The sequence below is a fragment of the Meriones unguiculatus genome, chromosome 1 (genome assembly GCF_030254825.1).
Source record: "Meriones unguiculatus strain TT.TT164.6M chromosome 1, Bangor_MerUng_6.1, whole genome shotgun sequence".
In the NCBI taxonomy this organism is placed as follows: domain Eukaryota; kingdom Metazoa; phylum Chordata; class Mammalia; order Rodentia; family Muridae; genus Meriones; species Meriones unguiculatus.
Genome location: NC_083349.1, coordinates 102,814,261 through 102,886,349, shown reverse-complemented (window position 1 = coordinate 102,886,349; position 72,089 = coordinate 102,814,261). Strand labels below are relative to the sequence as shown.

The following is a 72,089-nucleotide window of genomic DNA, read 5'->3' as shown; positions in this document are numbered from 1 at the left end:
CTTCAGCAAAGTGACTGGATACAAAATTAAAAAAAAAAAAAAATCAGAAGCCCTCCTGTATGGGAAACAACACCACTAATAACATAACGTACCTTGTTGTGACTCTAACCAAGCATGTGAAAGGCCTGTTTGAAAACAAAAAACCGTCAAATCTCTGAATAAAGAAATTGAAGAAGAAATCTCCAATGCTCACGGATCGGTAGGAATAACATAGTGAAAGTGGCCATTCTGCCAAAAGCAATCTACAGATTCAATGCAATTCCCATCAAAATACTAACACAATTCTTTACAGACCTTGAAAGAAAAATTCTCAACTTCATATACAAAAGCAAAAAAGCAAGAATTGCCAAAATGATCCTGTACAACGAAAGATCATCTGGAGGTATCTCTATCCCTGATCTCAAGCTGTATTAAGGGCAATAGTAATAAAAACTACATGGTATTGGCATAGAAACAGAATGGTGGATCAATGGAACCGCATAGAAGACCCAGAAATAAATGCACACACCAACAAATACTTGATTTTTGACAAAGAAGCCAAAACCATTCAATGGAAAAAAACAAATGGTGCTGGTCCAACTGGATGTCTATTCAAATAGATCCATATTTATCACCCTGCACAAAACTAAAGTCCAAGTGGATCAAAGAACTCAACAAAATCCAGACACACTAAATCTGTTAGAAGAAAAAAATGGGGAAGAGCCTAGAACTCATTGGCACAGGAGACAACTTCCTCAACCTCTGGGTTCAAATACAGACTGAAAAACAGCAGGGGAGGAGGACTTCCCTTATCAGTGATTTAAGGGAGGGACTTGATCAAGAAACTGGGAGGGAGGGTGGAACAGGGAGGAGATGAGGGGGCTACAACGATGATAGAAACTAAGTAAATTGCAAATAATAATAATAATAATAATTAAAAAAGAATGTCTTAATATTAGTCAGACGTTGTGGCATATGGCTCTCATCCCAGAGGCAGAGGCAGGCAAATTACTGTGAGTTGGAGGACAGCCTATTCTACAAAACCAGTCCAGGACATCCAGGACTACACAGAGAAACCCTGTTTTGAAAAATAAATAATAATAATAAAATGTCCAGTAATTATCCTGATTAAGAGCAATTGAGTCCTGCTTATTAAATACTTTCATGTTTTTAATTTGAAATAGTATTTACCTATTTTAGCTTCTGAATATTTTTACTTTTCAACTTTAGATACATATGAAATGTTAAATTCAGTTTTATATGTGGTACAAATTTTATTTTTAAAATATTCAATAATGCGGGGGTGTATGAATGGTCATTAATTTCAAGTTTTAAGAGGCAGCTGGGGTCCCAGAATTGATTGTTTGCGTGTGTATCATTCATGTGGTGGTAGAATACAACACTGGATGTGGAACCTCACCTTCTACCTTGTTTTTTGGTTGCTTGGTGCATATACCAGGTCAGCTCACCCAGGAGCTTCCAGGCATTCTCCTATCTCTGACTCTTTCCCAATTGGAGTAGTGTGATTCCGTCACTCTCTCTATAAGTCTGTCATTTCCACGGTTCTGGGGACTTGATCAATACCAGATCTGACAACCTACTTCTTCAGTGTCCATCATACAATGCTTGAAGCCCTTTTCTGTGAAAACATATATGCTCTTTATTAAAAACATGAAAATTCTAAGTATGGATAGAATGAAGAACAAGCATGTTCCTCTTTCCAGATTTACCTACTAGTAGTACTTACCATGCACTTTATAAAGGTCTTTCCTCTCTACAAAGAAGCTCTGTAATTTTTAAATGTTAATTTCATAGGAAAAGGAATGATTCTTGTTAGAAGTCATATGTAATATCAGCCAAGAGGAATAAGGCCTGTAGATTTATATTTTACAGTGAAATAACCATAGTTAATATCTGTGTTCTTGAAAACTGCAGGAACATAGATGTTAAGTACCCGCTATAAAAAAAAAATGCTAACTATGTAAGGTAATATATGCCATACAACACACCATGTATATACAATAAATACAAGTAATTTCATCAGTCAACCTAAGAAGTAAAATAGTAAAACAGAAAAAAAATAATTAATAGAGGCTTAGAATTATATGTGCAAGTTTAACATAGATAATTAATGATATAACTTATGTATCCAATTATATATGGAATCTCAGTTTTACAACTACAATTACTCATATATATGTTTGATTATTTCCTTACTTTCTGATACATTAAGATGTTCTGCTTTAGCCTGCTCCAGGTACACAAACAAGCTCTCTAAGCAGTTCTAGTTCCAGTTACTAGAGAATGGATCAGACGATGAAATGAGCAGATGTGATCACTACCTGTGGAGTGCTGTTGCTTCAGGTCCATTTCAGCCAACACAATGAGGAAACACAAAATTTTTCATTCATGTATTAATAAACACATATACCTATATACGCTAACCATATTAAATATAAAAATACTACCAAAACATTTAATATTAGTTATTTTCATAATCTTTGGTTGCATGAACCTCAGCATTGAGTAGATTATCATATCAGTCTTTCATATCTGCATAACTCTTTGTTTTATTTTTATTTTCTACTTTGCTATTGTGACTTCTTCTCTAAGGGTTATGCCCTTATTTGTACATTTCATTTTGTCCTAGAACCAATGTGTCTTTGTAATTTCCCCCTTCAATGCCACAGATTTTCAAATTCACTTCCTGGGGCTGTTAGGCCCAGCATGAGCCTAATTTTTAGAAAGGATGAAGAGAACTCAGGAGACCAGATCTCATTGATGCAAAATCACGAGTTTTATTTTAACTATTGCGCAATGGGGTCACCCCTGCAGTCAGCAAAGAGTGGCCCTGGGAGAAAGGCCTTGGGTGTTTAAAAGGCAAAGCATGGGAATTTTGAGGTTGCAGTCTTGGCAATTCAGGATTGGATGAGGAAGCTATAAAGTGAGGTAGTTGGTTAGTCTTAAGTGCTCAAGCTTGGCCAGTCATACCAAGTGTGGATGCAGCTGCAATTAAAGGGGGTGGTTATGGTTAGCTCATCCTTGAAGATTGGGACTGCAGGCTTTTGGCCGGAGGTCTGGGTCTGCTCACAAGAAGGATTGAGGCCATCTGCGTTGATTGCTAAGAAACACTATCTCGAAGACAAGGGTCTGGTCATTCTTCTTGCTGAGTGAAGGTCATTACTTGCTCACTTTTTAATATCTGTCCTCACAGATAGGGTCACATTCCTCCATTCTCTGGAAAGGTAGTAAGAGGCTTTAGCTTAACCTGGACCTAAAACTCAAAACTATAGGCTTTAGAAGACATATAGGTAAAAAAGTTAGTCTGATCCTTTCAGGGCCAATCCAGTGTGCCTCAAGATTGTGAACCACATTTATAGCTTTATCATGTATTGTTTTCGCACATTTTCTATGTTGTTTGTGCGTCACCTGAGTACATTGTTCTCCTCTACTACTCATGGGAAATTACCATCTTCCCTCTCGCCTCAGATGTACGCATTTGCAGCACAGATCAGCCATAAGTGAGAGAGATACTGGAATTTATTTTCTATTTCCTGCACTTACAGGTGGTTTTAAGCTTTCCTATAACACAGCAATATTTGAAGTATTTCTTTCGTGTAGTTTACATACTGGTTGATTTTATGGGAGGTTTGTATTTTGGGAGGAGAGAGTAGGAGGATATTACATCCTATTTTAAAACAGGAAACTTCCTTTATTCTTCAAAACTGAGCTTCCCCTAAATCCATAATATTTAATTTTGAAATACCAAATGCCTAAAGAAAGAGAGTGGGTGTGACCATAACAACCATGGAACTCTGTCAGATTGGAAGGGAGTGGACAGGGGTGGATATTAGAAAAATGCGGGGGATGGGATGCAAATATTTCACCTTCTGAGATTTGAGATACCTGGAATTCAGGTTCAGCTTTAAATCAAAAAATGAGGTAATGAAAGTAACACTCTCTTCAGCTGCTCCAGTGTCTCTTCTATTTGTAATTACTCACCTGAAGAAAAACAGAATGTAACTACATTGTACTTTTTATATTGCTTGAAAAATTCTGTTGGGATATATAAGCTGTGGGAAAAATAAAGTCTTTGGGGCTTTGCTTTAAAAAGAGAAAGAGAGATGCCTTTCAGTCATGAGTTTTAGAGGCAAACTGAAATTCTTTCAACAAATGTATTATATGTGGTAGTTTTGTTGTTGTTTGATTTTCTTTCTTTTTCTTTAATTTTTTTCTTATCAGTTACATTTTATTAACTCTGTATCCCAGCCGTATCCTGATTCCTCATTTCCTCCCAGTCCCTCCCTCCCTCCCTCATCTCCACCGTGCCCCTTTTCAAGTCCACTGATAGGGGGGACCTCCTCCCCATTCATCTGATCCTGTTTTATCAGGTATCTTCAGGACTGGCTGCAAAGCCCTCCTCTGTGGCCTAACAGGACTGCTCCTCCCTTCAGGGGTGGGGAGGCCAAAGAGCCAGTCATTGAGTTCCTGTTAGAAATAGTCCTTGTTCCCCTCACTTTGGGAAACCAATTGGTTATTGAGCTACCATGGGCTACATCTGAACAGAGGTTCTAGCTTATATCCATACATGGTCCTTGGTTGAATGTCAGTCTCAGAAAAGACTCTGTGCCCATATATATTTGGTCCTTGTGGAGCTCCTATCCTTTCCCCATCATACTAACTCCCCTTCTTTCATATGATTCCCTATACTCTGCCAAAGGTTTGGTCATGAGTCTTTGCTTTGAAAACACTGCTAGTTAGAGTCTTTCAGATGCGCTCAGTAGACTCCTGTCATACGTTCAATGCACATCCCATCTGTCTTTCTAAACAAGGATTGATCATCTTACCCCATGTCCGCTCAATTGATTATCTTTTTTAGGTGTATAGATTTCCTTATGTTTATCATATCTTATAGGTCTATATAAGTGAGTATATACCATGTTTGTCTTTCTCCTCCTGGGATACTTCACTCAGAATGATCTTTTCTAGATCCCACCATTTGTCTGAAAATTTCATGATTTTCTTTTTTTGATTGCTGAGTAGTAGTCCATTGTGTAAAAATACAACAATTTCTGTACCCATTCCTCCGTTGATGGACATCTGGATTGTTTCCAGGTTCTGGCTATTACAAATAAAGCTGCTATAAACATGGTTGAGCAAGTATCCCTTCTGTGTACTTTAGTGAACTTTGGGTATATACCTAGCAGTGGTATAGCTGGGTCTTGAGGAAGCACTATTCCTAATTGTCTTAGAAAGTGCCAGATAGCTTTGCAGAGTGGTTGTACCAGTTTGCATTCCCACCAGCAGTGGAGGAGGGTTCCCCTTTCTCAACAACCTCTCCAGCATGTGTTGTCACTTGAGGTTTTCATCTTGGCCATTCTCATGGGTGTAAGGTGATATCTCAGGGTCGTTTTGATTTGTATTTCCCTGATGGCTAATGAGGATGAGCATTTCTTTAAGTGTTTTTCTGCCATTCGATATTCCTCTGTCGAGAATTCTCTGTTTAGCACTGTTCCCCAATTTTTAATTGGATTACTTGGGTTGCTACTTTTCGCTTCTTTAGTTCTTTGTATATACTGGATATTAGTCCTCTGTCAGATAAAGGGTTAGTGAAGATTCTTTCCCAATCTGTAGGCAGTTGTTTTGTTTTGATGACGGTGTCCTTTGCTTTACAGAAACTTTTCAGTTTCATGAGGTCCCATTTATTGATTGTTGCTCTTAGAGCCTGTGCTGTTGGTGTTCTGTTCAGGAACTTGTCTCCTGTGCCAATGAGTTCTGTTCCCCACTTTTTTTTCCAATTGATTTAGAGTATCTGGTTTTAAGTTGAGGTCCTTGATCCACATAGACGTTAGTTTTGTGCAGGGTGATAAATATTGATCTATTTTCATTTTTCTGCATGTAGACATCCAGTTGCTCCAGCACCATTTGTTGAAGATGCTGTCTTTTTTCCATTGAATGGATTTGGCTTCTTTGTCAAATATCGAGTATTCATAGATGTGTGGGTTTATTTCTGGGTCTTCTATGCGGTTCCATTGATCCTCCTTTCTGTTTCTATGCCAATACCATGCAGTTTTTATTACTGTTGCCCTGTAGTCCAGCTTGAGATCAGGGATGGAGATACCTCCAGATGATCTGTTGTTGTACAGGATCGTTTTGGAGATTCTGGGTTTTTGTTTCTCAATATGAAGCTGAGAATCTTTTTTCAAGGTCTGTAAGGAACTGAGTTGGTATTTTGATGGGAATTGCATTGAATCTGTAGATTGCTTTTGGCAGGATGGCCATTTTCACAATGTTAATCCTACCAATCCATGAGCACTGGAGATCTTTCCATTTTCTGATATCTTCTTTGATTTCTTACTTCAGAGACTTGAAATTTTTCTCAAACAGGTCTTTCATTTGCTTGGTTAGAGTCACACCAAGGTACTTTATGTTATTAGTGGCTATTGTGAAGGGTGTTGTTTCCCTAATTTCTTTCTCAGCCTTTTTGTCTTTGGTATATAGGAGGGCTTCTGATTTTTTTTGAGTTGAGTTTGTATCCTGCCAGTTTGCTGAAGGTGTTTATTAGATGAAGGAGTTCTCTGGTTGAACTTTTGGGGTCACTCATGTATACTATCATATCATCTGCAAATAGTGACACTTTGACCTCTTCCTTTCCGATTTGTATCCCCTTGATCTCCTTTACTTGTCTTATTGCTCTGGCTAGGACTTCAAGTACTTTGTTGAAGAGATATGGGGACAATGGGCAGCCTTGTCTTGTCCCTGATTTCAGTGGGATTGATTTAAGTTTCTCTCCATTGAGTTTGATGTTAGCTATAGGCTTGCTGTATATTGCCTTTACTATCTTTAGGTATGTGCCTTGTATCCCTGATCTCTCCAAGACCTTAAACATGAATGGGTATTGGTCTTTGTCAAATGCTTTTTCGGCATCTAAGGAGATGATTATGTGGTTTTTCTCCTTCAGTTTGTTTATGTAGTGGATTACATTGATGGATTTCTGTATGTGGAACCACCCTTGCATTCATGGGATGAAGCCTACTTGGTCATGGTGGATGATATCTTTGATATGTTCTTGGATTCGGTTTGCAAGTATTTTATTGAGTATTTTTGCGTCAATGTTCATAAGAGAGATAGGCCTAAAGTTCTCTTTTTTTTTGTTGGGTCTTTGTGTGGTTTAGGTATCAAGGTGATTGTGGCTTCATAGAATGAGTTTGGTAGTGTTCCTTCTGTTTCTATTTTGTGGAATAGCTTGAGGAGAATTGGAGTTAGCACTTCTTTGAAGGTCTTGTAGAATTCTGCGCTGAAGCCATCTGGTCCAGGGCTTTTTTTGGAGGGGAGACTGTTAATGAATGCTTCGATTTCCCTGGGAGATATAGGGCTATTCAGTCTTTCTACCTGATCTTGACTTAGTTTTGGTAGATGGAATCTTTCAAGAAAATTATCCATTTCATTTAGATTTTCAAATTTTGTGGCATATAGGCTTTTGTAGTATGACCTAATAATTGTTTGGATTTCCTCAGTGTCTGTGGTTATGTCCCCATTTTCATTTCTGATTTTCCTGATCTGGATAGTTTCTCTCTGTTTTTTAGTTAGTTTGGCTAAGGGTTTGTCTATCTTGTTGATTTTGTCAAAGAACCAGCTTTTTGTTTCTTTGATTCTTTGGATAGTTTTATTTGTTTCTAATTGATTGATTTCAGCCCTTAGTTTGATTATTTCCAGCCGTCTGCTCCTCTTGTGTGTATCTGCTTCTTTTTTTTCTAGGGTTTTCAATTGAGCCATTAAGTTGCTTGTATGTGATATTACGAATTTCTTCTTGCAGGCACTTAATGCTATAAATTTTCCTCTGAGCACTGCTTTCAATGTGTCCCATAAATTTGGGTATGTTGTGCCTTCCTTTTCATTGAATTCTAGGAAGTCTTTAATTTCTTTCTTTATTTCTTCCTTAACCCAGCTGTCATTGCGTAGTAAGTTGTTCAGTTTCCATGTGCGTGTCGGCTTTTTGTTGTTTCTGTTGTTGTTGATGTCTAGCTTTAGTCCATGGTGGTCAGATAGTATACAAGGGATTATTTCTATCCTTTTGTATCTGTTGAGGCTTGCTTTGTGGCCCACTATATGGTCTATTTTGGAAAAGGTTCCATGCGGTGCTGAAAAGAAGTTGTACTCTTTTGAGTTTGGATGAAACGATCTGTAGACGTCTATTAGGTCCATTTGATTTAGGGATTCTGTGAGTGCTTTTATTTCCCTATTTGGTGTCTGTCTAGTAGATCTGTCCCTTGGTGAGAGTGGAGTGCTGAAGTCTCCCACTATTAAGATATTAGGATCAATGTATGATTTAAGCTTTAATAATGTTTCATTTACGAATGCCGGTGCTCTTGTATTTGGGGCATAGATATTCAAGATTGTGATGTCCTCTTGGTGGATTTTTCCTTTGATGAGAATATAGTGGCTCTCCTTATCTTTTTTGATTAACTTGGGTTGAAAGTCTATTTTATTAGATATTAGGATGGCTACTGCAGCTTGTTTTCTGGAACCATTTGCTTGAAAAACAGTTTTCCAGCCCTTTACTCTGAGCTTTTGTTTATCTTTGTTGCATAGGTGTGTTTCTTGGATGCAACAGAATGTTGGATCCTGTTTCCTTAACCATTCTGTTAGCCTGTGTCTTTTTATTGGTGAGTTGAGTCCATTGATATTGATAGATAATAGTGACCAATGCATGTTAGTTCCTTTTGTAATGGAGTCAGTGATCTAACCCTGTTTCATTGCTTGTTTTCTTTTCATATTTGTTGGGATATTATCTGTATGCCCTGTTTTCTTGGGTGAATTTGTTTTCGTTGGATTGGAGTTTCCCTTCTAGTATCTTCTGTAGGGCTGGTTTGCTGTGTAGATATTGCGTAAATTTAGTTTGTCATGGAATATTTTGTTTTCTCCATCTATGTTGATTGAAAGATTTGCAGGGTATAGTAGTCTGGTTGACATTTGTGATCTCTTAGAGTCTTTATGATACTTGCCCAGGCCCTTCTGACTTTCATAGTTTCTGATGAGAATTCCGGTGTGATTCTGATAGGTCGACCTTCATATGTTACTTGGCCTTTTTCCCTTGCTGCTTTTAATATCTTTTCTTTGTTTTGTGGATTTAATGTTTTGACTATGATGTGACGTGATGTGTTTCTTTTCTGGTCTAGTCTATTTGGAGTTCTGTAGGCCTCTTGTATATTTATGGACATCTCTTTTTTTAAGTTGGGAAAATTTTCTTCTATGATTTTCTTGAAAATATTTTCTGGACTTTGGAGCCTGGAGTCTTCTTTTTCATGAATTCCTATTATTCTTAGATTTTGTCTTTTCATAGCATCCTTGATTTCTTGGATATTTTGTGATTGGAACTTTTCTGATTTTACTTTTTCTTTGAGAGAAGTATCTATTTCTGCAAGTGTGTCTTCAGCTCCAGAGATTCCCTCTTCCATCTCTTGTATTCTGTTGGTGATACTTACTTTTGTGGTTCCTGATCTTTTCTCCAAGTTCTCCAGCTCAACGGTTTTTTTCATTTTGTGTTTTCTTTATTGATTCTAATTCTGTTTTCATGCCTTGCACCATTTCTTTCATGTGTTTGAATTTGGATTCCTGTCTCTCTAAGATGGCCTCTATTTCTTTTTTCATTTCCTTTTTATATGCCACTAATTTTTCCTCTACTTGTGTATCTATTTTTTGTTTATGTTTGCCTGTGTTTCTTTAAGGATATTGTCTATTTCTTCTTTCTTTGCCTCCAATTGACTGGCCATCTCTTTGAAAGAATTGTTCATTTCCTCCTTATGAGCCTCAAACTATTGGGCAAGCATGGCTTTAAAATCATTTTTCTGTGCTTCTGCTGAATTGGAGTATCCATCCATTTTGGGGTTTGCTGGTGAAGTCATTATGTCCTGATTTATGTTGGAAGTGTTCTTTCGCCTACCCCTGGCCATTGGCTTATCTGAAACCTTCCTGTTTGTTTTTGGATTCTACAGATCAGACTGGTACTGTCTCTCTCTGACATCTGGAGAACTCTCAGCGTGTGCTTAGGAGTAGCTGTACCTGTGGGAGGAAAGTACACAGGCGCAAACGGGGCAAATGCAAGTATGTGTGTGTGTGTGTGTGTGTGTGTGTGTGTGTGTGTAAGTGTAAGTGGACGTGTGTCTCGAGGGAGAGAGTGATGGCTAATGTTGAACCCTTGAGTGTGTGGGAGGGGCTCTGCACTGTATATGTCGCAGGCGCTAATGATGATCGCAGCGCAATTTCTGGCATTAACTGTCTTAACTCCGCAATTGGACCCACAGAGCAGAAACTTCAATGTCCCTAGTGCCCCTCTGTTTCCCAAAGTGGATATGTGGGTGGGAGGGGGTTCGATGCCTGGCTTCTGTTTTAGAAGGACCCAGGATCTGGGTATCTGCAGATTCTCAAGGATGCACTCACTTACAGGCAGGTCACTTGGCAAAGATCGTGGTATCCGGGGCTCTCTGCTATTTGGTTTGGCCCTGCTTCTTTGATGTGCTCCGCCAGTTCTGTGCTGCTGTCACTGCCAGGTTCTGAGGTCTTGCTGCAGCTGGAGATTTCAGAGTGGTCACATTAGCAGGGATTGGGGTAACCAGGCTCTCTGTTCTCTGGTTTGGCCCTGGTTAGTCTTAAACTGGAGAGTTGTTGTGCCCTGCCAGCTCAGTGCTGCTCCGCCGCCAAGTCCCACTGTAACTGGAGACTGGGTCGCTAGTCCCAATGCTTTCTGGGAAGTCCTGGGATCTCTTCACTGTGCTCTCCAAGCTTGGGAGGCCCAGCGCCTGGTGTGTCCAGGTTGTATGACGTTTCTGCCTGGTTTTGGTGAGTATATAGCATATTCTCTGTCACTGTGGGATTGGGCGGGCTGTACCATCAGTGATGGCGATCCTGCAGAGCTAGTATGGTGTCTAGCAGATTTGCGCCCTGGGAGGATGGTGCAGCCGCCGTGCAAATCTGGGACTCTGGGACACGTACTGCTGGCTTTTGCCTGCCGCTAAAGGGTTTGGGGCTCCGCCTCAGCGGCTGTATAGCCCAGGCAGTTAGGTCTGTGCTGAGAAAGATGAGTCTGCTGTGCCACTGTGCTGCTGTGCCTAGGAGGAAGGAGGTCTGGGGGAGGGGAGTGCCGCAAGATCAAAGGATCGTTTCTCTCCTTCCCCAAACAAGTCCCAGGGTGCCCCGAGTCCAAAATTTTCACCTCCTGCGATGTGCCCTGTTATTTAGAAAGCCTCACCATTGTTTTCCTGGGTTAGAGGTCCTTCCATTCACCCACTCAGAAGTTCAGGTATTCCACCGCTCAGAAACTGTGTGTGCTAGTTGCCATCTTGGCTCTGCCCCCTCCTCCGATTTTCTTTCTATATTCACCAGGAAGTCCTATTTTTTTCACTCTTCCTCTATAAGTAATACTCACTTATCATTATATTCTTGCATTTAAGCCCATCTGTAAAAAGTGACCATGCAGTATACTATTCTTTAGAATTTCAGTAAAATACTTGATGGAAAGGAAAGTAAATATAAATAAAATTTGCATTTGGAAGAATCTATAATCACAGTTAATTTCATGGTTTTGGAAGTTTTTGTGCATATTACAGGCAAATTACAAAGTGTTTTCATTAGATGGTGATCTTTCTACCTGCTCCCCATCTACCTCACCCACCTGGGCCACAAATTTTAAATATTACATTATTGAAATGTGGGAGAGATCCTAAGTTATTCGTCTAATTCTGAGGGGTGAACAGGAGGTCAGAAATAAAAATGGAGCAGGTGGTAAATTTGAGTAGTATAGCCAAATGGCTGAGGATCAAAGTCACAGAGATGGTACAAGAGAGCAGAAAGTAATGGGCTAAAAGCACTGGGGAGCTGGAGTATTTTGGATTATCTCCCAAACCAAAGGTTTCAGAAAATCAGCAACAATTTTCATAATAACGCTGCTGGGTAAATGGCCAGGTTTAAGAAATATTCAGTAAATAACTCGTAAATTTCCTAAAGCAGGTGAGACAAGTAAGTTGGTGAATAGTCAGGCCAGAGAGGAATAAAGTATAATGTGAAGAATGGCAAGGACAGCCATAGAGACTGAGGAGAACATCCTTTATGTACACTAGTATCCTAGCAGAGGCAGGGGAACACAAACTCACCCACAAAAACATCGACTCAAAATTTACCCTGGGTACAAGATGTGCAGAGATGAAGATACAGCAGGTAGAACAGAGACTGAGGGAATGTCCAGCCAATGCCTGGCCCAACCAAAGATCCACCCTATTGGAGAGTGCCAACCATGACACTATGAAGGATACTCTGCTTGCAGACAGAAGCCTGCAGAGTTATCTTTTGAGAGGCTCTACCCAGCAGCAGCCCAAAACAAATGCTGAGACTCACAGGCAAACATTTGGTGATGAATAGCAAGTCTTGTGGAAAAGTGAGAGGAAAGAGAAAAAGACCTGAGAGTGCCATGAGCTCCACAAGAAGACCAACAAAGCCAACTAACCAGGGCCCAGAGACAGAAGCATCAACCAAGGACCATGCCAGAACAGGACCTATGCCCTCTACAAAGATGTACCAGATGGACAGCCTAGGCTTCATCTGAGTGCATTAATGGAGGTGGTGACTGCATAGAACCCAGAATCACTTGCCAGTTTTTTGATCCTTCCCTCCTAGCAAGACTGCCTTGCCAGGCCAGAGGGTTAGAGGAAAGGCTCAGTCATGATGCAACTTGATGAGCTGGGGTAGATGGGAAAAGAGCTCCCCTTTTCTAAGGAAAAGGAAAGGAGAAAGAGGGAAGGAAGGAGGGTGGAACTGGGAGGGGAGGAGAGATGGGACTACAAGAAGGATGTAAAGTGAATAGCAACAACAATAACAAAAAACAAACAAACACAAACAAACCAAACCTGAACTTTCCAAAAAAATTTGACCCAGCCGTCTCACAACTGGCAATCTTTTCCAATGATAGGAAAGCCTCAATATAAAACATGAGATGTCCCAGATGTCTCAAAAATACAAAACAAAACAAAACCCTGTCTCAAAAATACAAAACAAAACAAAACAAAAAACAGAAAAAAACATAAATAAAAGAAAAGTACTACCCCAAAATAAAAATGATTATCAATGCATAAACTGAAGTATAACATATTGGCTTATGGTTAAATAAATTAAGGCAATTGGCTAATTCTGAAAGCAGTTTTTGGATTCTTGCCCAGTGTATATATATACTATAAGAATGTCTTCATTTTATTCAATGACTTTAAAGAGTTTTTTCTTTACTCCACTATTCGTGATTGTTGTTTGTTTATAATGAAAGTTGGCACCCTCAAAGTTATGAGCTTGAAGTAGGAATCTACTTGTCAGCTCTTTATTGTTTCCTTTCTTTCCTCATGCCTCTGTGTGACAAGAAATTACTCCAGATCAAATATATTTTTGACATATTGCAACGTGGTTATTGAGAGAAACTGCAGACTCAGTAGTCACGGGAAGGAGCCGAAAAGCTGTCTTTTAAAGGTATTTGCATTTGCCTACTGTAGAAAATAGTAGATGCTATCTCTGTTTCAAATCCCGTTTTCTTCTTGGATCTTCCATAGGCAGAAAGATGGGAATCTTACAAGATTATCAAGTGATTGTTTCCTGAGAGACATCATCTTCACACAAGACAACACTTGCTTTCTGTGTCCATCCAGCACTGTAGAAAAAGAAGTATAAAATTCCACTAATAAGGTTAAACAAGTGGGAAATCACAGCACCTGCAATTTTCCCTATGTAGTGAAATCCCACTTTTTCACATTAATACATTAATAATGTTACCTTTCTTCTTTCAGTATTTGCTAGTTTAGTAGAGGTTATCTGTGCCTTTATGCCTCCTTCCCAAGCATCCCACCCATGACAATATTCTGGTATTTAGGTGTCTGATATTCAAAGAACTTCATCGCTCAAGAGGTTATCTTTATAATCATATCTCCTAAGAAGAAACCATTTCTCTCCCAGAATAAATGAAGACAACTTTCAAGGAAATTTACAGGATTGCATCGCTTTCTAGAGTGTTAGCACCTTGAGTTCTAACAAGTGTGTCTATCCACAGGTCAACGTTTTACTATAATAAATAATCCAGAGACCTGCTCACTGAGGTAGAAAACCAGGCTTGCTTAATGTGAGATTTTTTTTTAAAGCAGAAAGATGTTTAATATTTTCCAGAATACCGCCATGCTCCAGACCCTTCTGTTAGTGTCTTTTTATGTCCCCCACACTCTTTCAAAACTTGTAGTGTTATTAACATTATTGAGAAGGGAATCCACTGAGCAGGCTAATTTTTTCTTCGGATTCTCTATAGCTGAGGCATGTAGGTTGGAATGCTCACTCTCATCGTTAATGTTGACCATTGTGAACCCAACACACATCCATGAACTCGAAGAGAACAAACGTTTATTTATTCATAAGCCAGGTGTGAGTGGCTATGGCCTGGAAACACACATTCAGATTGGAATGGATAACATGTGTCAAAGTGGCAAAAGTTTCATGAAGTTTTTGTAGCTACTAAGCAAAACAAATACACAAACCTAGGCATTTTTCTACCACTACCAGGACTACTGTTACTACAACACTACTGCTACTACTATTATTTACAATTTATTCACTTTCTATCCCACTTGTAGCCCCTCCCTCATCTCTTTCCAGTCCCGCCTTCCCTCCCTCTTGTTCCCCTATCCCTCTCCCATAGTTCACTGATATGGAAGACCTCCTCCCCTACTGTCTGACCCTAGCCTATCAGGTCCCATCAGGACTGCCTGGATATTCTTCCTTTGGGAGCTGGTTAGGTAGACCTAGCAGGAAGAGGTGGTAAAGGAGCAGGCAACTGAGTTTGGAAACCCACATGAAGACTGAACTGTCTATGGGCTACATCTGAGCAGGGGGTCTACGTCCTCTTTATGAGTCTCTGCACTCCCCACTGGGTTTTTTTTTTGGGGGGGGGAGCTTTGTTGGTTTCCTTGTGTGGCTCCTGCCCCCTCCAGGTCTTTTTATATACCCATTCTTTCATAAGATTCCCTGTGCTCTGTCTAAAGTTGGGCTGTGAATCTCTGGATCTGGATCTGCTCCCTGCTGTTGGAGTCTTTTAGATGACATCTGTAGGCTCTAGTCCTGTTCCCTCTCTTCTACTGCTTCAGGTTTCTATCCTGTTTTCCCTTCCGAATGAGAATTAAACATCTTCCCTACAGTCCTCCTTGTTGTAAAGCTTCATTAGGTCTGTACATTTTAATGTTTGTACTATATTGTATGGCTAATATCCACTTATAAGTGAGTATATACCAGGAGTATCTTTCTGTTTCTGATTCTGGGATACCTTACTCAGGATGATCTTTTCTTGTTCCATCCCTTTGCCTGCAAATTTTATGATTTGTTTTTAATAGCTGAGTAGTATTCCATTGTGTAAATGTACCACAATCTCTGTATCCATTCTATGGTTGAGGGATACCTACATTGTTTCCATATTCTGGCTATTATGAATAAAGCTGCTATGAGCATAGTTGAGCAAATGTCCATGTTGTATGACTGAACATATTTTGGATATATGCCTGGGAGTGGTATAGATGAGTCTTGAGGTAGCACTATAACCAGTTTTCTAAAGTGCAAGATTGATATCCAAAGTGGTTGTACAAGTTTACATTCACAACAACAATGGAGGAAGGTTCCCCTTTCTCCACATCTTCTCCAGCATGTGTTGTCACTTGAGTTTTTGATCTTACCCATTCTGGTGGGTGTGAGCTGGAACTGTTCTTTTTTTAATATGTTGATAGGAACAGCAGATAGGTAGGTATTTGAAAAAACAGAAGTGTTTGCTGTTAAGTCTCAGGTGGCATCTAATGATATTCTTAGATTTTTAGCTTAATAGAAACTAGTGGCCAACTAATCTAGTGTATTCCAAGAGATCTTACCTGATAGTGAAAAAGTTGTAAGGTCAGGCATTGATTAAAGGTGGGCAATGGTGGCTAGTGATGATACTAACGTTACCACAAGCTGATTTGGACTTTGGATTTGTATCATCTCTATAAATATTATTTCTGGATTCTTTTTTAAAGTAATTTTTTTATTTTTATTTTATGTGCAGTTGTGCTTTGCCTGCATGCATGTCTGTGAGAGAGTGTCAGATATTGGAGTTACAGATAATTGTGAGTTGTCATATGGGTCCTGGGATTTGAACCAGGGTCCTCTGGAAGAGCAGCCAGTGCTCTTACCCACTGAACTCTCTCTCCAGCCCCTCTTTCTGAAATCTTTGACACATGTGACATTTTTTTTCCTAGTAAGCTTAGATTCACATCATGTTACAAATGTGTTAAAACAAACAAACACACAAACATGGAAACTGCTTTATTATGTAAGAGTTAAGACTTAACGACATTTATAAACATGAGATTCATACCAACTGTGTCACAGAAATTCCTTCAAAGACAGTGGTCATTAGTCTAAGGAGATTTTAATGCTTTCACTATACAGTGGGTAGTGGAAATATTCTTTGGTAGTCATGACATGTATGAGAGAGCTTTAGTAAGTTAATAAACCACATATATGGTCAATGGGAAAACAAATTTTATCTGTAGTTCAGGTTTTGATTTTTGTCTAAAAAATTCATTACACAACATAAAAATAGATTATTTAGCATTTGATTAAATGGAATCTTTCTGTTTTCCCTAAATTTCTACCTCCCATCTTTTACATTCACTATAATAATAAATATTGATTTGAATATTTTAATTGAATTAAATATACAAAATGACTTCTAAATTCTCTGAGTATTTTCCAAGATAATTGAAAAGGTGACTCACACTATAAATATACCCTATTTAAAATACGGAAATGGAAAACACAAGGCTAAACTTAGATACTGCAAAATATCCCAATCTTATTTTTTAAACAGTAGCTTTTTATTTACACAAAATATTTACATATGTTTAAATCCATATGATTGAGGCATTGTATTGAATGCTTTATATGTCCTACTCAAATAAGCTTGGTTCATTTATTGGGACCAAATCCTTGGGAAAAGAGGAGCCAGTCTTCTGAGAGGGTAGGAACCTGAATTCATTTTACAAGTTACCAAACAAAGATGTCCTAATCCAGTGGATTAAGAAGAATCCACCTTCTTAATGCTGTGACCCTTTAATACAGTCCCTTATGTTGTGGTGACCCCAAACATAAATCTAATTTTGTTGCTACTTCATAACTGTAATTTTGCTACTGTGTTCTTTTACTGTCTTAGGTGACCCCTGTGAAAGGGTCACTCAACCCCCGAAGGGTCTCAACCCCACAGCTTGAGAATCGTTGTCCTAATTATTTTAGCAAGCTTTGCTTCCTCTCATTAGAGTCTCCAGTCCAGCCCTGCTACCTCATCTGCGTATAAGAATTCTCCCAGTGGTACAAATTACAGGTGGATTAGAGCTTGATTTCTCTTTTTCACTGTAGTAACGTTGAATAAGTTCATCCTTTCTTCTCTCTGAGCTGATTAGTTAGTGACATGTTTCCCGTATTCTTATGCACAAAATAAAACATGAATGGCTGGTCAATGCTTTGGCTGACACCATGTGTGATCTTAATATGCTTGGTCTCTAAAAATGGGAAAAACATCAACTGATAATTACATAACTGGGGAGTGACCCTTATTGTATGCGCTATGAAAGAAAATTGCAAAGTTCAATGATAGTTTTAAGAGTTCCCAGAGTACTTTCTTAGGAAATAAGAAACATTTAGATTCTGTCTCAAGTCCAACTTAGGAGAGAGTTTGAATTATGAGATGAAGACAATGTCTAGACTGAAGAGACAAAATGTAGCCATTAAATACCTATGACTACCTGCTATGAAAATGATAAAGGTAGGCCTATTTTTTGGCATGTTTGTTATCTTATTTTATATATTATTTTGGCTAAACATTAGACAAAATCAGCTTAAAGAACACAGAACTAATTTATTTTGGCTCACCATTTAAAGGTAAAGTCCAACATTTTGGGAAATCATGATAATATGCACATGAGGAAGCTTCCCATTTGACATCAGTAATCAGGATGCAGAGAAATGTTGATACTTAGCTTGCTTTGTCATTTCTACTTAATCTAGGACTCCAACTGATGGAAGGGTCTCCTCATCTCCAAATTAACTCACCAATCTAGAAGCATTTTCAAAGATATAGCCAGAGATTTGTCTCTTACATGATTATAGATCCTTTTAACTTGACCAATAGTAGTAAACACTACTATTAGATAATCACAGATTTTTTTTCTTCTTAACAAAGATAAATTAATCAAGAGATAGTAGTATGTACAGGTTGAATATGGAGGAGGCTCTAAGAGAAAGCCAGGAGTAGAAAAAAAGGAGATGTGCCATGCCCTATACTTGTTTGTTACAGTAAACTTAAAGATATCGTTAAACAACTATAAATAAGCTATTTGAAGAGATCTGTGATAGAGTTTTAGTGATTGAAAAGAGAAATTTGCTGGCAAACTTTTGTTTTTTGAAAACCGTGGTTGACTATCTGTCCCATTCTTCAGTAGATTTTGTAAATCACCACAAATATATGCCATTGATTGTACTCACTTGTGTGGGTGATGATAACTACTGGTATGGTTTACACAGGGACAGAGTCTTAAGGTTCCAACTTTCATAAGGTTTTATCAGAACTAAAAGGAAGTTTGAATTAGTAGCTTCAGAACAATAAATGAGAAGGGTAGAATGGGATGACACTGGCAAAGAGAAGCTTGGGTAAGAACAAGGCCTAACTTCCTCCAACTTGTAAGCTACTTAAAAGCTAACCAGGAGAGGTGAAGAATAGTAAATACTAAAATTCCAAGATGCAGATGATTACAGAAAGTTAAGGAAAGAATTAAAGTCCCTTTCAGTTTTCATTCTTTATTACCCAAGAACAGTGATATCCAGCCATAGAGTCTAGTGTGAAGAACGTACCTGTGGTTATTGGAATAAATATCTTTACGTAAGTACCAGGATGATGTATTACTGTGTGAATAATGTATGTCTGTTACATATTTCTTGAATTACTCATCTAAATCAGAGGCAAACACAATTGAGGAGGACAAATGCAGTGGAGACTGTCAAAATATAAATAGGGCTGAGCTATGTGCTCATAAAGCATCATGACCTAGCTATATCAAGCATTATGAAGATGTGTGCATACACACACACACACACACACACAAACACACACACTGTACTCAAATCACTTGGTTAAAAAGATTTGAATACTAAGCTTCAGTGATTTCTTTTTATTTTATTTATTTATTTTTTCAATGCAGTTTATTCAGGAACCTTGAACAATCATCAGACCCTGGGGAAAGCCAGCCCACAGCTTAAATAGCCTCTGGGTAGCCAACCCCAGCGTGCCACGTGGGCAATGCAGATAGGTCCACATACATGGAAGCAAGCCAGATCCTCAGCCTTAGCCAAATGTGGAGTTGTTCGTGACAGAGAGCACTCACCATCGGGAAGGTGGAAGGCAGAAACCAGCTCCATCTTTAAGGCGCGGCATTACGAAGCTCTCTACAGTTCCCCCTTTTTGTTTTAGACGCATCAGGCAAGAGTAGAGGTCTGATCTCTGATATTAGAAATAAACTTGGACTTTGTACCGATGTTCATTTAGGTGTCATCCACCCAAAGAGCATCAGATCCGTCTGATACCTTTTTCTCAGAGGCGGGACCTGGGGCATCAACCCGCATGCAATCAGACATGCTCTTCTCTGGGTCCAAAGTGGCTGACCCTGAGTGCAGTGCTTAGCCTCGCATCCTGAGCATAACATTTTAGCTTTTTATGGTAGCCAACCATGCTTGGGGAGACTGTCCTGCTTCAATGGCTGTAAAGGCCTGAATGATCATGGCTGCATTACGCTGTTGTGAGGCTCTAATCTTGCATATACACCACAGGCAAACCAAGGAGACCAACACCAGAAGGCCTGCTAATGCTCTCATGCCCACCCATTCCTTCAGATGATTCATGGCTGCAGCAATCCATGGTGATAATCCTGTGGCTAGTCCTGCGTCCACTCTGGTAGAATTTATTGTGATAATGGCCACTCTCAGCTGCTCCATCGTAGTATCGAATTCTCCAGTCCAATTACCTAAAATATAGCTAGACAATTGTTTAGACAGATTTGTAGCACAGGAAAAATTCTCATGTTGTATGCTAGTGACACAAAGTCCAGCATACTTTCATTGACAGCCCGGTTGAGCCATTTGCCATAGGGTATCAATTTGCTCCTGCACGAGGTCAATCCTCTGATTGAACACCATCAAGCCTCCTTTTAGTTGAGCATTAATTCCTTTTTGTACATCTAAGGCATGAGCTACATTGGCTAAAAGATTATTCAGAGCAGTCTGCGCAGTCTGCACAGTATGCCACGGTGGTAGCTCCAACAGCCGCCAATGAGATGGCAGTAACAGTGGTGGCTGTAGTTCCAAGATCCCTTTTCTGTCTGAAGAGAGTCATAGCGTGAGGGGCATCAACGGGCACAGGCACCCAGCGAGGCATGCGAGTAACCAGGGCATACCTAAATTCACTAGCATTCCAGCATTGGGCATAAAAGCAAGTATCATCACCACAATTACTTGGCTCTATCTGGTTAATAATGAATAAAAATGGGGGATGTAAACAAACAGACATGCTCTTCTCTGGGTCGAAAGCAGCTGACCCTGAGTGCAATGCTTAGCCTCGCATCCTGAGCATAACATTTTAGCTTTTTATGGTAGCCAACCATGGTTGGGGAGCTTATAGGAAATATTATGAGAAGCCTTAACCCCCTCGTTGGAACATCTTGCATCAGTTCTAGAACTAGCAGTGGTGGTGTCCAAAGTCTGAGTAGGTTCAGGAGACCATTGCCCCCAGGGGTGAGACATGCTCAATGTAAATTGACTAACTCCATGTTTTGCTCCACTTTTGAAAGTCATTTAAGGTTCTTAAATTATTTTCCCCCTTTTTTTCAATTTTTCCTCAATTACACTTTATTCATTCTGCATCCCTCTATAAGCCCCTCCCTCCTCCCCTCCCAATCCTACCCTCCCTCCTCCCTCTGCATGCATGCCACTCCCCAAGTCCACTGATAGGGGAGGTTCTCCTCTCCTTTCTGATCTTAGTCCATCAGTTCACATCAAAAGTGGCTGCATTGTTCTCTACTATGGCCTGGTAAGGCTGCTCCCCCCCCAGGGGGAGGTGATCAAAGAGCAGGCCAATCAGATTATGTCAGAGGCAGTCCCTCCTCACATTACTATGTAACCCAATTGGACTCTGCACTGCCCTGGGCTACATCTGTGCAGGGGTTCTGGGTTATCTCCAAGAATAGACCCTGGTTGGAGTATGAGTCTCTGGGAAGTTCCCTGTGTTCAAATTTTCTTGTCCTATTGCTCTCCTTGTGGAGACCCTGTCCTCTCCAGCTCTTACTATTTCCCAGTTCTTACATAAAATTCCATTCACTCTGCCCAACACTTGCCCAAGAGAAATTTTCTTCCCAATGGACTTGATACGTAGTCATTATTTTGATGGGAGCTAGGTACACAAAGAAACCCTTTCTTGGGTTCAGGTAAACCATTAATTCAATAAGGAATATTGCACATACGTAGTTAGATTTATATAACATGATGAAAAGAATATTCCCTAGGAAGCTTGCCTCTGTTTTGTTGACAAATTCACATTTATGGAAAAGAATATTTCTAGAGAAAACTGAATCTCTATAAACCTTTTTAAAAATCTTATAGTCATTTTCTCTAATCAGATTCACTTAGATTAACATAAGTACACAGAAAGAAACACATGAAGTGTATCACCTCTGTTGGGAAGGTGAGATGAATTGAAAGGGACTTGTTATTTTTTAATTAATGTCAAGCACAATGTTGGTTATAACAAGTACAGGATAAATGGGTCATCCTAACCCTTAGGCTCAGCTGGCGAAGGTGTTCTATCTCCACTAATCAACTCAGGAAATGCCAGCACAAACTGTCTTTCATTACTTTTCCCTCACTCTATTTCTTTCCTCTTGTTTTTCTTAAAAGTTGGTTTCTATCAGACTACAATTCAGAAAAGAGAAAGGGTTATGAGGAACTCCTTGAGAGTGAGTGGATCTTTCCAGCCACATGATGAAGAAGAGCAGAGGTGTGTAGGAGAAGCCCTTGAAATGTATCACAAAGTCTTCTAGATTTGGACAACTTTAAACAGCTCAGAAAAATTGTATTAGAGTATTTAAGAGAGAATACTGGGATTACAAAAACTAAAATAACATAGGGGTAGAATATTATTTTAATAAGTTGTTGAAATCATATTTTATAGGAAAATTAACAAAGTTAATTAGTTTTAAATACTATATCATCTCCACCCATTCTGTGCTTCTATAATCAGGCAGCAACAAGCAGGTAATTTATAGTTAATTAATTTTGAGTTTTCTCAGTTTTAAAGCCAAGAAGTACAAGATTTAGGCCTAACCTCTGATGAGACCCTCTTCTACACCACTTCAAGACAGAGGTAGAAAGGAAGGGTGGGTAGGCAGTAAAAGCAAACACGAAGCCACTCTCTGGTAACAGTGTAGCCCCTGACAGTGACATTCATACATTAATAAGCAGAGAGCTCCTATCCCTTCAAGGTCCCAGCCATCAGCATCTTTGCATCTGAACTTGTTTATAACACATGAACTTTGAGATGCACATTCAAACTATAGCAAAGGTAATGTTTCAAAAACACATTCCTAGATTACCTTTCCTGCTCTTAAAGGGTGGATTCTAATTGACCTCACTTTGGTGTACACTAGGCTTGGTGAATCATTACTAAGGAGGAAAAGGTGCAATGGTAAGCAATGTCTGAAATGAATATATGTATAGAATAGTGGATCCTTCTTTTCTCATTAATTTTTTTACTCCAGCAAAAAGAGATGGCATACTTCAAGAATACTCAGGCACCATACAGATTGGCCTCCTAGAAGGAAGGAAGTTTTTCTATTAACACTCATGAATGAAACCACTAGTGAATAATACAAGCAAGCCAAGCCTGAAGATGAGTGTGGCCTTGGCCAAAATTATAACCATAATCTACTGAGACACTTTGAACAACTAATGAATTACCTTTATGTTCCTAAGGATCAAAAACTATAAATGTTTACCATTAGACATTACTAAATTTAGGGCAATTTTCTATGCATAAACTCATCACTGCTAGATAAGGGAACAAGTTGATCATATTATCAGTCTCTAAGGGTCACTCAGGTATCTCAAAGAGAATGATGATGGTAAACCTGGAAAAAGATCCTAATCCAATGTTTCTCTGGAGTGTGCTTGTTTCAAGACCATCGCTGTGTCCAGAACTTTGGTTACGTTTCTGCAACCAAAGTTGAGGACTGAGTCTATTACTGCAAGATGAGCAATTTAGTTTTTTATGAAACCCAAGGGTTTGTGATGAACACCCATATCTTTCAACTACATCACTTCTTCTAGAGAGATGAGACATTGTGTGTGTGTGTGTGTGTGTGTGTGTGTGTGCGCGCGTGTATGTGTGTGTTTCAGAGGCTTGTTGTATCAATTTGATTAGTTTGAAGCAACGGAAAAACATCAGACAGCATTGCTTACTTCCATGATGAGAGGGCTCTGCAGGAAAAAATAGAGAAACTGTCTCTCTTTTAGTCTTAATATATTCCATGAAGAAAAATTGAACAAAAATATATTGAAGAATATTGTACCATCTCAAATCCCTCATACAAGCTCCAACATAAAACCAGGTGGCACCTACTTGATTACTTATTTTGATGAGAAACTCATTACATTTCTAAAAATCTTGAGCCATTGCTAATCAGTTCTTTATTCTTGTTTGGTAATGATAGAATAATTAATTCTACGTCATTTTTTTTTTCTTGTTCCTGCCTTTAAACTAAAGCAGATCCCACCCCCCTTTTAATTATTTATAAAATATGTATTTCTTTTGAAACACACTGTGGAAGAAATTCCCACATCGATATAGACATAGGTCTCGGTGATTTTTAAGAGATTATCCTTTAAAACAATTGAAAACCATTTGTGTGTGTGTGTGTGTATGTGTGTGTGTGTTTGGAGTATGTGTGTATCATGACAAGCATGTGGAAGTCATAGGGCAGCTTACTAAAGTTAATTCTTCCCATCCCCCATGTGGTTCTTTGGCATCAAACTGAGGGTGTCAGGCTTTGAAATAAATGCCTTCACCCACTGGATCTCACTAGCCCTGAGACTGTTACTTTTAGAAGAGCATATTATTATAATTTTTCCAGATAGAGTAATAAAAACAACAGCTACTATTTATTGAGCAGTGGCAAATGCTAATGATGAGTATTTAAAGTAAAACAATTGAATTGGCTCTAATTTTACCCAAATGGATAAAGGAAAAAAAATACGATGTAATAGGTCTGTGACTAGTGAATGATGGAGCACACTTCATGCATAAGTGAATTCTTTATTTCTTTAAAATGGGGGATCCACAACAAGATAATTACCATCAGTTACTGTAATATCAGACCTAGTGTTTAGACTCAAGCAGGGTAATCTACAGCACTGTGGTGTTATATACGTTCTGGGATTTGTCCTTTAATAAATTATTTCCACTTAACGGTTTTGGCTGATTTTCCTTTTTTGTTGTTGTTGTTCATAGTGGCTGTATATTTGTTGTGATTAACGATGGTTCATAATTTTGTTACCAAAATTATGTTTACATGAGTTCAGTTTTAAAATTCTGATAGTCTCTACCTATTTGTATTTGTCAAAGTGCTACAGGGAATTTGATTTAAATGTCTTGAATATTTACTTTAGAAGATAGATTAATTAAGCATATGTTGAACATTTTTGAGAGCTGCAACATGTTTAAACTGAAATTATTCAGAGAAGTATTTTAATTTTGTGTATCAATGTACTATCATAGCATATAGCACTTGAGGGGCCTTGAACGAAGATCATAGTAAAATAATAAAAGAATTCTTTTTAAGTAAGAATCCAAAGCTCATGCAGAGTAAATTGCTAACTAGATACATGATCTGTGCTCCTAACTCCTCTGCTTCTTCATAGGAACCAGGAGACAACATGCTCCTCAAGACAGTGGTCCAGATACACGACAGAGATGACGAATGTCTGAATGTCTAGAGATTAGCAGTGTCTGTGCTGAGGAAGTGACCACACTAATCACACAGGGAGGAAAACGGATGTTAAAGTAAGTGAAATATAAGTTTTACATTCTCAATTTGTAGAGAATTTTTTTTCCGTGAATTATTTGTTCCGGAACAATTTTAAAACCATTTTTTTTCTTTCTTTAATTGAAAACAAGTTAGCATTGAGTTCTGAAACCTGAAGTAATAAAAGAAAGTCTCAATAAGATGTGTTTTACTTTTGCTTGAAAGCATATTATGTTAGACTTTAGAATAGCTAGATACTCCTGCTTGTTTCTTGGGCCTTTTTGAATAGAAGGGCCGAGAAGGGACAGGAGCTCCACTAGAAGCCCAACAGAGACAACTAACCTCGGCCCAGTGGGGGTTTACGGGGCACCAACCCAGGACCATACATTCAACCTCGGCCTCTTAATAAGATGGGCAGCTCAATCTTCATGTGGGTCCCCTAGGAAAGGAATAGGGGCCTATTTTTGACACGGAATCTGTTGGTTGCTTTTCGATCACTTCCTCTTGGCAGGGCTGCCTCCCCAGGCCACAGGGAAAGAAGATGCCCTTGGTCCTGATGTGACTTGATTGTGCTGAGTTTGTAGAAGGGAAGCTCCCAGTATCTGAAGAGCAGGGAATAGTAGGAAGAGGGAAGGAGGAAGGGAATGGCAGGAGAGGAGGGAGCGCCTATGATAGGAATGTAAGGTGAATAAATAAATTAATTAATTAATAAAAAATGTATTTTAATATTTACATAAACAATTCTATATATGTTTTGAATTCATTTGTTTACCTCTTTTTTTAGTTTTACCTGGCCCTATATTTCTTGTTCAGAGTTTCAAAATGAAATTAACACCATTTCAAGTAGTATTTTGTTAATTCTTTGAAAATTATATGTATATATAAGCACGTCTATGGTACGCATGTACATATATATATTTGAGCATAACCCCCTCTGCTGTTTCTCTCCAGCTCCCAAGGGCATAACCCAACTCATTTGTGACATGTATTTTCGTAAAATTAATAGCACACTTTAAGCTCTATAATGGGTCAAATAGTCTATGTCATACATACCTGTGTGTGTATGTACATATAGACGATATAGGTATATAGATATAGTAGATATAGATATAGATACATGAGATCCTCAGACTCAGAATGGAAGTCCTACCTGCTCTCTCCTCTGCCCAGCCATTGGTTTATATGCTTCTTTATGAACCAAGCAGAGATAGTTGGGGAACATTTTTTACATAATATTGAGGCAGGACATTCTTCATAGAAATGACAACACCCATGTTCAGACTGCAGCTAGATCTCAGGGCACAAATGTAAGCATCTGAACACACAATGAACAAGACCATCCTCCAACAACCCACTGAGACAAGTTACTGCTGCTCCTATGCACATGGGTGTTGGGGCCATTCCCTGAGGCATAGACCCGCTCAAAGTAAGAAATTCTCCATCAGCGTAAGCAACCGCTAGGTGCCAATAGCTCCCCAGCTAGAACTGGGACAGGAGACAGTTTCCTGAACAAAACACCAACAGCACAGGTTCTAAGAGCTGCAATCAATAAATGGGACCTCATGAAAATGAAAAGCTTCTGCAAAGCAAAGGATACTGTCCTCAGAACCAAACGACAGCCTACAGTTTGGGAAAAGATCTTCACCAACCCTATATCTGACAGAGGGCTAATATCCAGTATATATAAAGAACTAAAGAAGTTAAACAGTAAAAAATCAAGTAATCCAATTAAAAAATGGGGTACAGAGCTAAACAGAGAATTCTCTGCAGAGGAATATTGAATGGCAGAGAAACACTTAAAGAAATGCTCGACCTCATTAGCCATCAGGGAAATGAAAATCAAAACGACCCTAAGATTTCACCTTATACCCATCAGAATGGCTAAGGTCAAAAACTCAAGAGACAACACATGCTGGAGAGATTGTGGAGAAAGGGGAACCCTCCTCCACTGCTGATGGGAATGTAAACTTGTATAACCACTCTGGAAATCAATCTGGCGCTTTCTCAGACAACTAGGAATAGCGCTTCCTCAAGATCCAGCTATACCACTCCTAGGCATATATCCAAAAGATTCTCAAGTACACAATAAGAACATTTGCTCAACCATGTTTGTAGCAGCCTTATTTGTAATAGCCAGAAGCTGGAAACAGCCCAGATGACCCTCGGTGGAGGAATGGATGCACAAATTGTGGTATATCTACACAATGGAAGCAATAAAAAACAAGGAAATCATGAAATTTGCAGGTAAATGGTGGGATCTGGAAAAGATCATCCTGAGTGACCTATCCCAGAAGCAGAAAGATGCACACGGTATATACTCACTCATATAGACGTATAATATAAGATAAACCTACTAAAATCTGTACACCTAAAGAAACTAATCAAGAGGGAGTACTCTTGCTAAAATGCTCAATTCCTATCCAGAAAGGCAAAGAGGCTGGATATCAGAAGAAGGAGAAAAGAGGGAACAAGTCAGGAGCCTGACACACAGGACCTCTGAAAATCTCTGCCCTGCAGACTATTAATGTAGATACTGAGACTTATGGGCAACCTTTGGGCAGAGTGCAGGGAATCTTAGGAAAGAAGTGGAAAACAATAAGATCTGGAGAGGACAGGAACTCCATAAGGAGAGCAACAGAACCAAAAAATCTGAGCACAGGGGTCTTTCCTGATACTGCTATTCTAACCAAGGACTATACATGCAGATAACCTAAGACCCCTGCACAGATGTAGCCCATGGCAGTTCGGTATCCAAGTGGGTTCCATTGTAATAGGAACAGGGACTGTCTCTGACATCAACTGATTGGCCTGCTCTTTATTTACCTCCCCCTGAGGGGAAAGCAACATTACCAGGCCACAGAAGAAGACAAGGCAGCCACTCCTGATGAGACCTAATAGACTAGGATCAGAAAGAAGGAAAAGAAGTCCTCCCCTATCAGTGGACTTGGGGAGGGGCATGCATGCAGAGGGTGGAAGAAGGGAGGGATTGGGACTGGAGGAGGGAGGGAACCACGGGGGGAGGGGATACAAAGTGAGTAAAGTGTAATTAATAAAAAGATTAAAAAAAAAGAAAATTCTACTAAAGGTAAAAAAAAAAAAAGAAAATTCACTCTCCCAAGATTATTTTTTTAAATAAAATGCCTGTAATCTTCAAAGATGCACTTAAAAATTAATGCATTTTAATTAAGAAAAAATCTATACCTTTAGTTTATTTTTTTGATAAAACTGATGTTTTCAAAAAGTAGAGCATTCGGTTAATGTTATTGCTACAAGTTTTTCATAACTGTGCTGGATTTATCTTTTATACTTTATCATAACTTTTTGCTTAATAAATCAAATGATTGCACTGGGTGTGGTGTCACTCACCTGTAATACCAGCAATCTCCAGGAAGCAGGAGAATGAGGAATTCTAGCTCATCCTTTGATATGTGTGGTTCTAATGAGTTTGAGGCTAGCTTGAGCTCCTCAAAATTCTATCTAAAAATAAATACATAAACATAAAACAAATATTCTGCCAAATAAATGAATAATCACTATACATTTACAAAAATAGAATGGAGTGGAATAGACAATATTTTTTTTGAAAAAATAATAATCAACATGAAACGAAATATACACATTTAATAGAAATTTATAAGAAAAATACTAATTTCTAAGCTATATATATATTAGAAATATATATTCTAATATATACATATATCTTAGAAATATATATATATATATGTATATATTAATCTTTATGGTAGTCCTGTGGAGTTGGTTGCAAATAATAAACCCACTCTGTATTTCTTGCTCCTGGGTCTAGAGCCAATCTTCTGTCTGAGTCACATAAATGACAAATGTTGGAATTAGCCCTGGGACATGTCCGCGATTACAGGGGTGGTGCTCCAGTTTGCACATGCATGGTCTGTAACTGCATGCTAATGACATTTAATGAATTAAGTTTGTACTTGAGGCTAAACAGATTGTGTTTTGCAAAATAAAACACATGTCACAATAAAACTTGCCCTTTTTGGGCTCCCAGAAGTAAAGGGTTGGAGGGTGTCATATCTTAGCCAAGTCAAAACCCGAGGAGTGATCAAAATTACTATCAGTTGATCCTATATATATTATAAAAGCAAAGATTAAATTATAAAATAAGCTAGTCTGAGGAGTCTTTTACAAATTGAATCATCTTTGAGAAAAAAACAGGCAGTTTTCTCAGATCCCAATGATCTTTATTAAATTATGACATCGATGTACCTGAACTGCCATTATAATGACTATAAATTGAAAAATCATCTTTTATTGCTTCCTTGGAAAATTAATGTGCTTAAATGTCAAAAAAGGCTAGCTCTGTAAACTGTCTGCCTTTTTACAGAAAATGCCAATCTGTACATATAGATTTTTGAGGCATGTTAAGACAGAGGCAATGTTCTATCTTTCCCCCCCCGCTCTGTATTAAAGGAAGTCATACATCTATTATAAACTGCATTTAAATTGTAACCTGCAATTGTCCAACTCATATTTTTTTTCTATTATCCTCTACACAGAGACCTTGGAACTGAAAGAAATATGAAATCCCCTAGGTTTCTTTGACTGTTCCAGTAATACAGAATTGCCTTAGTTCTGTAAACAGCCTTATCAGGCTGTTCTAGAAAATTAACTCTCCTTCCGAGCTCTTTTATGATGTGTCCATGCTCTTCATTTATAAATTTGGAGTTTTTTATAGTATCATCCTGGAGCCATCTGTTTGTTCATTTTTGCTGTGTTTTCTATTGTGTGATGAGAAGCTTCTCACAGTGATAAAAGAAAGTGCTTTGTGCCTATTTCCGTATGTGTCTTTTGTCTGGCCTGGGATGTTGCATAAGATCAGATGGTGAAAGGACACAGGTCAGTAAGAACTAAAATTAACTCCTTTGCTTCCTCCTGGAGCCTGCGAAGATTGAAGAATTTATGAAAGGCATTCTAAGGAAGTAGAACAGATTCCTAATTGCAGCATTTCCACAGGTCAAGGGAAGTGAGCCTCCTCCCAGGACAATGCTTGCTTCAGAAACAATTAGTGCTTTGTGCATTGGAGCCACAAAATGTTCATTCTGCAGCAAACTCCTTGTTTTCATTAGCTTCCTGGCATCTCAGCACTTTTAATTATACCATCTTGATATCTGTGTATTAAGTTGAGAATCATACTGAGAAACATTTTTTTTTTCTTTTGAGTGAGTGGCATGAGATGTTGAGTTCATTTCAAAATATATTCCACTGTATTTAAATTGTTAGCAATGTTAGATGTAAGCCATTATGGAGTGAAGCAGCCAGTTTTTTTTTTTTTTAACTAATTTTTATAAAACAATGGTGATCTGTACTTTTTATTCATAGCAGTGTCCTAAATCACCCTTATTAGAAGAGGTGGACCTTGTGGACCACAGTCTTCACCCAGTGAGACTAACTAGCAGTCCCAACCTTCTTTGATGTTAGAGTGAAAACTCAGTTTACGTAGCATAAAAGTTTTCATTGGGAAACTCGTTTATATCAAAGAAGAGTTAGTTAGCAGTCTCACAAATTCAGAGCATCATTAATAACATAAAGAAATATGGGTGGAAGAACAGCTCAGTGGTGCTCAAGTGCATATTATCTGGGGTCTTCGTTTGACTACCAATACTGCAACACTGAAAAGGAAAACCTCCGCAAATTAAGAAACAAGTATCACAGGAAACATATTTCAGTGCACTCATTGTTACAGATCAGGATAGTCTACGTTTAGCTATAACTTCTGTTCTCTATAGAAATGAATAGCAGCCATTTCCTTGGGCTCTGCATGATCTTCTAATCTGAGAAGCTCAGACTAATATTAGAAAGCATCAAGAAAGCCTATGAAAATCTAAACACAACCTAAAACTGCAATAGTCTATATGGTTACTGCACAAAACTAAAAACTCAAGGATTGTTTCCTGCCCTGCCTTCACCATTTGATGTAAATTTAGTTTGGGTTGTATTATGTGTGTTTTTTAGTAAGACTACCCATTCCTGTGAATTACTTTAAGATTTCCCTCATAAGGTCTTCATAAGCTTTCGGTTGCAACACTTGCAAAACCATCTTGGTGGCATCTGTTTGCTTCCTATGTATTATCTTTTTCTGGGTTTTCTATTGTGTGATGAGAGTCCTCTCATAGTGATGGAAGAACAAGCTTTGTGACTGCTTACATATGTGGATTTTGTTCTTCGCTCTTAATGTTCCTGGCAACTACCGGGTTACACAGCAAAGTGGCTCTCTAAATTTAGTTTAGGGGATAAGAATAAAAATTTTTTTTTATCTTAATGTATTTTATTATTTTTTTCCTTTTTAAAATTTTGGCTAAGGCTGAGGATCTGGCTTGCTTCCATGTAAGTGGACCTATCTGCATTGCCCACGTGGCACGCTGGGGTTGGCTACCCAGAGGCTATTTAAGCTGTGGGCTGGCTTTCCCCAGGGTCAGATGATTGTTCAAGGTTCCTGAATAAACTGCATTGAAAAAAAAATAAAAATAAAATTTTTATTAATTATAGTTTATTCACTTTGTATCCCAGCTGTAGCCCCCTCCCCCATCCCCTCTCAATCCCACTCTCCCTCCCTCTTCTTCTCCTATGCCCCTTCCCCAGTCCAATGATGGGTAGGTCCTTCTCCCTTTCCATCTGACCATAGTCTATCAGGTCTCATCAGGACTGGATTCTTTGTCTTCCTCTGTGGACTGGTAAGGCTGCTCCCTCTCACGGGGAGGTGATCAAAGAGCCAGCCACTGAGTTCATATCAGAGATGGTCCCTGTTCCTGTTATTGGGGAACCCTCTTGGACACTGAGCTGCCATGGGCTACTTCTGTGCAGGGATCCTAAGTTATCTCCATACATGGTCCTTGTTTGGAGTATCAGTCTCAGAGAAGACCCCTGTGCACAGATTTTTTTGGTTCTGTTGCTCTCCTTGTGGAGCTCCTGTTCCCTCTAGATCTCCCTATATCCCCCTTCTTTCATAAGATTTCCTGCATTCTGCAAAAAGTTTGGCTATGAATCTCAGCACATGTTTTGATACTCTGCAGGGTAGAGTCTTTCAGAGGCCTTCTTTGATAGGCTCCTGTCCTGTTCCCTGTTTTCTCCCTCTTAGAATATCTATCTCATTTGCCTTTCTGAATGAAAGTTGAGCATCTTACCAGGGTACTCCTTCTTGATTAGCTTCCTTAGGTGTACAGATTTTAGTATGATTAACCTATATTATATGTCTAATATCCACTTATAAGTGAGTATATACCATGTGTATCTTTCTGCTTCTGGGATACCTCACTCAGGATGATCATTTCTAGATCCTATCATTTGCCTGCAAATTTCATGATTTCTTTGTTTTAATTGCTGAGTGGTATTCCATTGTGTAAATGTACCACAATTTCTGTATCCATTCCTCAATTGAGGGACATCTAGGTTGTTTCCAGCTTCTGCTATTACAGATAAAGCTGCTATGAACATCCTTGAGCAAATGTCCTTGTTGTATACTTGAGCATCTTTTGGATATATGCCTAAGATTGGTATAGCTGGATCATGAGGTAGTACTATTCGTAATTGTCTGAGAAAGTTGCCAGATTGATTTCCAAAGTGGTTGTCCAAGTTTACATTCCCATCAGCAATGGAGGAGGGTTCCCCTTTCTCCACATCCTCTCCAGCATGTGTTGTCACTTGAGTTTTTGATCTTAGGCATTCTGATGGGTGTAAGGTGAAATCTTAGGGTCTTTTTGATTTGCATTTCCCTGATGACTAAGGATGTTGAGCATTTCTTTAAGTGTTTCTCTGCCATTAGATGTTCCTCTATTGAGAATTCACTGTTTAGCTCTGTACCCCGTTTTTTAATTGGGTTACTTGATTTGTTGTCATTTACTTAAATTCTTTGTATATTCTGGATATTAGCCCTCTGTCAGATATAGGGTTGGTGAAGATCCTTTCCCAATCTGTAGGCTGTCATTTATGATCAGAAGGAAGGAGAGGGGACCTCCCCTATCAGTGGACTTGGGGAGGGGCATGTGTGAAGAAGGGGGAGGGAAGGTGGAATTAGGAGGGGAGGAGGGTGGGGTTTATGGAGGTTACAAAGTGAATAAAGTGTAATTAATAAAAGTTAAAAAAAAAAAAAGAAACAGACTGGAGGATCAATGGAATCGAAAAGAAGACCCAGGAATAAACCCACACACTTATTGACGTCTGATTTTTGACAAAGATGCCAAAACCATACAATGGAAAAAAGATAGCATCTTCAACAACTGGTGCTGGTCTAACTGGATGTCTACATATAGAAAAATGCAAATAGATCCATACTTATCACCCTGCACAAAACTAAAATCCAAGTGTATCAAAGATCTCAATATAAAAACACACTAAACCCGTTAGAAGAAAAAGTGAGGAAGAGCCTTGAACTCATTGGCATAGGAAACAACTTCCTGAACAGAACACCAGCAGCACAGGCTCTAAGAGCAACAATCAATAAATGGGACCTCATGAAACTGAAAAGCTTCTGTAAAGCAAAGGACACTGTCAACAGAAGAATAAGAATTTTTGTTTCAAAATTCAGCTAATCTTTTCTTTAGGATTTTATTTTTAGTATGACTATCTGTGTGTGAGACTCAGTCATGTACACTTTGGATGTGGTGTTATGAGAACTGGTCAAAATCACAGACATCAGTTGTTGTCTGGTGAAGTACTAATCTTTTATAGAGAATTTTAGAAAAATGAAAACAAAATTTTACAGAGCCATGAACTAAAATAATTTAGCTGTTCTACCAGTTAACATCTCAATTCCCAGGGCGTTAAGTTTGAAAAAGATGAATATGAGTTGCATTCTATTATTCAGTGCCAAATACTATGAATTAAGGATGTAAGGAGAGTGTCAGTATTTGGAAAACAAGAACTGAAACTGTGAAAAAAAAAGAGAAGCATAAGGGATAAAGTTCAGTTCATAATCACAGAGCAAAGGATAGCAGGATGGAGAATGCTGGCCATATCAGAAAGGATTTTTATAGTATGTTTGCACTTTAAGGTTTTAGCTCACATTTTCTTAGCAGAATGTTAAACTAGAAAATATTAAAATTGCAGTGGTATGTAGGTTACAGATCAGAACCTGAGTGATGGTTGGATGAAGAAAGACAGTAAAAACTTGACTGGGATATAAAATGATAATACCACTGAGACATGACAAATGGATTGGATTTATAAATGAAAATAGATGATAAATTATCCTTCAACTTTTGTGTGTCTTTGTGAGTTTGCCAGAGGTTGGGCATATGGCAGAGACAGAAGGTTATCTACATAAAAAAAAAAACAAAAACAAAAAAAAAACACAAAAAAAACCTCACTACAAGTTCAAGACTTACATTCTAAATCTTGAAGATTGTTTATTGTTTAAATATAGAATGACAACAATTATTTGAAAAGAAAAAGTATGCAGAACATCCCACCAAGCAATTTGACAAGCATCTTAAAATGAAGTTTTAAAAGTCATCATTATTTTGTAATAATAAAATACCTCTAAAGAAACATATTTTCTTTCACAGGTAAATCAATAAACACAGGTACACTGATATACTGGAAAATGACCTAGTAATAACAATAAATGAATTATCAAACCACACACACACACACACACACACACACACACACACACACACACACAATATCACAGGAGAAGACTTAAATGTGTATTGCTCAGTTTAAATAGCCAGCTGATAAGGAAGAAGCCATACTGGATGAGTGCAGCTATATTTGGTAAAGGCAAAGAGTTAAAAAAAAAATCAGCAATCACCAGGGCTTCAGGAAGAGGACAGAGTAAGCACTTGGAGTTCAGAGCATACTTAGCTCAGTAGAACTCCTCTGAATAGCATGCTGCAGGAGGTGCCCCTCAACCTATGTTTGTTTTTTTTTTCATAATTACTGCCTTAACAATAACAACAACTCCACACACATATACAGTATGCTGTGATTATATTCACTCTCCATTTTCTGTCACTTCTGTTGATCTCGGTCTTCCCAAATAGCACCCATCTTCTCTCTGTCTCTGTCTCTGCTTCTTTTTCTGTGTGTGTGTGTGTGTGTGTGTGTGTGTGTATGTGTGTGTGTTTGCATGCATGTTTGTACCAGTGCAGGTCTTGACATGTAGCTACAGCTGCTGTGTGTTCATCTTTATAACAGTCCGATCATATCCAGACTAGAGCATTTCATCATGCTTCCCTTCATCCTCCACCTCATAGAAAATCTGTGTTTTCTTCTGTGAACAGCTTGGATATAAAACACAAAGAGGGAAGCATAATGTCAATTCTGGTTCTTGATAACTAGGAATACATCAATATTGGCTCATCAATAGTAACAAATGTACAAAGATATAAGAAAGAGTAAAATAAACAGTGGGGGTAAAGTAGCAAATTTTTTTTCCTATATAATTTTTAGGCAATCAACACTGACTTGAAATAGTTTATTAAAGAAAAAAAAAAGCCCTATCTTCCAAATTCTAAAGAATTGTTTTCCAATCAGTAATATTTTTGATCATTACATCCTTTACAACAAACAAGCCCCCATGAGGCCCTGATCACTTTATTCCTCCTTAGAAAGGAATGGCAGCTCCCCTAGGCTTCTTCTTGGCAGGAGAGCAGTTCTCATCAGGTCAACACTCATTCTGCAGAGATCAGCTCGTGGGTGACTCTCTGTCTGGCATTGGCTCTTTCCTTCAGTTTTATGAATGCTTCAGGTTTTTCAGAGCTATGATTGGGCCTCTCCCAGAGGAGCCTGCAGTTCTATTGTCAAAATCCTCCAAGCTTTTGTTACTCTGTCATATGTACTATAAGCTTCCAGATGTTACCATGGCACCAGGAGCCATTCAACTCCACAAACCAGGGAAACAAACCCACGGGAAAGATGACATTTCCTTCATGAAGAGGATCCTCTAAGAGGTTTCATGTGGACTATTTTATTGATTGCCACTGACAGTGGTCCTCTGCTGAAAATTTTCAAGACTCTTAGGTGATTTCAGTCTTCAGTGTTTGCTTCCAGGACAGACAGAATTAATCTGTTTTTGTACTAATAGGCAAATGATGTATGTTTGAGACAGCTTGAAAATCATGTATAGACATTACATTAAAGAGATCTTATTTAGCTTTTATATTGTGTGTGTGTGTGTGTGTGTGTGTGTGTGTGTGTGTGTGTGTATACAGGAGACAATTTATGTGAGTTGGCTCCCTCCTACCATGAGGGTCCTGGGAATAAAACTCAGGTTGGCAGGCTTGGTGGCAACTTCCTTAAACCATTCTGCTATTTCCCTATTTCCAAAGCAGTAGCTTTAAATGATGGCGTTAGTTATCATTTAAGTTAGTGTTTCACCTTTGACATTCTTATTCACAGTCTGATTCTTGGCTGATATAATTTCTTTCTATCAAATCTTTATAGATCAGTGAAATACAGACCAGCTAGACCAAGTCTGCTACACATTATTCTAAATGACTTGGATATTCTGAAATGAAACATATTTTTGAGATGAGGAAAATCTGTGGACCAATCAAAATTTGGATGGGTTATTATGGGTTACTATAGTGATTCTATAAGACAATGCAGCCATTCCTGATGTAATCTGATAGACTAAGATCAGAAAGAAGGAGAGGAAGACCTCCCCTATCAGTGGACTTGGGGAGGGGCATTCGCGAAGAAGGGGGAGGAAGGGTGGGACCGGGAGGGGAGGAGAGAGGGGCTTATGGGGGGATACAAAGTGAATAAAGTGTAATTAATAAAAATAAATAAATATATAAAAAGAAAAAATAAACCATAGCCCTGTGGGAGCACTGTTAAATGATTGTTCTCAGGCATTCAATTATGTGAAAGCACTTACTTCATTTATGTTTTTTTGTGTTCATGTTACCATGTTAATAATTATACTTCTTTAAAGTCCTACCATAATAAAAATGTTACCAAATTAAGAATTATGTAGGTATTTTCCCCAGATAGTTTGCTCTCTCCACGTTGTAAAGGATTCAACAAAAATGCTAAACATGAAACAGGAATTGAATTAATTTTGGTTAAAGGATTATTTAAGTACAGCTTACTTTACTTAGTTATGTTTCAGTGTCTGTCACTAATTTCACTTAGCACAGAGAACCCATACACAAATGCCAGCAAGCCCCCTACTTTTGTCATGGTAAAGCTGTCAGATGTTCAGCATTTCCAAAGCTCTTCACCAGTGTTGTGGCAATGGCTGATCAGTGTTGAGGATCTGCATGCTAGAAGTCTTCTGCAAACCAGACAACAAGCAACCTCATGTACCCAGGGAATGACATTTTAATTACCAAACCACAAAGTCACAAGCCAGAAAATAACCAGCCAGAGTTTACTTTAAACACCAGTTCCACCTGTACCAGGTAGAGAACAGCAGCCATGTGGGGTAGAATCTTGTCCTCCATACTTACTGGATGATGGGCTTGGCTGATGCAGCAATTAGGTAAAAGCCTGTCTGGCTTTTTCCCGGTAGAATTATTAGACTTATTCATTAAAACACAGAATATTCAATTAAAATTGAATCTGACTACATCAGCATAATTTATGTTTTGAGTGTTACACAGGACACACATCATCACTATTATTTATTTTTCTGAACTCATAACAGTGTACCCTGGACTGAAATGGCAACCCAATCTTTACAGACCTGACAGCTTTTATCTGATTTCCATCACCCTGAGAAAGGTCATACAGACTGAGATGTCATATACGACCTGAGGAAGATTATATGCTGGTGCGTGGAGACAGGTTCATTGGCCTTGAACAGAGGCTGTGGGCTTCGAGCAACTACTGAAATGTGTGAGGTCACAGAGAGGCTCAGCTTGAGTACAGTAGGAAAGAATGAACAGCAATCATTTCTGAGACATCATTGAAGGTTATAGCAACATGAAATGTTTACTGCCTCTAATGAGCTTTTGCTTTAAGTGTGTGTGAGAGACAGGGAGAGGGAGTGAGGGAGGTGGAAGAAGAGGGAGAGAGAGAGACTGCAGGTCACTTGTTCTCCTTATATGCATATTATTTTGTCCAACACAGCCATAAAGAACAATGCTTTCCCCCAACATGCACTCTTAACCTTGGTTTGGCTTCATGATGAACTGCAGCATGTAGAAAGTCATTCTTAGTAACAGATTCTTCACAGGTGTCTATCAGCCTTGGTGGATTACAAACACATCAACACAGTGGGTTTTTAGAAGTGTGTTTCAAGACTGTAGTTCACTTTGGACATGTCATATGTTCTGTTGAATAGCTTTAGTGAGCCTTAAGGTGGCTCCTCAGGATGTCTGGCCCTTGGCTCATTCCATAGCTCAGGAGTTACAAAATCATGCTAGCCAGCAAGAAGTCTTCTTCCTTTATGATTATCCTTGTATGTTGTAAGTGAATTAGAAGTTTTGAAGTAAATGCCATATAAAGTGATGGAGTAACCTGCCTCCGGGAAACCAGAAGTCCATCTGCGTGTCCTCCATCTCTTTTTTGCTATAACATTGATTGGCAGATTATTTTTATTTTATTAAATGGTGGTACTACAAGATTTTTTATTGTAAAGCCTGTTTGTTTCTGAGTATGGATACCCCTGATTCTGACTCCATATATCAGATATTTGACTACAGAAAGTTTTTCATGTGTGATGGGCTTGCTCAGTCTCATTTGCCTAGTTTTAGGGTTAAAAGTTTGATATTTGCTGCCTACAGAGATTTATCTAAAGCAGATTCTAGGTCTACCTTAAAATCTATTCTTGTTTTTCTTGTTTTTGTTTGTTTGTTTGTTTGCTGTGACAATGTTAATGTTAACAGTTTCACAAGAACTCTTTTTAAAAAGTTTAATTATTTACCTGGTCTTGATTCAGCTTTGGCATGTGGGATCGTCAAGAAAATTGTCCATTTCATTTAGATTTTCAAACTTTGTGGCATATAGGCTTTTAAAGTAAGTCCAGATGCTGACACTTATGGGCAACCTTTGGGAAGAATGCAGGGAATCTTAGGAAAGAAATGGGAAACAGTAAGATCTGGAGAGGACAGGAACTCCATAAGGAGAGCAACAGAATGAAAAAATCTGCACACCGGGGTCTTTCCTGAGACTGATACTCCAACCAAGGACTATGCATGGAGATAACCTAAGACCCCTGCACAGATGTAGCCCATGGCATTTCAGCATCCAAGTGGGTTCCATTGTAATAGGAACAGGGACTGTCTCTGACATCAACTGATTGGCCTGCTCTTTATTTACCTCCCCCTGAGGGGGAAGCAGCATTACCAGGCCACAGAAGAAGACAAGGCAGCCACTCCTGATGAGACCTAATAGACTAGGATCAGAAAGAAGGAAAAGAAGATCTCCCCTACAGTGGACTTGGGGAGGGGCATGCATGCAGAGGGTAGAGGAAGGGAGGGATTGGGATGAGAGGAGGGAGGGAACCATAGGCGGGATACAAAGTGAATAAAGTATAATTAATAAAGAATAAATTTTTAAAAAGTTTAAAACTATTGAAGGCCAATAAGTGCACTAAAAATATACATTACAAAGTGCATAGTTTTCTCTTTTGAATGTGGGGAGAAGGATTAAAACCAAATATAGTGACATATATTCTGAAAATGCCATGATGAAGTTTATTTTTATATACTAAATTTAAATGAATAACAAAAAATAACTTCATAGTAAATGCATTTTTGTTGAGTAAAAAAGTCTTTATTGTTTTGTTATAAATAAATGGTATCAATGCTCTATATCAATATGTTTGAGTATTTGGGTATTTTAGAAAAAAATTACATAGATTTGAACGCTAAAGCTGGGATTGTGTTTACTCAAGAACTACTCAGAGCTAGTTACTAATATCTTCTTTCTGGAAGGTGAATAGCAAATAGTTTCCTATAGTCAAAAGATGAACTCAGGTCCACATTTGGTAATTTCCATTCAAATATGTCTTTATCCTGCCTTCAGCAAACCTTTTTCTGACATACCTGAACAACACCTACATGATACTGTACATGCCGTATCTTCTAAGTAGAGCCAGAATGTCTCACTTCTCAAACACGGTTTAATAAGACATGCTATTTCTTATGTCACATACTTCCTAACAAAACAAAACATAACAAAAAAAACCAAAAAACACTTTTTTTAAAATTTAACATCCTCAATGATTCAATCTGCTTTTCATAGCTCTCTCTCTTTTAATTTGCTTATTTTATTTTCCTTAAATCATCATTTGATCAAGGTTAACTTAAAATTTCAATACAAAATTAATTTGAAGATGATAAATTTACTATACTATTCTGCAACATTTTAAACTCCTCAGAAATCCTGTGGAGTCAGCATGCACAAAATTGTTTCTCATAATTCACAAAGCCCAGCAAAACTATGCTATTGGAAACATACTAAGTGGTTCTTCTCTGTCAGATTGATTTAATCTTTATTTTCTTATTGCATGCATGTCTACACTGGTTCATTATCCAAGTTAAATAATATTCCAAAAGGACCAGGTTAGGTGATAATTGTAAGGAAATAAGTAAGAGTGAATTCAGAGATTATTTGCCTTTTAGTTGTGCATGTGGGTCAAATGATCATATCCATCATTATTTCCTTTTAATAAAGAATACATATAAACAGTGGAGACCTCCGATCTTATGCAAATTGACATTGAAATGACCACACTATTAAGTATTTGTGTATAAAGACATCAGAATATGCATAGCAAGATCATATAAGAAATTAGCAGTTCTAATCCTTACATTGTTCCAAATGTCATAGCTTATATCACTCCAGATCTGGATGATTTTAAGGCTATACTGTCTAGTTTGAGGGTTATGGAGATGCAAAGAATACAAAAATGAAGTGGTTATATCACAATTTCTTTTTAATGGAAATTAAATGCACTTACTTCAGTGAAAAATAAAACAATCACAAAAGATGCAAAATGTTTTAATTGAAAGTCAAAGTTTCGATAGTTCAAGAGGAGTATACCTCCTACATCTAATTGCTAAGCTTTGTTCTCAGCACCTATCACCCATGACTCCATCAGCAGCAGAAGTGATGCTTTCTTTCTTTCTCAGGATTAAGTTCCACTTCTGTCACAGCAATCAGTCCTTTGTGTCCTTGCAGGACTCTGTTGTCCTCTCTCTCCATCACACATGCTTGGCAAGTATTGATTGCAGCTATGTCAACTTCTCAGCTCGGCCTTCACTTAGCCCCTTAACAGCTTGTTGAGAAATGATGTAACACCATGCTGCTGGCTGATCTGACCTTAAACATGCTCCCAGGATTCTTCAGTGCATCCCTATACTGTCTGGCATTTGTGTTGCATGTGCCCATTTAATGTGTCTCCCTCTATCTATTGTATGTATAGTTTACCTTCAAATTTTTACCATTCCCTTCACTTGTCCTCACTTTCTTTTTTTATTAAATTTTTATTTTTTTAATATGTAAATTAATTACAGTTTATTCACTTTGTATCCCAGCTGTAGCCCCTTCCCTCATCCCCTCCCAACCTCACCCCCTCTTTCTCATCTCTTCACATGCCCTTTTCCAAGTCTACTAATAGGGGAGGTCCTCCTCATCTTCCATCTGACCCTAGCTTATCAGGTCTCATCAGGATTGGCTTCATTGTCCTCCTCTGTAGCCTGACAAAGCTGCTCTCTCCTGGGGGTGGGGGGAGGGAGGTAATCAAAGAGCCAGCCACTGAGTTCATGTCAGAGACAGGACAGTCCCTGTTCCCATTACTAGGGAATCCACTTGGATATTGAGCTGCCGTGGGCTACGTCTGTGTAAGGGTTCTAAGTTATCTCAATGCATGGTCCTAGGTTGGAGTATCAGTCTCAGAAAATACCCCTCTGCCCAGATATTTTGGTTCTGTAGCTCTCCTTGTAGAGCTCCTGTCCCCTCCAGGTATTACTATCCCCTGCTTCTTTCATAATATTTCCTGCACTCTGCCCAAAGTTGGTTATGAATCTCAGCATCTGCTTTGATGCCCTGCTGGGTAGTCTTTCAGAGGCTCTCTGTGGTAGGGTTCTGTCCTATTTCTCCACTTATCCTCACTTTCAATAGATGACCTTGCGTTTTCCCTCGTTTGAAAATACTGCAGCATTCTGGGGAAAATGTGTTCATTTTCCCACAACTTCCTTGCCTCTGTGCACATGTCTAGGTGTGTTCTCTACTATCTTCCTTTACAATGAACAGATGAGCTCTTCCTCTCCACTCAGCATATCTTCAAGAATAGTACAATTCTTGTCCAAGGGCATCTCTACCTTTGTTCACTATGTCTAGAACATGTAAATTGTTTTCTAATTTTATCCAAGATTTAGCTCTCCTTGTCAAAAAGGGAAAGAACTTTTTTATTCCCTAGAATAACACTCTTCTGTCTATATTGCACTAGTTGAGGGTATGTTTCATTCTCAAGCCTGAATTTCATGGAGTTTTATTTTGTAGTGCTATTTTAGAACACTAGGTTATAAATTTGTTGCTCAGGTGTTGTATTTCATATTCCTAATCTTAAAACAAACAAACAAACAAACAAACAAACAAACAAAAACCCTACAAAACCTGACCCATTAGTAAGTGGTTCGGAAATGTTCAAAAATTACACAAGTGATTGTCTACACTGGATGGGAAGAACTAGCCATTTATCTGGGAATATTAACACTTTTGTCCAGACTACTGCAAGTTAATGACATAAATCTTGCATTTCTCAGGGCAAAACTTCCTTATACTGTCTTTTGAAATAAGAAAAATACTTCCTTACTTCAATTGTTATCCATTGTCTACTCCTCAGGAAGTAGACTAGAACTGCTTGCTAGAATATAAAAGTGGGAGGGGTTTAGGAAATGGGACTGTGGTAAATGATGCTCCAACTAGCTGTAGGCACTGGATTAGCTTTCCACTGGCATGCCTGTGTCATTGTTGATAAACACTCCTTCATGTTTTCTAAGGACAATTTTGTTATGAAACAGAAAAGTGAGTTAAGTACGGCTATGGAGTTTCTCTGGATATTTTTATGTGTATACTTTGAGTATGTTTGTTTGGGTGCCTGTGTGTGTGTGTGTGTGTGTGTGTGTGTACCTGTGGGCATGCTAGCGTATGAATGTGGACATAAGAGAATCAGTTGCAGAAAAAGTAGCTCTCTCTTTTTAACACGTGCATCCAGGTAAATGAACACAGAGCATCAGGATTGGTGGTAGAGCCTTCACCCCCTAAGTCACCTTGCTAGCTCAACTATTTTGAAATGAATCATGTGCATGTGCCATAATTCTTCATTTTCCATTCTATTTGCATGTCACACAAATTTAAGGAGAATGTAAAATGTGAAGAGTCATTGTAAACAATTGTACTGAAACAAATATCTCTTTAGTCAATATTTAGCTTAAGAACAAAGACACCATAAGGCTATCTTCAGAGTATATTTTATACATTCTTCTGTATATGTTACCACACACACACACTTTGCATTTGGGTGAGAAGCATCCTCTTCATCTCTTTACACTCTCACTATGTATCTATGTGTTTCTAAACCAGTAACTCTCAACCTTCCTAATGCTGTGAAGCTATAATACAGTTCCTCATATTGTGTTGATCCCAACCATAAAATTATTTCACTGTTACTTTATAATGGTATTTTTGATACTGTTATAAATGGTAATGTGAATATCTGTGTTTTTCAGTGGTCTTAGGCAACCTTTGTAAAAGGTTTGTTTAAGCCTCATGTTGAGAACCATTGTTCTAAACAATTGAGTAATCACTTTCAGCAAAAAGAGTACTAGCACTACCTTATACTTTATATTTTGATGTGGAGGTGGACCATAAAGTAGAGATCTCATTTCCTAATTTACATAATTATGTTCCCTTTTAAAATTCCTATTTTCCATGGTCACAGGTCACAGGAATGATTTTTTTTTAATTCTTTATTAATTACACTTTATTCACTTTGTATCCCCCAATTTTTTTAAATAAAAACTTGAGATATTAGCCACTAGAAGTCAGCACATGCAACTGGACAAAAACAAACTCAGGCTTTTTCTAATTTCCAAGGATTTCTTTTTTTCTTTTTCTTTTTCTTTTTTCTTTTTGCCATTTACAGAGTCAAGGAATATTTTAAAATTTATTTCTGGCTCAGCAGTTCACATGAAGTATTTGAATTTAGCACATTTATTTTGGAATCCTCCACCAGTTCACCCCTGCATGGGAGGTTTTGCCACCTTTTCTTTTTCTTTAATTGTGACTTCATGCTGAGACAGAATTGTGTGAATCTAGGCCCTATGAGTTTACACAATTTGAGAGAGTTAAGTGGAAGCATTATTCTAGCTAAATGATGACAAAAGAGTTTATTTCAGAGGCTCTGTGAGTCTTCAACCTAGGTATTTTACTGTGGGAAAAGCAAATAAGCTCAACTCTTACCGTGAACACTAGAAATGGGCACCAGGGCTTGCCTTGTGCTACACATGCTTCCAAGCATTTTATCAGAATTAACTCATTTAAAGGTGCAGGGAGCTTGTGAAACATGCTGGAACTGCATCACAATGTATCATGAAACTGAGGCACGGAGTCTTCCTGAAAGATCCTCAAGTCCATGCTGCAAAAGCTGTAATATTCATGGTCTAAGGAGAGAAGATGGTAGAACGGGACCATTCAAACAGGCCTGACAGGAAGAACAAAGAGCCAGAGAAATGAAAGAGGGCTGACAACACCAGACCTTGGAAACACCAAACTGGGATGAAATGTTATTGTTTCTTCAGCCTTATTTAACTCTTGCAAGTATCTAGCTATGTGAATATGTGAATATTTCTGGTGTCATGACTGACTTTATTTGGTTTTGCAGAATCAGCTAGAAAAATAAGAACCAAAGGTCTTATCAGAGACCTTGGATAGCCTTGAATTTAGGATAAAAAAATACAGATGAATGCTCTTTGGAGTCACAAGGCAGAAATGGCTGAATGAAGTAGTCCAAGGCCAATGCATATTTGTCAGTAGGCACAAAGCACAGACAGTGATAATTTCTAAGTTGGCAGATTTAGTGTTTGTACTAAAGGAAATGAATCAGTGGATCCACAGGAATACAGAGAAAATGCATGTGCAGATATAAATGGACATCAAATACTCTATCAAGGTTATTCACCAATATGCTGGCAGTGTGGAAATGGTTAGAACAAAAGGGATGGGAACCAACTGTGGGGTTGGTTCAGACAAGAAAATATGAATAAAAACAACTGAACTCACTAGAACAGATCAAGCCTGACCTTCTTGAAAGAGTGCATATGTGCATGTATATCATATGTATATTACATAATATAAATATGGGAAATGTTCTTAGTCTCTTGTGTTTCTGAAACACACTATGCAGCCCAAAGAGTAACAGATGATGGTTCAGATATAGCTCAGAGATGACATCAGCTAAGTTTAAAAGGAACAAAGGACAAAGAGACAGGTGGATCTTTACTCAGCTTAATCTGTCATGAGAACAATTCCTGGCTTCATGGCCTCTGTCACTTAAGTTAACAAATACATCATTAGAAGGGTCACCTTTCAGCCAGGAAATGACATATTACTTCTTTCCTTGTGCCCCTTCTGTGTTCTGTATCTCTCATTTGTTCAAAATGTCTACTGTTGGCATCTTGGGTGGATATAAAAAATTGTTTTGGCATTTGACCTAGACTGTACCTAAAGATTTTATTTAAAATAAGAATGCTGAAAGCCATAATTACGTATTTCATTCTGCTAAATAAACTCATGAGAATTCAACATTTAGAATAGAGTTATTAGAAAACTAATAAATTCTATTACTATGGAATATGCCAAATAGGAGAGAAAAAAAATACTGACCTGGTGAATCTCATTTCCAATATAAATGATTTATGGTTTTTGTTTTAATGAAATATATAAAAATTATAGAACCAAAGCATATGAAATTATATATAAAAGATTTATATAGTTATAATCCCTGGAAAAGATTTAAAAAAGGGTGAAGCTGCTTCAAGTCATCAAAAGATTAAAATAATGTTTACAAGAAGCTAATGGATGCTCAGTAAAGAGTGGTCAGGCTCAGCATTTCTAGTTAAACTGAGTCTCAGACAAACTGGATGATTGTACCCTGTGTTTGTGTGTATGTGTGTGTTCATGCACATGTGAACATGTGGGTATTACCGTGTGCATGTGTAAGCAAATGATTAACAGTGAAATTTTGGTAAAAATGTGATCTCCTTATTGTGCCTTTTCATTGAGAATGATATAACACATAATGGCCAAATCTATGTCTAAGAGGAGACCATTAAGAAATCTCAAGAGCAACAAATTTTGACACACACTGAGAAAGAAGAAATGAAGCAAAACTAATGATAAGGTGGTTGACTGTTGGACTTCTGAATCTTTAGCATAGAGATCTGAGCCAGTAATAAGCCTTGAGAGAACTTCCAGAAAGAGCGGAGGGAAGAAGCATGGCAGGTTTTACTAGACGTGTGGAGCAAATGGTGAAATGGGAGGTGATAGGCTTTGACTCTGAGAGCAACATGAAGAACACTGGCCATGTCATCTGTGACTCTTTCACAGAGGACAGCTAGACTTTGACCCGGGGAATATTTTAATTAGAATGTTGTTTTGTAGTCAGGGGTGGGGACATGCTCGTTTAATCCCAGCACTCAGAGGCAGAGGCAGGTGAATCTCTGTGAGTTTGAAGCCAGCCTGATCTACAAAACCAGTCAAGTCCAGGACAGCCAAGGCAACACTAAGAAACCCTACCTCAAAAGAAGAAAAAAAATAGAATAAAAATTATTGTCAAGTGAGGAAACAAAATGAGAAGCAACTCATTTACTACCTAACATTGCTTTCTCACTTAAAAAAGAATGTTTACTTAAGGAACAGTCACAAGTCAGATTCCTTGAGGGAAAAGCCTCTGCTGGAGAACTTAAAACAAATCTTTGGTATTAACAATACTCTCATTAGCTTCCCATTGTTTCTATACTCCTCCATTAGAGTATAATTCAGGTAGTCTCTCTGTCTCTGTTTCTCTGCGTCTGTCTCCTTCTCTATGTCTTTCTCTCATTCTCTCCTTCTCTCTCTCTCCCACTCTCTTGTTTTCTGGTCTTTTCTGGAGGGTGAAAGATATAAAAATATTACTGAATTGCAACACATAACATGAAGTGATATTACCAAAAAACAGCATAACTGCTTTGAGAGACTGCATATAGCTGGTCATATGCTGAAGAGGCAGTTGAAAGAAATGTTCATGTCTGTACCTCAGCATCTGGGAGGCTGAAGCAGTAGATTAGTCAGTACAACAGTGAGTTATAGGCTATCTATACTGGATTGTATAAATTAGACTCTTTCACAAAACAAAACAGACAAACAAAAAAATCAACGTAATAAAAACAAGGGTAATGGCAAGGTGGGGGAGCAGTAGAAAATTTACTTCAATCATTCTGGGCTAAGATGTTGGTAAGAATGGTCAAATTCTAGGTGCCTTTAAAAAGAAGAACTGATAAGAAATGGCAAAGCTTAGAAATGAGGTAGAAGAAAAAGGGAAGTCAGCTTTCACTTTGTTTTTGGTCAATTAACTGAAAGAAGGAAATGCTCATTTTTTTTTTTTTTCAATGCAGTTTATTCAGAAACCTTGAACAATCCTCGGACCCTGGGGAAAGCCAGCCCACAGCTTAAATAGCCTCTGGGTAGCCAACCCAGGCGTGCCACGTGGGCAATGCAGATAGGTCCACATACATGGAAGCAAGCCAGATCCTCAGCCTTAGCCAAATGTGGAATTGTTCGTGACAGAGAGCACTCACCATCGGGAAGGTGGAAGGCGGAATCCAGCTCCATCTTTAAGGCATAGCATTCCGCAGCTCTCTACAGTTCCCCCTTTTTGTTTTAGACGCATCAGGCAAGAGTAGAGGTCTGATCTCTGATATTAGAAATAAATTGGGACTTTGTACCGATGTTCGTTTAGGTGTCATCCACCCAAAGAGCATCAGACCCGTCCGATACCTTTTTCTCAGAGGCGGGACCTGGGGCATCAACCCACATGCAACCAGACATGCTCTTCTCTGGGTCCAAAGCTGCTGACCCTGAGTGCAGTGCTTAGCCTCGCATCCTGAGCATAACATTTTAGCTTTTTATGGTATCCAACCATGCTTGGGGAGAATGTCCTGCTTCAATGGCTGTAAAGGCCTGAATGATCAAGGCTGCATCACACTGTTGTGAGACTCTAATCTTGCATATATACCACAGGCAAACCAAGAAGACCAACACCAGAAGGCCTGCTAACGCTCCCATGCCCGCCCATTCCTTCAGATGATTCATGGTTGCAGCAATCCATGATGATAATCCTGTGGCTAGTCCTGTGTCCACTCTGGTAGAATTTGCCGTAACAATGGCCACTCTCAGTTGCTCCATCATAGTATCGAATTCTTCAGTCCAATTACCTAAAATACAGCTAGACAATTGTTTAGACAGATTTGCAGCACAGGAAAAATTCTCATGTTATATGCTAGTGACTCAAAGTCCAGCATATTTTCATTGACAGCCAAGTTGAGCGATCTGGAAAGGATCATCCTGAGTGAGTTGTCCCAGAAGCAAAAAGACACACATGGTATATACTCACTCATATAGACATACAACATAGGACAAACCCACTAAAACCTGTGCATCTAAAGAAACTAAACAAGAGAGAGGACCCTAACTAAAATGTCCAATCCCCATCCTGAAAGGCAAAGAGGATGGACATCAGAAGAAGAAGAAAACAGGAAACAACCTAGGAACCTACCACAGAGGGCCTCTGAAAGCCTCTGCCCTTCAGACTATCAAAGCAGATGTTGAGCCTGATGGGCAACTGTTGGGCAGAGTGAATGGAATTTTAGGTAAGAACTGGGAAATAGTAAGAGCTCATTTCTTAAGAAAAAAAATATAAGCAGGAGAACAGATTTATAGGTAGGATATCAAATATGTTGTTAATGTAAGATCTATGTAATACACACAAATAAAGATGTTTACATAGGGGGAAGGAAAGACAAAAGCGTGCCAAGCTCAAGATTGTGACTGATGTTAGAAGTATACATTAGGGAATCGTGATTGTATAAGTGGAGGGCATTGATCACCACTGCAGAGTAAAGGAGAAATGAGTTCCGATATTAGAGTTTTAGCTGAATAGAGAAGTTGGGGAGAAAGGGAAAATCAAGCATAATTCTTTGGAGAGATTATTGTCCCAAAGCCAAGCAATAAAATGATAGACATGAGAGAGGCTACGGGGGTGATTAACTATAGCAAAGATCTGTTAGAACTTAGTTGGTCATTAGATTCATGTGTGAGGTCAAGGGCTATTTATATGCATTTTGTTGCATTCCAATTGGAACTTTTCAGAGGGTATGGAAGAACTGGAAACAGCTGGGTTGTTTGTTTGTTTGTCAAGCCTCCTAGCTATGAGTGTGGGGTGATTTTTACAGAAAAAAACAAAACAAAACAAAACAACAAAAAGAGAGTGCTTTGAGATATTAAGCGGATGATACTTGTCCAGCTGAAAGTAAAAAATCTGAAAATTAAAGAGAAAGTAGACAATTTGTTTGAGCAAGTTTTCTGTCTGATAATAAATAATAGAATTCAGCAAAAGTTGATATAGGTAGCAGGTAGAGTTTATGTCACTCTGTTTAAAGGAAAAGCTTGCAGCAAAAGGATTCATGATACTTGACAATTTCTTTTTTAATAAAATGTATTTTACTTGAATACTGAATACATTCTGTTAGGACACTGATGTGCTGAGAATAGAATTCCTTCAATGCAACCTTCTCCCAACCTCCTTCTCTCCCCTGCCCCACCAGCAGCAATAGAATTAAAATCCCTAATCTACCAAAGTGCCATAAAACTCATTAACATTCTCCCAGGTTCACTCCAAAAATCCCATTATCTAACACACTGTAGTTTAATTTCATCTTATTTGAGTCTGAAGTGTTTGGAGCTGTCAAAGCAGAAAACAGGAAGGCCCCCAAATTTCACATATAAAAAGAGACAAAACAAACTAGTACATAACAATTCATTAAAGACCAGGACTGACAAATAGAAATGGCTAAAATGTGTGCTTTAAATTAAAAAGAAGGGGGGGGGGCGGCGAATAAACACTGTCAATTATTTTTAAATATTAGGGTGACAACATTTTTTTTATTTCAATGTAAGACATTTACCACTCAATTTAAATTGATCTTTTAAGTGCAAGAACCTTGCCTGCCAGGCACAGTAGAATGATGGGAGTTCTGCTCTTGACACCTCTAGGTGCTAAAGCAACAGTAGGACAAGTCTCTGGATCATCATGATGCTTAAGCTTGCAACCAGATCAGCAGGTATTATTTTCTCGGACTTCTTGAATCTCACACTCATTATGGTGGCCAGGAAGAAAGTTGTAAACAGTGACACTATGATATCTTGTTTGTCATTGGAGACACGGTAGACTCCATCGCCAGCCAAAAGTCCAACGGAAAAACTAGCAATCAAAGACAGAACTCCACCTCTTCCCTTATATCCCAGAGTACTTCCAATTGTCAAGAAGGCTGCATAACCAAAACCAACAATGTCTATTGGTGAGCCCTTGCTGCAGCTAGGGAAGGTGGAAAAAAAGACAATTTCTTTTGTTGAATGTCAAAACATTCTACCAGTTGCTTATATTTTTATTAGTTAAGAATTTCATTCATGCCCGTCTTTTAATCATGTTCACCAAATATCTTTCTCTTTTATGTATCCTTTTCTTCTTTTTAAAAGACTTTGTGTGTGTGTATGTATGTGAGAGAGAGAGAGAGAGAGAGAGAGAGAGAGAGAGAGAGAGTCCTATTACATAGCCCAGGCTGTTCTAGATCTTACTATGCAGATCAACCTGACCTCAAATTCAAAGTTCTGCATTCCTTTGCCTCCTGAGTGCTGGGATTAAAGGTGTTAGCCACAATAACTTGCTCGCTCATTCATCCTTTTATAAAGTGATGTAAAGATCATACTAATCTGAGAGTTTATGGTGTGTAAAGGGCAGTTGGAAATAAGGATTTGCTGGTTTTGCTAGAGTAAGTAAAGCAATGCAATAGGCTTCCTAATCAGCTAAATGTCTTAAGTCCCCTTTTCCCCATGTGAAGAAAAAGCCAGTCAACAGGAAAATTTACCTTCAGCTAGTCAGAAAAGAGGAAATACTGGATTAGCTTAAAGTTGAGATTTTCAAGGTGGTATAAAATAAGAAACTTCCTAAAGCTGGCTGAAGATGATATGCTCACAATTTAAGCTAAGGGGAGAGGGAAGGCATGAGTAATGGTGGGGACATTTTAAGACTGCTTCCTGTACTGCCTTGCTTAGTCTCTGCTCATTGTGGTTGTTTACAACTGACCACCCACTGTTAAGGGTGCGATCAGAGCACTGCTTCCCCTTACCACATATTAAATCTGATTTAAACTTGTTCTCTGTCTTTCCCCATGGACATTGAGGCCTCTTAGATGCAAGGTTATTAAACCTCCTTTATATCTATGGTGAGTTTCTGAGTAGGGCAGATCTAATAGTGTGTCATCTCAGGTAATTAAGCTCTTCTGAGAGAAAGTATGTACTCTAACTGTGGTGTGACAAATTTTTCCTGAGGGAGATAATACCCACATGTCTACTCATCCCATGTAGGGTGCCCATGACAGATAAAAGTACTGATACAGCCAAAGTCCAACTTTTTGAACTAATGAGTGTTATTAGGGTTACATACAGGAATATGAGTGAGGGGTTATTTACAGAAACAGAAATGACTTAAAAGACAGTTACATCACCAAAGTCCACATGGGAGACAGCTCACAAAACCTGGGGACCTGAAATACATTGCACAGCCTACAGGCAGTTCAACAGATTGGAGCGTGTCCTTCCCCCTTGCCAAAACTGGTATATTTCTCTTCCTGGCAGGTTCATTGGTCTGTTTCTTCCAGGAAGTAATCTGGTCTCAGTATTTTTTGCAGTTTGGTGGACAGGGGCTTTCTACTCTGGCAAGTAGAGGCCTAGGGAATCTAGTCGGTTTCAGGGACTTCCTGAAGCTTCTCTGAGTTGTTTACCTTACTGCATAAGGAGCTTTGCTGCAGAATGGGCTGTTTCAATCTTGGAGGAAGCTCTTAACACTAACATAAAGGTTCATTAACATAGCCAATGCTTCTCATGACTGTCAATATGCAGCCTCAATTTACTACCCCTCCGGATGATTGCTTTATATCCTAAAGCTCCAACATATGGTAAATCAGCCTTTCACTCCTTGTTCCTACCCATGCTTATAGTTTCCTTTTAAAGGAAAAGATAGACATTTTAAAAAACAAACTTAATTAATACATCAGCTACAGACCTTCCGTCTCTCTTGAAATCGCTATTACAACTTAGAAAGTATTAGGCGAACCAAATGGTAGCGCGCAGCTTCTTAGTTGCACTCTGTGAATTAATGCATTTATCTCCCAGGAATTCTTTAAACATGAGTCCCATTCGACCTTCTGGTTCCAGATGAGAAAGCTGAAAGTAAAGATTGTTACACCTTGGCACTTAATTCATCCTGCAATCTTGGTACCAGCTCTTCTAAGGTGAAGCACCGAAGCACCCTCACGACATCTTCATATATATCACCCCACCCCAGTACCAGGTGAGAGGTGTCACTGCTTAGCCATACCACGGCCAAGACCTGGATCCTAAACACTCTCGAAAAATGAAAAGGGTAACAAGGGAATCATAAGGATTTTATTAACCCTAAAGGTCTATATAAATGTTAGTGAAACCTTACTGCCTTTAAAAGATAATTATACTTTATAGAACCTCACGCGTATTTTACTTTTCTATTATGTGATATATGCTCTCTCTTTACACACATATATATATTACATATTAGAAACATAAAAATCATTAAGCTATGAGTGAGAAAAATCTATGATTTGTATAGCCATTCATTCAATATAATTTCCTCTTTGCTCTACAGTTTTAGTGGAAAATTTGCTTTTTATATGCATAGCTTTATTGAATTTCTGTCCACACCCCAAAAGTAAATGGACAGTTAATTATAGGGTTTTCCAATATTGTTCTTTTTGTTTCCAAGAAAAAAATAAAACAAAACAAATCTCTGTATTCTTCACTGTGCATGTTTCAATCCATCGACATGCTCCAGAAGGCGGCCAAGTCATAAGATTCTTGATTATATAATTTTGCTCAGATAATTCCAATGTCCTTCTATGATAGAACCCATTTTCCTCTGCAACCATTTCCCTTTTGCAATCCACCTGTTCTTTTTATGTTGAATTCATTTAAAGTTGCTGTGAGAGGTAGAGGGATAGTGTCAGAATCTACATTTTTAAAATCAGAGTCCCTTTATTGTCATCAACAGACCAGCCACAATTTGGAAGGGTTGCTGATGCCAACAGAATACCCTCCATCAAAGCAAATAAAGACTCTCAAGTGCTTTTAGTGGCATTGATGATGAGTAAGTTAAGATGCTGCTGCTGCTCCAGGCTCAATCCTCTCGCTCACTTCTGAGTTCCCACCTTTCTTGATGGGGCTTTCATCTGGGGGATGACCTCTGCAGTCATCTTCTCCTCAAAAGGAGTGATTTTGTCAATGCCCAGGTTCTTCTCCAGGACCTTTTTAATCAACAGCAAAGGTGTGGAGAAAGAAGTGATCCCGTCTCTTAGGACTGAACAAAAGAACACTCAACAGCCCCTTCCTTCCAGTTCATGGCGTCTGCAAGAGAGGAGACAAAGCAGGCTTCTGCATAAGCCACAGACAGCATGAGAGTACCTGCTCCAGATTTGGCCTTCATGACTTCTGTACCAGCCTCCTGGATCCTCCCACTGAATGTGGCCAGCTAGTTTAGGTCAAAGTCAACCTCCGAGATACGCTGAGAAATCTAGCCTATGATCGTCTTACTTGTGTGACCATCAGTGACAGGACCGTTGACTAGAGATGGATCCAGATCCTTCAGCTCTCCTACAAATATGTTCCACTCTGACAATGTCAATGGTTGTCACACCAAAGATCTTGTTGGGGTTGTACAAGCCATGCTTCTTGAAAACTTCTGCTGCGCTTGGTGTGGTGGAGTTAACTGTATTGGCATTGACGTTAATCATGGCTTTAGGGCAGTGAGGACACAGGCAGCCTTCAAGGTAGCCACAATGATAGCATTGGTGTTGAACAAGTCATCCAGTGTGTCATTCCTGGCTTTCTGGGCACTCTGCCTGAGATCAACACCACCTCACAACCTTTTAGACAGCCTAACATCTGCTCAGGTCCAAGGTAGCCTTTCACATTTGTTCTGGGCTGGATGTGACTCAGATCCAGTGCCACAACGGGCTTGTGAGCAATATAGTACAGGGTCAGGCGGCTCACTGGGTGGCTCTTCTTCAGGAGGAGCTGAAGGGGCTGTCCAATGCCCCCAGAAGCTTCCAGAACAGCTATTTTAGCATTGCTCTGGGCTGAAGTACTGAAGCTGTTGCAGAGAGCAGTGTTGGCAAGCTAGGCGAGAGGAAACAACATGGCTAGGATGGGCGCGAAACTGACCTACAGATGCAGGAGGTAACAGGAGACATCTGACTCCAATGACCTACATTTTTTATTTTTACTTTTTTTTTTCAGGGTGAAACCAAAGCCCAGGAAAGATGCTGGTTGATGTGCACACACAGATGAGTAAAGCTGATATTAGCACACAGTGTATCTACTCCAAGTGTATGCAAAGGCTCAGCACTGTCTGAACTACCTTGCTCTGCTTCGGAATTGTCATAGCCCGACAATGCCAAAGAAACTTTCCAATGGACCCGTAAACTTGGAGGTTAGCTGTTCAATCTAATTTCATCACCTCTACCTTTTTCACTCTTCAGTTACCAACTAAAGGATCAAAATGTATCTGCTTACTGTACTTTGATCCTGGACTTACTATGCCCCTGATCTCGACCTAGTTAGTATTCCTTAGTTTCTGCTTTTCAGTTGGGTGTGAGGTGCACCTATGTGTACATTATGCTGTGTATGTGGGGTACATGTATATGTGTATATACCCATGTATCTACATGTATGTGGAACCTTGGGGTTGACATCAGGAGTTATCCTGTATTTCCCTTTCTATTAATAACTAAGGCAAGGTTTCTTAATTGGACCAGAGTTCATATAGTGCTAGTTTCACTATCCAGTATAGGCAGGACATGTAGTCCTGGCCTTTAAGTGAGTTAGGAGTTCTGAACTCTGGTCCTTATGGTCATAATACAGGTGCTTTAACCACTGACATATTTACCAATGCCATGGTTTCTATTGTTTACACCTGTGCACCCTGTTACATTTGTCCTTATTTCTACACTTGATTTTTTCTTTGAATGTTAAGTATAGAAACAAATATTACTAATTGTTCTGTTTTCTATCAATTTATCATCCCCACTGTGCTGCTTGTTTCTGCTTTGAATCTTCTTTCTAAGGTACATAACTTGGACACATTGTGAAACCACACATAAGGATCCAGCCTGCCACATATAAAAAGTTTAAATATTTGTTGAATGATAATTAGATAATTTTAGCATAGAACAAAATAGAAAACTGCTACCAGAAGCCTCATAATGTATTTAGGAAGTGTCAGATTCTGGAATGGGTACTGTCTATGATGATATTAAGGATAACGAGAAGAGCAGCCTGTCTGCCCAATGAAAGGATGAATAGCAGAATCAAAACTCGGAAGGATAGCCTATAAGGCTGATTCCATAACAGCACATGAATTTTCAGGTAGAGATCTGAGAAGTGGGTTTTGATGGAGCTGGTTAAAAATCATCTAGTTTTGTGCTGAAAAGGATGAAGGACAAGATATGTTCATTAATTGATATCCGTCTTACCACCATTGTAAAATACTACATTATATGTTTTATATATAAAGAAAATAGTTTGGGTGTCAGTATTTTTAATTGATACCACAGGGGAAACAATATGAATGGAAGTACATTAAGGAGAAGAATTTTTCAAACCTTTAAGCTACATAGAGAGGAGAAAACTAGAAATAGAAATGCAGCTTTGACATTCACACAAGGGTAAGGTAATATATAAGCTAAAATTAAAGCATAAAGCAGTTTAGAAATGAAAGCATATATTATTTCTCAGTGCAGCAAATCATAAGTCAACCTTTTCCTTTAATAGAAAAAAAATTGGTTTGGTTCACAATACATGCGCCATGCATCATGTAGCATGTTGTAAATGTCTTCATCATTTTAAAATGTATTCCTAGTAATGCATGTCAATGGTTTTAACATAAGAACCAAATGAGGATATACAGCTATGCCCACCTTAGATAAATCTTCTGTGACATATTCCCCTTGTCTTAACTTTCTATGGCAGTAGAGATCAAAGAGTCATCCTTTATTTTTTCAATGAAACATAAACTAAAAACGGAAACCATTTTTAAAAACTGTCACGTGTAATATGCTGCCAGAGAATGATAATGAAGACTACACATATTAAATGCCCGAGCATTTACTACAGAAAATTCACAGCAATGTCAACAAATATATAAAAGATATATTGTTCTATTTAATGTATGCCATTTTTGTTATTTCCAATGGTCATAAGAAATCATTCTCTTCTGACAAACACTATTTTGTTTCTGTCAGACTCAGGGAAAAGTAAAGAATTCAAAGAAATGACAGTTACATCATGAGTAGAATAGCAAACTTTTCTTATACTTGTTTAGTCCATGGGCATTTATGACAGCTAAAATTGTAATTGATTGCCACACAGTTCCCATAACTGGAACAAAAACCTCAATAGAAAAATAAACATACTATTTGTTCATACAAATAATATATAATATCAGAAGATTGACCATATTTAGAGGCACATAGATATCCCCTGGCTGAATTTCATAGTTGTTGAGCATGTGGAATATTTGGAAACAAATTGTTAGCTCTGACTCCTTTAAAAAATTCCAAAACAAAACAAAACAAACATAAATGAAATGAAACAAAATAAAAAGCTTGTGAAGGCACTAGTGAGCTGAGGCAGGGAAATCAAACTAAACAGTGAACTTAAAGATATATTCCAGAAAAGTTAAATAATTAATTCTTGAGATCAAGTCCACCCATAGAATGCTTAGAGAGTTTAATGAGGGTTGTAGCTTTAGCAAATATTGCTTAGTTTAAATTTCTTTTATTAATGACTAGTTATTAAGTGGCATGCCTTATAAATAAACCTAATTATGTTAAGACAATAAGAGTTGGACTTTCATTTTTGCCTGAGCCTGTATCTAGAAAACAAATTAACAAAATAAAATGAACCCCAGTCATTCAAGCCTACAGGCCTCCTGCTGCTGACATCCTGATGTAGATGGTTCTGAAGTACATCCAACATTTATGCCTTCCTACAGTTCAGAGAGAAAGTCATGGCAACATGCATCAAACATGCCGTACTCAGACCTAGCAAGCAATAAGGAAAATAATGGTACCTCAGTTAAATCTCTAACTCACCCCAAAATAAAGATATCCAATTGCCTATGCACCATTGGAAACTTTTCAGAAAAAAAAATGATATTTATGAAGAAAACATGTTGTTACCTTACCTGGAAAAGCACTATTCATTTGAAAGGGCAGAATATCATGATTGTGAGAAAGTTTTTAAAAAAGCAGAGATTCTTTCCCCATACTAATTAAACAGTTTGCTGACAACAGTGCTTGTCAGCTTTCAGGATGTCAAGCTTTCTATTTGTTTTTGTTTCATCCATACCTCTGGAGTGCAGTAAGCAGAAAATTTAGCATTATCTCTATGATCAAGTTTTAAATCCTGAACAACTTCCAACACTATTCTTTGACTTACAGTCTCATCTAGTATCTATCATTTTGCTTCTTATATTGTGTGTGTGTGTGTGTGTGTGTGTGTGTGTGTGTGTGTGTTTATCTTATATTCAACATTGAGGCTTGGGCTTGCTATTAAACATTCTCTACTCAGCAAATGCTGAGTTTCCCATGCAGAAGGTAGGTACTCTGTCTGCTTGTCCACCCATTGTGTAGCTGCTTCAGATGAGTACACAGTTAACTCCCCTTCCCCTTTCAGGAAGGAGGGGAAAGAAAGGGTATAGGAGAGAAAGAGGAAGGAAGAGAGAAAGAGAAGGGAAGGAAGAGGTAAAGAAAGACAGAAAAAGACAAAGACAGAGAGACAGAGACATATAGAAAGATGGAGAGAACAGGAATGAAAGAGTGGTCTCACAGGCAGCTAGTGAGAAGGCTGGGTGTTACCTAAAGGAAACTAGGACCTTGAGAATATGTATTGAATCTTCCTGCTTGTCTGCTTCATGTCTCCATTCTTTGGTGTACTGCGATTCACCACACAGTACAGCATCATGGTCATGGACAAGTAATTTAATACCATTGTGTTTCATTTCCTTTATTTTAACAATGAACTTCCCTGCTATTTTATACACTTATTTTGCAAGTTATATGGAAGAATAATTATTATTATAATTTATTACAGTTTATTCAATTTGTATCCTGGTTGTGGCCTCTTCCCTTGTCTCCTCCCAATCCTACCTTTCCTCCCTCTTCTTCCCCTCTGTCCCTACCCTAGCCCACTCATATGGGAGGTCCTCCTCCCCTTCTATTTGACCCTAGCCTATCAGGTCTCATCAGGACTGGCTGCATTGTCTTCCTCTGTGACCTGGCAAGTCTACACTCACCCCCAGGGAGAGGTGATCAGTGAGCCTGCCACTGAGTTCCTGACAGAAAAACCCCTTGCTTTCCTTACTAGGGACCCCACTTGGAGACCCAGAATATTTTTTTATTTATTTTTATTTTTCTTATTTTTAAAAAATTTTTTTTATATTAATCACTGGTTATTTACTTTTTATCCCTGCCTCAGCCCCCTCCCTCATTTCCTCCCAATCTCACCCTTCCTCCCTCATCTCCTCCCTACCCTTTTCCAAGTCCACTGATAGGAGACGACCTACTCCATGAAATTCACAGGCAAATGGTGGGACCTAGAAATGATCATCCTGAGTGAGGTATCCCAAAAGCAGAAAGACACACATGGTATATACTCATTTATATAGACCCATAAGATAGGATAAATATACTGAAATCTATACATCTAAAGAAGATAAACAAGAAAGAGGACCCGGGGTAAGATGATCAATCCTCACTTAGAAAGACAAATAGGATGGACATTGGATGTAGGAGAAAACAAGTAAAAGGACAGGAGCCTACCGCAGAGGGCCTCTGAAAGACTCTACCTAGCAGTCTATCAAAGCAGATATTAAGACTCATAACTAAACCTTCGGCAGAGTGCAGGGAATCATAAGAAAGAAAGAGGAATTAGTAAGACCTGGAGAGGACAGGAGACCCAGAATATTTTTAAGTACTTACACTTTGAGAGTTTCAAACAAAGTGTTTTGATTAATTTATTTCCAGCTTCCATATTCCACCTTCTGTGCCTCCTCTACTTTCTATGCTTTTGTTTTGTGGTGCTTTAAGAGAGGCCTATCTCTCAGCACATGTCCTGGTCTGCTGGTTCATACACCCATTCTTTTCCCACCTCCACAATGTTCTGAGCTTTAGGTGTAGGGGTTGGGTTGCAAATATATTAATTAAGGGCTGTCATCATGGCTTATATTCTTTTGCTTCTTTTGTTTTTGATATCAATATAAGTACATCACTTTCTACTGTATCCAACCCTCCTCCTTGTTCTCTTTAAAATTCATGGCCTCTTTTTCCATTAATTGTTCTTACATGTATATAGTTACATGTATACACACGTGTATCCCTAAGTATGACCTAATCAGTCTGTATATAATGTTACTTGCATGTATGTTTTCAGTGCTGTCCATTTGGTGTAAGATAACTAACTCGCATACTCCTCCCTGAGAAAAAATTATTTCTCTCACTCTTAGCACTCTTTATTTGTTCCAGTTCTTTGTGTTGAGAGTTCAAGATCGTTCCCCATTCACATTAGCAAGCTTATTGTTCAGCTCATGTTTTGGCAGTCATGCCAGTGAGAATATGGGAGTAGCATCTGACATTACTAGGAGTAAGTGTCCCTACAAATCTCTAATCTTCCTTGTCTTATGTTCTTTCTGTCCCCTCTTCCACTATATTCTCTGAGCCTTAGGTGTATGAGTTGTTTGTAGACTTAGTCACTGGGCCAGGACTATAGAGTTGGTAGTTGTCAGGGATCACTCAATGTATGCCATTGTTGTTTTGAATTGTAATTCATAATGCATTATTCTTTTTAATTTATTATTATTATTATTTACAATTTATTCACTTTGTATCCTGACTGTAGCCTCCTTCCTCATCTCCTCTTGGTCTCACCATCCCTGTCTTCCCCCCTATGTCCCTATCCTAATCCACTGATAGGAGAGGTCATCCCCCCCATGATCTGATCCTAGCCTGTCTGGTATCATCAGGGCAGTTGGGATCCTCTTTCTCTGTCGCCAAGTAAGGCCACCTCACGAGGGGGAGGTGGTCAAAGAGTCACCACTGAGTCCATGTCAGAGGCAGCCCCTGTTCTCCTTACTAGAGAATCCACATGGAGACTGAGCAGCCCATGGGTTACATCTGAGAAGAGAATCTAGGTTCTCTCCAGGGACAGCCCTTGATTGATTCAATAGTCTCTGCAGGTGGCACTAGGCCCAGATTTGTTGGCTCTGTTGGTCTTTGTGGAGGTCCTTGTGGAGCTCCTATCTCCTCCAGGTCTTTCTATCTCCCCTTCTTCCATAAGATTCCCTGCACTCCTTTATTTGTAATAGCCAGAACCTGGAAATAACACAGATGTCCATCAGCGGAGGAATAGATACAGAAATTGTGGTATTTTTACACAATGGAATACTACTCAGCAATCAAAAAGGAGGAAATCATGAAATTTGTAGGCAAATGGTAGGATCTAGAAAAGATCATTCTGAGTGAAGTATCCCAGAAGGAGAAAGACACACATGGAATATACTCGCTTATATAGACCTAAAAGATAGGATAAACATAATGAAATCTATACACCCAAAGAAGATAATCAAGAAAGCGGACATGGGGTATGATGATCTATCCTCCTTTAGAAAGACAAATGGGATATGCATTGAATGTATGACAGGAGTCTACTGCAGAAAGCATCTGAAAGACTCTACCTAGCAGTGCTCCAAAGTAGATACAAAGACTCATAACCAAACCTTTGGCAGAGTGCAGGGAATCATATGAAAGAAGGGGAGTTTGATGTGGAAAGGATAGGAGCTCCACAAGGACCAAACGTATCTGGGCACAGGGTCTTTTCTGAGATGGACACTCAACCAAAGACCATGAGAGGATAAAACCTAGAACCTCTGCTTGGATGTGACCCGTGATAGCTCAGTAATCAATTGGTTTCCCATAGTAAGGGGAACAAGGACTATTTCTAACAGGAACTCAATGACTGGCTCTTTGACCTCCCCACTTCCCAAAGGAGGAGCAGTACTGTTAGGCCACAGAGGAGGACTTTGCAGCCAGTCCTGAAAATACCTGACAAAAGGGAGTCATATGAAAGTCAAATTCAAAACAACAATGGCTCCTCTATCAGTGGACTTGGAAAGGGGCAGGGAGGAGATGAGGGAGGGAGGGTGGGATTGGGGAGGGAATGAGGGATACAGCTGGGATACAGAATTAACAAAATGTAACTAATGAGAAAAATAAAATTAAAAAAAAGAGAAAAAAAAAGATTCCCCGCACTCTACCCAAAGTTTGGCTATGAGTCTCAGCATCTGCTTTGATACCCTATTAGGTAGACTCTTTCAGAGGCCTTCTGTGGTAGGCTCCTGTCCTGTTCCCTGTTTTCTCCCTTTTCCAATGTTTTCCAATCTCATTTGCCTTCCTGAATGAAGACTGAGCATCTTCCCCAGGATCCTCCATCTTGCTTAGCTTCTTTAGATTTTAGTATGATTATCCTATATTAAATGTCTAATATCCACTTATAAGTAAGTATATACCATGTGTGTCTTTCTGCTTCTGAGTTACCTCACTCAGGATGATCTTTTCTAGTTCTATCCATATGCATTCAAATTTCATGGTTTAGTCATGATTAGTCATCCAGAAAATGCAAATCAAAACAACCTTGAGATTCTGCCTTATACCTATCAGAATGGCTAAGATTAAAAACTCAAGTGTGGACGCATGATGAAGAGGTTGTGGAGAAAGGGGACCCTTCCTCCTTTGTTGGTGAGAATGTAAACTTGTACAACTAGTTTAGAAATCAATCTGGTGCTTTCTTAGAAAATTAGAAAAGATCCAGCTCTTCCACTCCTGGACAATATCCGAAATATGCTATATCATACATCAAGGACATTTGTTCAACTATGTTCAAAGCAGCTTTATTCATAATAGCAGGAATCTGCAAACAACCTAGATGTCCCTCAACTGAAGAATGGATACAGAAATTGTGGAACATTTACACAATGGAATACAACTCAGCAATTAAAAACAAGGAAAGCATGAATCATTCTTTGTAACCCATTCAAAGGTCAATTTTAATGGCAAAGTTTAATTCATTAAACTTTTTTTGTTTTAACTATTTATAGTTCTGTTTGCAGTTTTAAAAATATGCAAACATCCTAAAGGTTCTGCTTTCTGTGGTGCATGTTGGCCTTGAAAACTCATGTATACGGAAATTGCTGCAGAATGTCCAAAATACTTTTATAAGTTTGTAAGTTCCTTTGGAGGAACAAAAAAGAAAACTGTAGTCTGTACCATTCATATGCTTAACTACTTCATCCTGATGCTTATAAAACTTCCTGACAGCAGTAGTAGTTTCTCTGTTATACATCATGTTTTGTAAACCTAGCCTCTCTGAGAAAGAATAATTTTATTATTATTATTATTTTAATTTACAACTCCAGAATTTGGTTACCCCATCTATACTCTCAGGTGTTATGCATAGTTAAAATGATATAATACAATAAAATTATTTAATTATTTAACTCTCCACAAATTTTAAACAAAGACATGGGTCTGCTTCTGTCTCAGTAGAATAGGACTTGTTTTCCCCCATGAATCTTCTTCCAAAAGCAATTGGGAAATTTAGGCTAGATTTCCACACATTTTCTCGGGGAATCACAGGCAAAAAAGTAGTGTAACAGTAAATAATGTCTAAAACTGGACAGGTGGCAAGAAAGTTAAAGGGATACTTCATATCACTCTCCCCTTTGACCTGAGTACTAGCTCTTCAGAGCATGATAAGATAAAGATAAAGTCCTGGTAATGGAAACCCAGAACTAGATCAATAACCGTTAACAACTAAAAATAAGCATTTTAAAATAAGGCTTTTGTCAATCTCCTGATTGAGACGACTTTCCTTAGCCTTATGGACAATTTCAATTTAGCTCTGTAAATTTTTTACTTATAGTTTGTAGTCATTTTTTCAAAAATAACTGGGCATAAAAAGACTCAACTAGATGCAAAAATGTAAGTCTTCTTTTTAAAAACAATTCAAATAATCATGTAGGGAAGACACTAAATGCAGTTATCTTATATCATCAAGATGCTGCGCCATTGTTATTTTAATATAATTTAAAATAAGATTAGGATTTGTATTATATAAAAGGAAAATATTTAAAATAACAAAAATGTCAGGGACTTTGTCTTAGTCCAATTCATGTACCATATTTTTTGCTTTAAAGAAAGAAATCTCCCAATTGTTCAATTTTACCAATGAAGGCGCAGGAGTCAGATGCTGGAAAAAACCTACTAGCTCAGAGAGGCAGAGAAAGCACAGAGCTGATCTTCCTACCCAGCCAACATCTCAGAAGAAAAAAAAAAAAAAAAAAAGCTTAAAGCCTAAAGCTGAAAGTCAAAAAGCTCAATGCCTAGAGCCGGTTAGCTCTGCCAACAGACTATTAAGAGGAAAATGCCTGCTAGCTCACCGAACAACCTAGGAGAAAAAAGCCAAAAGCTCAAAGCCAAGACTAAAGACCTCAAAAATCTGAAGAGCCAAAGAGCTAAAAACTCTTTCTTCTGCACACTGTCTTAAATACCCTTCAAGTCAATGCCCCACCTTTCTACTTAATCCTTGCCAGCTAGTTTCTTATTCTGCCTCTTGATTTAGGATTACCTTTATTAAATCCTGTGTACAGAAAGTGCTTGGATTAAAGGTATGTGCTAGGGCTGATCCACACCATAATCATCTGTTTACAATAAACAGAAAGTTCTTGTATTAAAGGTGTGTGTTAGGGCTGAATCACACCAAACAAGAAACAGGTTTTTACAGTTTACAATATCAGGGTTTTCAATGGGATCAAATATCCTGCAATAGCATATAGACCACAGAAATTACTTTTCATGGTTCTGGAAGCTGCTCATCCAAAATGGAAACTGAATAGCTTAGATATTTCATGAAACACACTGACTGTTCCTAACTGTCCATTTCAGCCTGTTCTTACATTGCTGAATGAAACACCAAGAGAATTGCCTAATAGGAAGAAATGCACCATTTAGGAAGACACTCTTCTAGTTTAATCGCTTTCAAATATCTCCATATCCAAACACTCTGTTCTAGAGATTAAATTTCAACATAAATATTCAGTCTGATATATCATATCAAATCACATAATTACTGAGGCAACTCATAAGCAAAATTGGCATGCCATGACATCCTGATAGATTAGTAAAGCAAAAAATACATCAGAAATGTAAATGATGAGCATATAACCAGAGAAAGACCAAAACAATAAAAAGTACGGACATAATAGAAAAAAAAATGTGATGTTAGGAATGTGGTAAAACATAGCTTATGTTAAAAAAATAAGAAAGTCAAAAATTAATGCATCCAAAGATTTTAAATCATGGCTAGAAATTGTTTATAGTTGAACAGCATATTCCATAGTCATCCTTATCTACAGCTTACACACAGAAAAAGCAACACAAGTCTTCATGAGTTTTTATGTGTGACAAATGAAATACATATGATATGCATACCTACTAGAAGGCTTGATATACACACACAAACACACACACATACACACACACATACACACACACTTTCCCTAAAGAGCTAATTTTCTGTCCTGAAGAAAGGGAAAAAAATTAATAAAAATAAAATTAGTTCATCACTGAAGAAAAACGCTGTTGCTCTAAAGTGTGACTCATAATGTGTTAACAAACAGTTCCAGAAAACAGTTACCTCTACATTAGTAAAATTCTGAAGAAATATTGCCCAAGAGATATTATACCAAAGAAAGCAAAGCAAATAAAAGGTAGAGAAACAGTTTTTTTTTTAAATGTATTATTCAATTAATGTTATATTGCCTGTTAAAGTCTGAGCAGGCAGACTGGAGAAATATGCTGACAGGGTGGGTGTGAAAAGCCAGGAAAGCAATAATGTTAGAGAAAATGCTTGAGGGATTGGTGGTCAACCAATTAATTAGCTGCAACACATGCTCCTGTGATTTCACACCACACAAAAGAGGAGCATTTGAATGTGCCAGGGACCAATGCAGACCCTCCACAATTGGTGGATGCTCAGGCAATCACAGTTAAAGATGGAGATGCTTATTAGTATGTTCCGTTCCAAACAAAAGAAGCAGGAGCCCTAAATGGGAAAGCCTGGAATAAATCTACAATGCGATTGTTAATAATAACCAGAAAAGCACTAGCTCAATCATCTCCTGAAGTGGGTTCTGACTTTCTGAAGTGGTAGCTAGAATTATGAAGGTGGAATTATAATGAAACCAGTCCCATCCGGTGTTTCAGGATTCCTTAGATTCACATTGAGTTTCTGTATCAGTATTACATTCCCTTTCCTATCTTTATCTCCTTTTTTTCAAATCAGCTGGACTTCATCAGAGGGTTTACTGATCATTGCTTAAATATCTAGGCTTCCTTTTTTTGTTGTTTTTTTGTCTTTTATTCATTCTGTTTCTTCATTTGAAATCATTTTTTTTCAAGTCCTTCTGAATACTTTCCATTATCTAGTCTATCTAAACAGGCCCACCCTATGCTACTGATTGACTGGGAGTCCAATCAATTTGGAAGGCATCATTTACCTATCTTACCTATGTAGCTTATGCTTGGTTTGACCAGTGGGAAGTCTAGACCCAAGACTAGAGAATGGAAAATGAAGAAATAAGACTCTCTCTTTCTCTCTCTCATGTATGTGTGAGTGAGTGTGTGTGTGTGTGTGTGTGTGTCTAAAACCAACACTCTAATTCTACGCTAATTTTCTCCTTCAAAATAATGGCTTTCTAAGACTATTTGGGCCTACAGAAGTCTTTTTTAATGGTAGATCACTGGGCAGCAAATTTTCCTGGCCTTATTTTGTAGTTTTATTGGGCCAATGTGCCCTAAAATCCCTCTTTATTTCTTTCATTCTACCTGTTTACTTTTAATGCTCTTTTCATTAGATTTATTTTAAGATCTTCTCTTGAGAATGGCCATAGTTTCTCAGATGTGAAATATCTCTCACTTCTCATATTAGGAACAGTTATACTCTGTGCTCTATGTACAATCAAAATAACAACTATTGCAGTGGATTTAAAACCTTAAATAACAGGCTGCAATACATTAAAAGTAGAAACATTTTTCTTGACTTTGAGTTCATTTTTATTTTGAAGCTTTCTGTTATAACTTGAGGTCAGAAAGTTAATCATCAATCTGAGATTGTCCCCCTCAAAGAGCAGCATCAGATTTAGAGGGAGCTGAGGAAGTTCAGGTACAATGGTACAATGGCTTTTGCTGGGTCATCAGTCCATCTGTGTGCATATTAATAATGGATATCGTAATAAAGGGCAAGCTATTGCTGTCAGCAGGCAGCCTTCAGCTGGTGTCACACTGTCCAAGGTCATGACTTCTCTGAGTCTGCACAAATTTCATGACAACTGACTATAAGGACCAGTTCTTAGCCATTTTGGTCATGACATTTGGAAGTTTCAGCATGAGGTTAGCCTAGGCCTTGGTTGACCCTCTATCAAAATTCCATTACCCCTTCAGTCCTGACCTATTTCTCCACACACTTCTCACAGGTGTTAACCACAAGAGTACTTCCCTGAACACCTCTCAGAAGCTAAACTTCACTTCATAGTTCCCCTCCCCCTGCCAAAGATGACAACCTTCAGCAATATATTTCTTCTTACCTGATTCTCAGTTAGTACTGAGGTACTACCCTACTCCCTTTTCACTCTCTGACTTGTACCTCTGCTTCATTTTGGGTTCTGTAAAATATGTATTTCTGCATAACAATGCACAGTGTTACCACTAATTTAGCATAAAATAACTCCTATTCCTTGTTTGGCATTTCCTGTGAACTAGGAGACTTGATCAGTGGCTCAGGTGTAGAAGAAGCTACTACTTCCAAGCTCATGGTTGTCAGTACAGTTCATTTCATTCTGGGTTGTTGAACACTCTTGCTGACTGACAGCTAAAGGCTCCAGACAAACACTTCTTGGTTGAGGCCTCTCCAACCTAATGCCTTCACTTTCTTAAAGCCACTAAAATCTGTTGCTGTCCTTGTGGAGCTCCTGTCCCCTCCACATCTTACTATCTCCCACCTCTTTCATAAAATTCCCTGTACTCTGCCTAAAGTTTGGCTATGAGTCTCAACATCTCCCTTGATATCCTGCAGGGTAGAGCCTTTCAGAGGCCCCCTGTGGTAGGCTGCTGTCCTTTCCCTGTTTTCTCCTTCCTCCGATGTCCATCCTCTTTGTTTTTCTGAATGGGGATTGAGCATCTTAGCCAGAGTCCTCTGTAGGAGTGAGGAGAAGAGTGATCAACAAATGTGCAAACCTGGAGATAGACATGAATTACTGTTAGTTAATGTCACATTGTTTCAGTAATGAAAAGGTGAATACAGAAGAAAAGTTGGGAAGTGAAGAAAAAGGATGGGAAGTCCTCCTTATGTTACGTTGTGTAATCTCCATCTCAAATCATTCAGAGAACTTTGAAATTCCATTTAGCAACAAATGTCTTCAGGACAAACACTCAGAGAACTGAATCTTGTATTTTATCCATTAGTAATGAGAAAAAAAAAAACATGTTGCCTTTGGAATTAGTGAGATATTTGTGCAATCCTGAAAAGCTTTTATTCTGGAAATAATTGAAACAATGTTAACTTTGGAAGCTTTCAAGGAAAATATGTTTCTCCCAAATATTGTCTTCTCCAAAAGTAACACATGTGCGGGAGAATAAACCTCCTTCCCTTCCTTAGAAGTTTTCTATTTGAGAGATGAAGCGCAGTGTCCCTACAGAGAGAGTCAATGAAAGGCATGAAATCACCCTTATTTCCCCTTGCAGAATGGTAACACTTGGTGGTGTCAAACTCCAATGTACTAAAAGCAAGACTTGCCTAATAGCTACCTTACTCCAGACTTAATAATTCTGTTAATTAAAAGTATCTGTTAAGGGAATATAAAATCTGTTAATGCAGAAAAATGAACCTTAAATTAAATCCTTTTTTTTTTTGTAAAAGATATCTGTAGTGTGTATTTGCATGACAAATCATATAAAATGGGGAAAAAAGAAGCTTAATTCTATAAGAAACAGAAGCTAAAGCTTGTAAGGGATTAGAAAGTAGAAACTGAATATAGTTAATAGTTGATTTAGGAAAACAGTGATATTCCATTCATGTAAAAGCACACCACCTACAACCATGAGAAGTTTAAGTGTGTGGGTGTCCTACGACCATTCCAGAATATCATGTATGCAATGATGGCTGAAATAGTTTCCAGAGGGCTAGTTTTATATGGATACATTTTAAATAAGAAGCTCTCAGGCATTTAAGCTATAAAGAAGCACTCAAGGGCTTGGGAAGCTCAGAAGATGGCATTTGCTCCTCTTGGAGAAAACCTGAGTTCAGTTCCCAATGCCCACGCCAGTCAAGTGGTTCACCACTGACTGCATCTCTAGCTTTAGGTGATCCATCAACTGCAGCCTTGTGCTTACTACACACAGTGGAATGTAAGGAAGGAAAACAGCTAACACATTCTTTGCAGGCAAAAGAATGTGATAAGTTAGATAGAATGTAGATAAGGTATTATGAAAGTTGCCACAATTTGGAAGCCAAAGGCAAACAGGAGGTTTTCTGCACTCCTTTAATGCATGTGTGCCTTGTTACACAGACTTTCTCTAAGTCTGATTGCCATCTTTTTTCTCCCCAGTGATGGATTTTCACTTGTTTTTGGTTTGTGTCCTTGAAAACTGAAGACGAAGATGGCGTGACAGTTTATCTATCTTTCCAGTACTTATCTCCAAATCTGCGTCATTTTGAGTTGCTCTTCAAGTGTCATATGGTGATTTCATGAAAAATAATTTTTTTTCTAATTCTTGACACATACCTTTTCTTAGAAGAGAAATATTGTAACATTTTCTCAATGTGTTTACCATTCCAACAACTCTCAAAGAATTTTATCTTGAAACTGACCATATACTGTCACCAAACCTTCTTATCTATTATTTATCTGAACATAAGCATGAATGTGCTATATTCTATATATATATACTTTGCATTAAAAAAAATATGCTCAAGAGCTCACTGAGTGATAGACTGTCCCTAGTCTTTTCATCCATCTCCCCTAAGTGAACATTATCATGACTAGAAGGCTCTTTGGCAAACATAACTATGTTACCTTTGTGAAATATGTCACCATGAGCATGCAACAGAAAAGGCTGAGGAATGACATAGTTCATTAATAGCAGCTGAATTTTCCCCAGTGTTGTAGGTCAGGACATAGCTTAGTAACAATTAAGACTAACCACAGGCTAACTTGGAAACCATCAGAATAGGAGAAAAGTCTGTTATTTTTCTGAAGGGAAAGCTATGTATCCTAATTTAATCAGCTTAGCTCTTTTTTTTAAAGCTCTTTAGGAAATAAACAGTTACAAAAGAGTTGTGCAAGTTAAATAACTTGCAATTTTTTTGAAAGATTGACAATAATGGATTAAAAACATTTTATAGAAAGATTTCTTTTCAAGTTTCTATACATTCCACAAAACATATTTAGGCAAACAAAGAAACTCAACATAACCATTATACATAAATCTCTGTAATTAAATACAAGGGCTAGTGAAATGGCTCAGAAGTTGAGAGTTTTTAATGCTCTTTTGGAGAACATTATATGTTAGATTCCCAACATCCCTATGGCAGCTCAGCTGTCTGTAACTCTTCTTCCAGGATGCCCTTTCCAATGTCTATCGGTTCCAGGCACACACAGTACACACACATACTTTCAGGCAAAACACTCAAAAACATAAAGTAAAATTAATCAATTTGTTAAACAATACTTATTGTATAATTCTGAGTGTAGGAATAGTCTTGGTGAGCCGCGATACACTGGCTACCTTTGTATCTTCCTACCCACTGTCAGGGTGGAAGTATTAGGTTACCAACCCTTTCGTGGAACTAACTACATCCCACATTAAGTTTGGGAGGACATAAGGATGAGACAGCAGAATGAGAAGAAAGAAAATAGATGGCCCCACCACTGCAATAAAAAAGGCGTGAGCCAGGCTGTAGTGCTCAGCTGGTTGAGAACCCAGGTTCTACCGTTCGCTGACCACCTGCAGTATACAAGCTCTACACAATAACATCAGCTGTTTCTGGTGTCATTGCTACTTTGGTAGAGTCAAGTAGAGGCTCAAATAAGATGGCTCCCATCCCAGAGTCTACAGAGATTCTCTTTCCTTTCTATGAAATCATGTTTTCTATGGGGGAAATTTATCAGAAAATGTGTCCTCTTTCTCTTTGTGTTGGCCATGAGAGCTAAGTACTGTGTTTCCGAATGGTAACCTACAGGTAGAAGAAAGGCAGATACTAATTTTATGGTTTCTTTTTTATTTTTATTTTTATTAATTACAATTTATTCACTTTGTATCCCCCCTGTAGCTCCCTCCCTCCTCCCCTCACAATCCCACCCTTCGTCCATCTGCCCCACCAATATCCCTCCCCATGTTCACTGATAAGGGAGGTCCTGCTCCCCTTCTCTCTGATCCTAGTCTATCAGGTCTCATCAGGACTGGCTGCATTGTCTTCTTTTGTGACCTGGTAAGGCTGCTCCCCACCTGAGGGGCAGGTGATCAAAGAGCAGGCCAGTCAGTTCCTGTCAGAGACAGTCCCTGCCCCCATTACTTTGGAACCCACTTGGACACTGAAATGCCATGGGCTACATCTGTGCAGAGGTTCCAGGCCATCACCATGAATGGTCCTTGGCTGTAGTATGAGTCTCTGGAAAGACCCCTGGGCCCAGACTTTTTGGTTCTGTTGCTCTCCTTGTGGAGTTCCTGTCCACTCCAGATCTTACTGTCTCCCACTTCTTTCATAAGATTCCCTGCACTCTGCCCAACATCAGGCTATGAGTCTCAGCATCTGCTTTGATACCCTGTAGGGTAGAGTCTTTCAGAGGCCCTCTGTGGTAGGCTCCTGTCCTGTTCCCTGTTTTCTCCCTCCTCCCATATCTAGCCTCTTTGCCTTTCTGAATGGGGATTGAGCATCTTAGCCATAATCCTCCTTCTTGATTAGCTTCTTATGTGTACAGATTTTAGTATGTTTATCCTATATTATATGTCTAATATCCACTTATGAGTGAATGTATACCCTGTGAGTCTTTAGGTAATAGCTTTCCAAAGTCTCTTTCAAACTGCTGTCAGCAAATTACAGTCATACTTATATAACAGTGACAATTAGTCAAAATTATTGGAATTAGTTAAAAAAAATAGCAAATCTAAATATGTCTTATTAATAACAAAATACTGCAGTTCTTGTTATTGCCCCATTTGTAAAAAGTGCTTTCTTTAAATTTTCTCTTTATTATCCTATTTTGAACTTCTCTCTTTTTTCTTATTTAATTCAAAATTTCATTTTCATTTATTTATTTACAAATATATAAATACAACCTGCTGGACCAATTTGTGTGTGTGTGGTGTGTGTGTGTGTTGTATGTGTGTGTGTGTGTGTGTGTGTGGTTTCTTGTCTAGCCACTCTACATTGGTCAACCAATAAGTGAAATCAACTTTGGAAAAGTGTAATAATCCCCAGAGCAGTCATTAGTCACTAGTAATTCTCTGTTTA

At 38.4% G+C, this 72,089-nt stretch overlaps 1 protein-coding gene and 1 pseudogene across 1 annotated transcript; both read right to left on the bottom strand.

The window, feature by feature from the left end:
* Positions 1-50,378: 50,378 nt before the first annotated feature.
* LOC110562832 (transmembrane protein 14A-like) lies at positions 50,379-52,577 on the bottom strand. Its single transcript, XM_060378895.1, has 2 exons — positions 52,495-52,577; positions 50,379-50,697 (listed from the first exon to the last, which is right to left on the bottom strand). The coding sequence occupies exons 1-2, from the start codon at positions 52,575-52,577 to the stop codon at positions 50,379-50,381; spliced, it is 402 nt and encodes a 133-aa protein (XP_060234878.1).
* Positions 52,578-53,602: 1,025 nt separating this feature from the next.
* On the bottom strand, positions 53,603-54,852 carry LOC110562831 (malate dehydrogenase, mitochondrial-like; annotated as a pseudogene).
* Between the last annotated feature and the right edge of the window lie 17,237 nt (positions 54,853-72,089).

What these genes read in the sequence shown, in the direction of transcription:
- LOC110562832 (XM_060378895.1), bottom strand. Translation starts at nt 52,577, where the DNA reads ATGGGACTCATGTTTAAAGAATTCCTGGGAGATAAATGCATTAATTCA. An exon ending in AAGCTGCGCGCTACCATTTG is followed by an intron (nt 50,698 to 52,494) that starts GTTCGCCTAATA and finishes CACCTTCCCTAG; the next exon opens with CTGCAGCAAGGGCTCACCAA.